General features: G+C 54.0%; 1 protein-coding gene across 1 annotated transcript; it reads left to right on the plus strand.

The window, feature by feature from the left end:
* The first annotated feature begins 17,340 nt into the window (after positions 1–17,340).
* Positions 17,341–52,813, plus strand: LOC119109858 (putative chitinase 10). Its single transcript, XM_037233610.1, is given in 43 exon segments — positions 17,341–17,453; positions 24,421–24,662; positions 25,047–25,223; positions 25,595–25,740; positions 25,742–25,799; positions 26,441–26,727; positions 27,201–27,356; positions 28,218–28,367; positions 28,565–28,874; positions 29,477–29,713; positions 30,414–30,674; positions 31,671–31,847; positions 34,774–34,781; positions 34,830–35,039; positions 35,444–35,709; positions 36,237–36,433; positions 36,766–36,921; positions 37,279–37,452; positions 37,766–38,137; positions 38,685–38,939; positions 39,292–39,441; positions 40,096–40,224; positions 40,530–40,712; positions 40,994–41,208; positions 41,732–41,867; positions 42,180–42,322; positions 42,799–42,984; positions 43,352–44,392; positions 44,858–44,993; positions 45,151–45,293; positions 45,581–46,093; positions 46,126–46,161; positions 46,796–47,008; positions 47,355–47,546; positions 47,957–48,088; positions 48,308–48,531; positions 48,871–49,004; positions 49,251–49,462; positions 49,821–49,956; positions 50,264–50,406; positions 50,690–50,875; positions 51,654–51,779; positions 52,066–52,813. Coding segments are annotated over 42 exon segments (8,706 nt in total). The 5' UTR covers positions 17,341–17,453; positions 24,421–24,427; the 3' UTR covers positions 52,231–52,813.
* Positions 52,814–64,248: the final 11,435 nt, after the last annotated feature.

Here is a 64,248-nt window from a genome sequence, read left to right on the forward strand (position 1 = left end):
CTTCTGGTGGACTCTCGCCCCGGATGATAGACTTCTGGTGGATTCTCGCCACGGATGTAGGCTTCTGGTGGATTCTCGCCCAGATTGGCGGGCTTCTGGTGGACTCTCGCCCCAGATGGCAGGCTTCTGGGGATCCTCGCCGCAGATGGCGGGCTTCTGGTGAGCTCGCGACGCACGGCACGCCTCCCTTCATGTGTGATAAGAGGGCTGGACGGGGCTGGCCAGGCACCATGACCACTCCGCTTTCGAAGTAGCTTAACATCAATCCTCCGAAAAGCAGGGAAAATGATCCATCTTAAACGGAGGCTTGGCATTCCCCCCTCGTGAGGTCGTACGCCTCTGCGGCTCAGTATCGACCCGGCTCCAGGCACCTGCTCGAGCAGCTCGTGCTACTCCTCTCGGCATTAGATCTCACTAGGGGATCTTCGTAAGCGTCTGCTGGATTATTAAATATGAAGAACGTGCGGATAACGCTCTCCGCTGGCGAGTGTTTGGAAGAGCAGCGAGCAGAGATGCTTGCCTTCGCCAGAAGTTTTCCTGCAGCCGATGCTTTCACGGAATGAACGGAATTACGGAGTTACACGTCATCATTGATAACAACGGGCATAAAAGCTAGGATGTGAAACCTAGTAAAAATAGCCTAACACACACACATCGGTCAAGGGATCATCTCGGTGAATTCTATTGCATTCACATTGTGGCATCACACACAATCGAACTCACACACGCACCCACTCATGTGCCAACATGCTGCGGCCATGATAAGCTGTAACCTATCTCAACTCTGACTAAAGCCATTGCTTTCGGATCGCAAGAAGTCTTGCACATTTACAGCATGCAGAGAGAAACAAGAGTGCACTGCTTCGTCGCTCATCGCGTATATTTCAGACAACCTTTTGTTAACACGCGCTCGGGCGGGGGTCAAAATGACCCGCCGAGGGTTTTTCCAGAATGGTTTCCCAACTGCGCGGTGTAGTCGCGCCAAAGTTTGTGTAGCTGTGGAAAATTGAATAATGGATCGCTTGATATAAGCAATTTGGATGTACCTCATAACGCCGCTGACCTACGGCAGGTCAAAGTTAGGCCATAGATTCGTGAAGTCAATTTCTGGGGAATCATTCAATCTGTGCAACAACGGAGTGTTAGATGAAGATATACATCTCTGAAATACCTTCTTAGGCAACACAACAATTGAATGAGTAAATGCCATTGACGTAGGGTCAGGCATGATGATCAGACCAAGGTTAAACCAGTCTGTTCTATTACTCCAGGGCTTCCTGCATGGAGTAGTTTCTGGTGCTCATTTCCAATAATTTATAACAGGAAACGTACCATACATTTTCTATGCACTTCTTAAAGGTCAGAATAGATCACTGACCTAAAACGACCCAGGCAATAGTTGGTTTTTAGGAACATGTTGCCTGGCATCATCTTTATCGCTTAGTCAAATGCAAAATTAAAAGCAGTCTTGTATGAATTTGATTACCATGACTTCAAAAATTAAACAAGGTCACGGACCTTAAAGGAGCACGCGGCTTTTTGCGTAGAACAGGCATTTAGGTTCTGGGAGCTTTGAAGAACAACCTGGCGTTTGAAATTCTTTGACCCAACTTTCCCCCAAGATCATGATTTAGGAAGCTCAAACTTTGACCTAGGGAGTTCACGTGTAGACCAACAACTCTGTGAATTTAGTGTCTCTAGCTCTATTAGTTTCTGAAATCTCGGGGAGAGTTAAAACTGACCCCCCTCCGAGCGAAGGGTATCCAACCGGTCGCCCGGACGCATGTTAAGAAGACGGATCGGAACAGCCAACAATGGGACGCAACTTATTTAAATAACTCGATGTAGGAAAGAGACAAACTGAAACTAGACAGCCGTAAACAAGTGTTGTGTGACTAATGTTGCTTTCAACACCTCAACAGCTGACCAAATGCTTCTAACGACAGTTTCTAGCATAACAAATTGTCATACTGCTTACTGATAATTCATCTTCTCGGGCACTTTCCTTGCAGCGCCAACGCACCCTCTTCCCCCCCTCGCTCCATGTGATTCCAGCATCCTGATGCATTCAGAGGCAAATGTATTGCGCGTTTCCAATGCAACGATCTGACCAAATTGCTCAAAATATGATACCGACGTACAACTGGGTTGAAACGTCGTTACCAGTGCCAGCCTATGCTCATGTCTGTTCCGTATCTGGGAAATCTATTGAAAATCGAGAAGGTTATAGCGCCCAATGCTTATATTTTGAGACAAAAACTGTCAGAGGTGCTTTCTAATATCCTTAGTTCAACCGAGCGATTTTCAGAACGGTCAGGACAACGGCTGAGAGTTATAGTATCGGGTGTTTTTAGCAGTCGCCAACAATGGTGCCTTATGCAAGCTTTTAACCCCAATCAGTACTCTATTTAAATCGTAATAGACCTGCAAACGCCGAGCTCGCAATTGGCTGTTGGAACAAAGATTGCAAAGTATAGAATCGTAAGAAATTCTCATTCGCGAAGGGATTGCTAATGAGCTTTATTCAATCTACTTCTCACGTCTAAAAAACATAAAGTTGTCAAGGCAAAGGGTTGTCATCTGGCTGGGCAAAAACAAAGGGTCCTCCACGTTGGGGACGCCCAGCGCTCACACTCGCTGATCGTGCTGCTTTGGTGTTGGGACTTTCGGCCGGAAGTTGAGGACGCCCAGCGTTCACACTCGCTGGCCGTGCTAATTTGGGTGTTGTGACTTTCCTCCAGACCTTGCTCAACCTATGTGGGCTGGGACGAGTTGATGCGATAGCACCTCTAGTGTATTGTACTCCCTTTTAACGACGCAAGAGGACTATTTAATCAGGGCAAGCGTTGCTTTCAGATGTGGATGTTCAAAGACGTGAATCATCCCCACATCGCCAAGGTTATACAATTCGTGTAATGGCCGGACCAAATTTTCCAGGGAAACGCACAGGCTTTCCTGTGCAAATTCACCTTCATGCCTCCGACGCAGCAATCAGCAGCAAAATTAAGGCCACGAAAAACAGGTCTCTTTCGTTCTATGAATCAGCTCTTCCCGGTTCCATCATTCATCTGGAGCGTCAAGCTGCTGATGAAGGCACGTCCATGGTCGGTGTCTTGCCTTTAACACAAGTTGTTAGCATGCCGTGCGTATATATAAATATAGAGGTGCCCATGAACTGGTGAATAATTATACAGATGACGCGTTCGTACCGTATGATACTATCAATGATTCGCGCACATGATCACGCGCCCAGAGCGGCCCGTTGAATGCACCGCTCTGGGTGTGTGTGTGGGGGGGGGGGGGATTTTGCCCCATCAGATCTCACAAACTGAGAGCTAAATACATGGAGTATACAGGGTAGGTAGGTCTGTTGTATGTATGCTTGCATGTGAGCTGACTTGTGTCAAAGTTTAAGATCCCTAGGACCTGTGGGTCCAATAAGGTCCACAATGTCAAACTCCAGATCAATGTCCGAAGCATCCCTAGACCTTCTCATCCAACTACTTTTACCCTAACACCTTGACTAGACATATATGGCACGCTCACGGCAAAGGAAGCCTCAATAGGTGCTCCAACGATGAAGTTACCAAAGTCAGGAGTAAGGTCACGCAGCTAGTGCCTCTGGAGCGTTGTAGACGGGAGGAGCAGCACCAGCGTAGCGTGCTACCCGCTAGCAGCCTGTCGGCGCTTGATCCCAACTACGGCGCCGCCACCACGCACCACGCCCGCCCCCGCCACGTCGCTTACCGCCACGCCAACCCGGCTATGCTCGTCAGCTAACCGCCACGCCAACCCGGCTATGACTCGTCAGCTGACTGCCACGCCAACCCGGCTATGGCTCGTCAGCTGACTGCCACGCCAACCCGGCTAGCTATGGCTCGTCAGCTGACTGCCACGCCAACCCGGCTATGGCTCGTCAGCTGACTGCCACGCCAGCCCGGCTGTGGCCCGTTGGCTGACTGCCACGCCAGCCCGACTATGGGTCGTCAGCTGCCTGGATCACAAGTAGCACGCTCCATAACTTATAACTGAGTTTTATAGGACACCGCCTGAGTGACACACGGCGGCCCAACGTCACCATCTGCGGGACCGGTGACGCTGGTCCACCGGAACACTGGGATGGGCAGGCGGTGCTTGCCCGTGTTCTCTGGAAACGGTGTTGTGCCTCGACTGTATGGGGAAAGTCGCGGAAAAGCGACAACGTCCGCGTACCTGATAGCTCCGGCACTGGAGGCTGTCTACTCGGGGCGTCGGGGCCTCGGTGGTCCCGGCCCGAGACGCCGGGAGACTCAGCCGCGGGGCCGGAGACGGACTCGCCTCGTGTGTGTCCCTGCTCGGGCTGACCCACCCCTCGAGGCTGCGGAGTGTTGTCATGTGGGCATTCCAGGTCATTCAACACGTAGCGGCACACACAGGGGTAGACAGGCGCTGACGAGTAGCGGTGCGCGCACGGCGCACATTCACGGCCGTGGGTTAGACTTGTGACAAAAGCTACTCCTGGATAGAAGCTGTATGGTATGGGTTAGGCTTATTGACCAAAGCCACCCTGGCTCAGAGTAGCTAAAAGCTACTCTGGATGGAGGCTGCCAGATGGGATGAGAGCTTTCATTCATGTGGCAAAGTGTGCATCCAGTGGCTACGCATGGATGATTAAGTTTTCTGTTTCGCACAACTTACGAATGTAAGCTACCCAAGCTAATGTTAAGTCACTGCCGCGAAAAGACCGGCAGGCCGTTTATGCTAACGGCCCAGACTAGGACTCAGGACAGGACAGGACCAGGACTAGTAACCAGGGTCCTGGGACCTGGGATCCAGGCTTGTACTCACTATATATGTAGATAATGAACCCTAGAGACTTGGTGTTAGACTCGAGACGTAAGGACTTGGACCCGCTGGCTCTGTTGTTCTAGCACATGTCCTCATAGTAAAGATGCGATTTACAACGGATAGTACCATGACCAACATGCAAAGGTCGATGCGCCGCCGCGGTTCATATGTTTGTCTTGTTGAGCAGGCCCACTGAAATAAAAATACAAACTCATTCATGTATCCACTTTTTGTCGAATAATCCAGCCCCACATCCTGATCTGAAATAACAGTCGATGCTGTCCTCCCACAAAACATCAAGACCATGGCCCCATTCGGAATATGCGGTGCTGTTGATCATTACTACCTAATACTTTGTGTTCACTTGTTTGAAATTCGCGCTATTGATAACCGCCTTGGAATGTTAGACAACTCGCAAAGTGCTTTTGTTTGTCACACTGCCGTAGCAGAAACCAAATACCATTTGACTTTGGTGCAATCCTCACGATCTAAGTAATTTGCAATGGTTAAGCACATCAAAACAGTCGCAGTTTAAAACCGGCTTCGGGTGGCCTTGGCACTGAGAGGACACTGGCCCCGGCTGTGAGCACGCTGGCGCAGACTGTACATTTGCATTCTTGGTCGAAATCGCCACAAAGGCATCGTAGCCTATCACCGCGTGAATGTATTTAGACAACGCCTAGGTTGGAGCGTTGGATAGCACATGTTGGTCAATAGCGCGACTTACAATAGCTGCACGTGTCAGTACCGTACATACAGTGACCAGGAAGCGCATTTTGCAGCGCGGGAAACGGCACAATTGGCATGCAGATCTTGCAAACTGCGTGCACACCCAATCTGCGTGAATAATGCAAAGTGCGAAGAAATATCTTCCTTCTCTTGATCTGCTCCGTACATGCATCTGCGTATATACGGAACATGATCCATGGTCCATGGATGTATGTCGCCGTGATCGTTCATAATGATTACAGCATAGCCGAGTCCAATTATCCGTGTCCGTATATATATATATATATATATATATATATATATATATATATCATCGTTTGCTTCTAAAACCAGCCTTTATAATTGTTTTTTGAACGTGGATCGTGACGCCCAGACATATTCCTAAAGACTTTTACATTTGACGTAGTCGAGGGTCTCTACATGTTTGCTGGTCAAACTGCATGCTCGCTTCCCCGTGTTTGCTTGCATTACAGTACAGTCTCATGAGTGATTCGGTTGATATGTTATCTTCTGGTACAGAACCACGTCACTCCAAGTTAATGTTTGGAAGGAATCTACGCAACATGTATAAATTACAAAAGGTGGCTAAGGTATTTATTCATGAACCTATTTGCACATCACCATTGCGAGTTTTTATAACTTTTAACGTGTGTATTGTGAAAAACACTAACCAAATATTTTGCAATCAACCCGATCCACTTTATTGATTCAAACAACGAAAACTTTCTGGGATCTCACCGCTCCGGCAAATGCAAATCAGTTGCCTCACAGAACATTGAGGACGCTACAGGTCACGCATAAATGTCAGCAAAAGTAGGCTTAAGGAAGCCATTCAGTGAGCTGAATATTTATTCGCATCCACTCAAATTCAATTTGGTGACGTTTGTTGCCATTTGGGCTGAGGAGCACGTCAACAGCAGCCGTCATTTTACGGCCCGAACTATGGCCGAGGGGAGCTATGTTGTGTCACATAGTACAAAGTTATCAATATACCAAATCGTGCCCCAAAAGCACCAGCTGTGCGAAATGAACGGTCGCAGCACGCAGAGTGGAAGGCATCTACCACGCAGTGGTCAACCAGGCGTGATTTGTGTCTGCCCTGTTTACGCAAGCGTAGTACACCAGGGTGCTTTCAGCCAGGTTCGTCCGGCGTCAGGAGATGCCGCAAAAGTTAATAAATGATCTGAAGTCGATGTCGTCAAGAAATACAACAACTGCTCTCACGTTGATAGTGGAGTCCTCGCCTATGAGTGAACGCAACGACAATCTACCCTGAATATGGCGACCACAGTGGCGACAGCGCTCAGTGACAGGGCGTGGGCACTGCCCGAGGACACGAGCCACGGACAGCGTGTGGTCATAGGGAGGACATGGCGGTGCTCGCCGTGCTGAGTGGAGAAAGCCACGTGTCCCCTATGTGTAACCTATGCGGATGCGATAGGGGTTAATCTCCTTCTTTCTAAAATTGCTATGAAAGGACTGTCATTCACCCGGGGCTTCATTTGAGAGCCCTTAACTCGCTTTGCGCATTTGCATGGTCGTCATTGCTCTTCCGATCACAGGCTTTTTGCCAAGTTGTCTTTGAAGGGAAGCTTCACATTTGAGCATGTTGAAACGAGCATCATATATATGAAACACGTCCACTTATACCAATTGGTATACGTTTAAGTGGAAAATGCTGTTCTAGACCATACAATTTTTCTTTTAGTAAATACGCTTCGCAATATGCCATGGCTTGATTACGGCATAGTGCCGTGCACGACATTGAATGAGAAATAATTGACGAACCGTCATTTCTACATATCGTACTAACGAACGCTAGCAAAGTACTGCTTGACAATAATGTATTTCTTGACATTCATTGGCCCATTGCTAATGGAATGACACAATTTTGATGGCGTTATCTCGGTGTCACGGGTGCCTGCGTGACCTTACAAAAGCCTCCCCGGAATAGTCTGGACATCTCGGGCGTGTATCTCAGAAACTAGGGGATTTAGGGGGGAACATTTGGGTATTAGGAATGGCAGGGCTGTATTGCACCGAATGTTTTTAAAAAGGCCATTTCAGTTCAAAACTCCATACAAATGTGGAACACTTTAAACGAACTGGCTCCTTTTGATTGATTATTTCTTTTGCAGTGTTCTTAGTAGGATGCGGTTTCACGGTGATCAGCACGCTGGCGTTTTCTCTCCCTCTATCCCGGTATATGAGTTGCTTGGCTGCTAACACGCATCGGATGTCTACGTCATTGGTAAGGTCCCGTCTCTATCGTGCACTTTGCGCATCTACTTGCGTCTTCTGGAGTGCATGATTTTGATATGGCCTGCTCGCACTGGAAGGGGTTAAGTTCGGTGGGTTCAGCTTCCCATCGACATGCAGGTTTGCTCATTGCAATATCAGACGGTTGTGGCAACGGTGCGTCGGCGTCGGTTTCGCGACTTTATGCATGCGGCGCCGGGACTCCCCAACTACCTCGGAGCCCATCTGGGGGGAGGGGGGGTGGGGGGCAACACTCCCTCGGAAGTTGGCTGCCGCCAGAGCTACTCCAGTGCTATACGGGACAGATGACGCCTCCCACACTGTCAACTGTAACCGAGGAGTCCCGCCCCGTCCTGACCGTGGTTTGGTGCCGCCTCTCCTTGACCTTTTAAAGGAATGCTCTACATTTTGAGATATTTAAACAGTCATTAGTTTTGATGACATTGGATCACTTACAGCTATTGGTCTACTTTTTAAAAGGAAGAGGCAGCCCTAGACAACACAATTTCTCCCCTAAATAAGTAAGCGTCTCACCCCGTCAATTTTGTATTGCGTCATCATATCTTGCACAACAATGATTGAGGGCCAATCGAAATTCGTTATATCTGGAAACCGTGCTCACGAACACCACAAATGGAACGACGCGATAATGACGTTATATTGGCCTTGATCGCCGCATGGTTAATGTAATGGACAAACTTGAATGACGCTATTATGGCGTTACGGATGCCTGGGTTGCCTTGAAATAATCTCCTCCCAAAAATTTGCACATATTTGCGGACGTATAGCTCAGAAACTAGGGGCTTAGAAAGGGGCTTAGGTCTTGAGAATGACAGAGCTGTGAGCTGCACCGAATGATCTCCAGGATCGCTATTTCGATTCGAACACCATGTAAAAGTGGAGCATTGCCTTTAAGGGGTTTTGGATTTTGAGCTGAAATGCCCATTCTTAAGGCCTTTCGGTACTGTTCAAAATCCTGCTCTTCTTAAGACTTAAGCCCATCTGCGTTCTGAGCTACACGCCCGCGAAAATGAAGAAAGGTATATCGGGGAGAGTATTTCAAGTCACCTTGGCAGTCATGACGTCTTGATAATGCCATTCAAATCCCGCCGTTTCATGAGCGATGCGGCGATCAAGGCCAAGAAGAATATGATCATTGAGGGGTTCATATCCGGCGTTCGTGAGCGCGATTTGCAGATATAACAGCCGTCAACTGGCTCTCAATCAATGTCATGAAAAGCGCGATGACGTATTCAAGCCATGGCGCGTTAAGGAATATATTCACTACACATAAAATTGTGCTCTCCTGAGCAGTCTTTTCCTGTTAAAACGTAAACCAATAGTTAAGCGAAATTGTTCCATAGGTGAGCTTGTTTCATCCCATCTGATGCTTGCTTCAATATCTTAAAATGTGCAACATTCCCTTCAAGCCGCTGCGCGCGGCCAGGCGCCCCAAGCGGAGATCCGCACAGACCACCCAGCGCGAGGTACAAGCCGCTAGACCCATATGGGTCCCATGGGTCCCCGCGCTCCCAGATATCCTGGCCGAAGCGAAATGCTGGGCCGCAGCGTACTGACCCGCATGACTCGCCCCTCAGCCGCCGGGACCCGAGCAATTCAGAGACGCGGGCGAGGAGGCACGGCGACCCCGATAAAACGAGGAGGAAGAGTGGTGATTGGGCCGGATGCGGAGATGCGAGCGATGGAGAGAGAGCGGGCGGGACAAGGGGCAGGAGCCAACGTACCGGCAGGGCCGCTAGGCCCTGAGATAAACAACTTGCGCTGTTCACACGCGACCGGAGCTGGGACCCGAACGGGTTACTTCACCACACGGATCGAAATTGTGCTCCTGCTGGGAGCTCGGTGATGTGATTACATTAAAATGAAACTGGCAATTATTGAAATGAGGATAAGTACTACAAGATGTACATAAGTTCGAATGCTGTGGGCTAATTGATGAAATATTTGAACTTAGGAACTGCTGTGCGCATCTCCACCCGGGCACCATGGAAGAAGTATGCAGATGTAATAGCTTTAGTCTTATACTTTATGAGCCAATGTCAATAAGCCGCTCTTAGAAACCTTCTCTTGACCGGACACTCATCTTATGCAGCTTAAGAGTCATCATATAAAAGGGAATGCTCCACGTTTTGATGCATTGAGGCAAACATCATATGTGATGACATATGCTCACTTGTAACTATTGGCATGCTTTTAAGTGCAAAAATCTTCTCTACGCAATAACATTTCACCATTTAGTAAATATGTTCATCAAAACGTCAGAGTTAGATTATGCAATAGAACGTTTGCATGACGTCAGAGGGGCTGTCAACTGGCCGTGCGAAATTCCTATCGTAGCGGATGGACTGACTCACTTGCAGTACTTCAACTTCCCGAGAGGTGTTGTGCTATCGGTGCGCTGTTTGCCGAATCCAAATATCGTTCTGTGATGTCGTTTTGGCCCTTTGATGTGGTGTTTTCTGCATACAAGTCCGTGATTTCACATCGTTTACTTGCATTTGCAAGCCCAGTTATAGCGTTTTTCTTAAAGTGAATGTTCCAAGTTTAAAGACCTTGAAGCAAGCATCAGATAAGATGAAATAAGCTAACTTATGACATTTGGAAAACTTAGCGTAAGAGACTGCTGTACACGACAAAATATCTCTATTAAGCCATTATGCTCCTCAAGACGTCACTTTCGATTGGATCATGGAATGTTTGTGTGGCATGATGATGCCGCCCAACCAGCGGTGCGAAATTATCACCCTGCTGAGCTTCTCAAGACGTCATTGTTTGATTGGGTCATGGAATGTTTGTGTGGCATTGTGATGCCGCCCAACCAGCGGTGCGAATTATCACCCTGCTGGAAATATACCGCGGGCGTGGTACAAGCAATCTAAAACTACTGCCCGCCGCACTGCGGTAGGAGTACGAAATGTACGCAGGCACGTAGTCACCAGCAGGCCCGATCGGTCAAGTAGATCCGTGAAAAATCGTCGCCGGCTCTCGAAAAGGAAAATGATCGAGCACAGGGGAGCAGTTTCGCGAAATGAATTGGGAGGAAGGACTGAACAGTGCAAAATCGCTCAAACTTACGGGAAGAACACCAAAATAAAAGATGACTCCCCGGATTCGGGCCTCTATTCTCGAAGTTGTGAGTCAGTTCGTAGTGTGGCGTTCATCTTAGATAGGTGTTCTGGTTAGCGTACACTGGAGTGCAGGGACGCAGCCAGCAGTTTGGCTCTAGGGGAAACGGTTAGAGGGAGGGTTGACGGTTGATGGTTGGCAAGGGCTCTTGAAGGTGAAAGACCCTCCCCAAAAGGGGTCGAAATTTGCAGTACATGGCCAATCTACATTGTCTGAAAACATTCGACATTCAGTCAGAATCAATAAGCAAGAAAAATGGTGGAATGTGTGAACATATGCGTTCGTAAATGTTAGCAACAAAGGCCTCCACAACCGGTACTGCAGCCTCACTAGGCCGCACGGCATCGGCCCCGCCCCGACCACGCCACTAGCAAGACGATAAAAGTGACTAACGAGACGATCGAAACTAAGACAATGGAAAGTGTCCTTTTAATGAAATTTCCCATCTGTCCTATTTTCTATTAGAATTCTAACTTGGCTCGTGCCTAGGTTCGGTAAGAATAAGCAAAACTTAAGCGGTTCCTCAACTTCCTCAAAGTTTGTGTTTACACGGATCCCTAAATCATCAATGCAACTGTAATGCCCGTCTGTGCCAGCACTCAACCGAGCCTAATGAGGTTATAATAAAAAAATGAAGAGTCCAAAAGTGTGACTTCTTACGTGATAAAACCTTATTCAGATAGGCTAAGGTTTTCAAAATTGTTGATATGCCATCTAAGCAGGCACACTACAGCAAACATCAGAGAAGCTCTGGTGATGATTATATTAAACGCTTTATACATTCTTGCTAGTAACAAAATGTTTGAGGTGGTCAAAAGACATTTCGGATGCCTAGAATCAGAGCTTTAGGAAAGCAATAAAAGTATGTTGCAAGCGTGTAGTATGCACGGGCAAAAAACATGTATGCACGCTTGCAAAGCCACGTTGCATAAGAGATTTTTTCCAATGCCGGAAGAGCTATCTTAAAGTCGCTGGATTTCATTTATGAATCCCGGTCTTATTAGCGTGGCTGTGTTCAGCAGTAAGCAATTGAAACATTAGCTAATCTGGCAAATCCAATATGCTCTCAGAGTTTGTGGTGTCATTGCGGCTTGACACGAGAGGACACAAACTTTTGACTCAAACATCCCGACCTCATGGCACATACAGGTACTGATAAGCCAGCTGCTATCCGAGTGATGCCTGCGTGACAGTAGAATAGGCTCGGGAGTCGACTGTTCTAGAAACCCCTCGGCGAGAATCCAGGAAGTAGCATTATTGTGAAGATGAGGCAGCCGATAAACAGCTTATATGTAAATACCTTGAATTTGCAACAACGCAAGCGCTTCTTATTGACGAGAACTGCAAGGCGGCATGATCAGTAGCGGCAAATATGTGGGTGCCATAGGCCGGGTCGAGCCTCGCCGCCGAAGCCGGACAAGTTCCGCGTGGTTGACACTGTTTAAAACCCAGTCGATGGCCTCTCTGGGAACTATTTTATTATAAATATAAAGGTAACTATTTTACCGTTGCAAATTGTAAAGGCTATCGCCGTCCCTAATCGCTACACCAATTTGGGTGTTGTGTTTTCATGTGTACATGCAGTCCCCGCGCTGAAGCCGCTATGTTCAGAAGTAATAGTTCGCTGCAAGCCTAGTATTATCAAAGTTTTTTTAACGAAAATTTTGTGAAACAGACACCGGCTTGTCCCCCAACCCGGATGAGACTATGGGCTTGTCTTGCTCCGTAGCCTATTGCCAAAGGCGTCTGCCTTTTAACCATTGTTATCATGTTATTGGAAACAAGTGCAAGAGTCCTGGACTGAGGTGGGTTTTTGTGAAAGAGGGTAGTACATTCAGGTGAACTTAATGTAAAGTGACCACACGGTGTTCTCTTGACGCAGCCGGGCTGTCCAACAATTCAATATTGACACCCAGTTAGAATGGTGGGAGATGTCAAAACAGTTATAGCGATGTTTGTTCGCATTGATATAGCACAGATGGCTAAATATGTCAATTCCGTTTGTTCTCTCAAGTCCAATGCCTGGAAGAGTCGTTCCAAGCCAACATTAAACATATTTTTAACGCATGATTTCCTGAAGGCAGTTTGCTACAACGATGTTTTTGTATTATTATTACGGGCTTCCCACCATTTAGCTTTGCCTTTGGTAGGTGTCAGTCTGCTTTCTATTAGCAAGCCATGCAGATTTTGAGCCCAGGTCTACGTTACACTAGCAGCCATGGCCCTCTGTAATGTTCCTAGCCTTGATAATCCCTCCAATGTCATACCTCACGCTGACCTTGTTTATGAATGTCTCCGTACAATTGCGTACAGCTAAGTCCTCGAGCCTTGCAAGCGTAGCCTTGCACTGACAATTTTGTGTGAACTGTAATTAGGTCGAGCATGCCGTCGTCTCGTGAGCGCATACTTGCTGTGGCTTTATAAGCCAATAGGCGTGCACCGCGCCACCAGTCTGCCGTTTTATGCGGCGGTTAACTCCACCGTCTGCAGATGCAGTAGCGTACATACGGCCGGCCGACTGCCGTTGCAAAAGAGCTGAAATCTAACGGTCGTTTACCGTTACGCTTGGCGCGCCGGTGTTGGCCTGGGTGCTTGGGGGCATTGACGTGACTCATCAAGCTCTGATGCGGTATGGGACTGGCGTGGGGGTGAAGCTGACCGCAATCCGGACTGATTGTCCGAATTAGCGTTCCGCTGATCCATCTTAACGGAAAAGACCAATGCGCAGCATCACCCCCTCCCCGCTACAAAAAAAAAACACACCGCGCGAGCTAGCTGAGTCAGTCGCGCATCCTCTCCCCCCCCCCCCTCTCCTCCCTCAGAACGCGACATCTGGCGACCATCCACCGGAAGATCAGTGGCGATAGCCGGAACCCGGCGGACGCGAGCGCAGCCAGCGTGACGGCCCTGCAGAGCCGGCGCCGCGGCGCGGCGGCCCTCGACCTTGGCCGTGAGGAGCGCGCGGCGCGTGGCGGCGGGCGCGGGTGGCCGTGCCGCGCGAGGCCGTTACCCCCTCCATTTTTACGGCGCCTCCGTGTCCCGCGGCCTAGCAGAAAAAGAGCGCGCCGCTGCTAATGGCCCACCGGGCGGGCCATGCCCGAGACCGATCGCTACTCTGCGAGGGACACAGGCCTGGGGAGCAGAGGACGCGGCGACAAAGACGCTCGGTCGTGGGACTAATTCAGGACCAGGGGATCTCGACCGTCACGGTATCCTTTGTCGGACCTTTTTGTAATTTGGCTGGTAAGGGCTGGCAGGTTTGGGAAATTACTTTTGAAGGTCATGCTGTCATCTTTGTCGTGGGAAGTGTACTGAACACATGCTTTTGTGGCTTTATGTTCATTGCTTTATGCTTTATGTTGATGAACGGTCTTTTTCATAGGCGTAAATGCACCAACATTCACCGATTTCGTCGTTACTTGACCCGATGAGGTTCGATGGTTGAAGCAGTCGCGCTTGAAACGATGGATGTACATCGATCTGATTATTTACCAATCCATGCGACATTTGGCCGCAGCTCTGCGCTCACGTCGTGACGTGATGTTGCAAAAAGGGCTTTCATGCTGAAGAAGGCTTTTGACGAAGGTATTTTATTTTTAATGATTCCTTAAGGTAGACAAAAATCACGTTTAATACATGTAATGCATAAGCGGTAGCGTCGACATGCATTAGTGGGACTTTCCCAAATGGAGTCTAATTAGGACAATATTACTGTGGAATTATATTCAATGACTCGCTGTGTTGTAACAGCGTCTCAATACAGCTGCTTGCTGGGCTCATTTGGTGTGTTTCTCAGTAGCTGGCCCACGCGCGTGTTTCATTCCTCTGACAGCTTCACTGATAATGTAGCATAGCTAGCTCATACGTCTTCGCATATTTTGACCGACGCATAGCGCTTGGTATTATATTATTATTTACCACGTCTCCAATGGTGCTTTAACCGTTGCTTTACTATCGGCTGCAGCTGGATCAGATCGGTGACGGTTGCTAGCCTGTATACCGTGTCGGGTGGTGGGCAGCTCTTACGTCAGCGGGGGATCAGCACTCAGCTGATGTTTCGGCCACAAGCCCCGCTCAGCGCCGTGCGAGCTTCACCACACGGAACAGGACTTATGGCGGAAATGTCTGTTGATCCCCTGCTCTTATTGGAGCTGCCCACCACCTCATACGGAACAGGACTTATGGCGGAAATGTCTGTTGATCCCCTGCTCTTATTGGAGCTGCCCACCACCTCATACTGCGAGCTTCACCACACGGAACAGGACTTATGGCGGAAATGTCTGTTGATCCCCTCCTCTTATTGGAGCTGCCCACCACCTCATACGGTACACAGGTCAACAACCGTCAGGAAGGCCTTCAAAAATACCGTAAACCACCATCTACCAGGGTCGCTGAGAACGTGATCAACTTACGCCGCAATAGAGCCAGCTAGTTACCATTATTCGGTCAGTTGGGTTTGTCCAGATTTCTTAGGTATACTTTGCTTCCGGGCACACCATTGTGGCATGAAACAGTACGAAAACATAACAATGATGCATAACTTCCGAACGGAGGAGAGATCCTTTTCTAGGACGTCTGTTGCACTACCTGTTCCCTGCCTCATTACAGACTGACACGTAGCCCATCCGGTTAAAAAGGCTTTGAAAGTTCAACTACCTTTGAGAAATAAACGGAGGTGGTACGCTCGTTCCAGTCATCCGAGTTCATCGATGGTCTTAATCCCCGCCCGACGAAGAAATCTAAAGACCGCAGGATCCTGAAGGTTTCTGAAAGACATTTTACAATCTCCTGGAGTTTTTTAGGATCGTTTCACAAGTATCTCCCACATTTTGCGCGCAAATTAAGAAACCTACCCTGGACATGTGAGGAGTAAAGGTGTATTTGTTGCGATAATTATGTCGGACACATTCCGCATTCTTGCACCCGATAAAGTATGTTTGTTGTGAAAGATACATTCTAAAGCGCTTTCTGTGTTTGTTTCCTGTGCTCTACCGCACAGTACGATGATGCGATTCTACAGCACACAGTCAGTATGGCATGAATCTTCCCAACTCGGCAATAGTAAGGTATTATGTAATCCAAGATCAAGCTTAGTCAAATGGGCCTAATGCAAATTTGGGGAAAGGAGCTTCACGGATGGTTAGAACATATCTTAATTTAGATTGCGATGTTGGATTGCGAACTGTAAACACAATGCTACATCATTATGTCATGATCCATTACAGGTGGGTGCTATCAACGTGCGATTCAGCTTCCCAGGCGGGCTTTGAGAAAAATGAGTCTCACCGTAGCATGCATAGTCCCAAAGTTGGCAAAGAGGTCCAGGTTTTCTGCTGGCTCGCTTGGTTCGGCTTCACCAGGCACTTAGCCGGAATTTCGTCAAACGGGACCAAACGTTGTCAGATGGGTGCTACAATATGAAGGTCCACTGTTTTGCGTTCAGCATTTTTCTTATCAGATTTAACCCTCTCAGTGAAATTTTGCCGCGTCAAGCTCACCTTAATGCATACACGAATCAGCGATGGTTTTCGTAGTTTAGGCTAACACTGTAGTTCCTTATCGTTACCGAAGAGACCCTTTACAAACTGTGAATGCAACCTTCGCAGCGCGCTGTTAGATTGATCAAACGCATTTGCACCATACTCCGCTTTTAATAGCTCGAGCAATATCCGGGACACAGTCTTATTAAAATAAAGCCCACAGGCCCAAACGCCCGTATAGATGTCTTGTAAAAGGAAGCCTCGCCCTGGTTTACCCAGCCAGCTGATTGACCACAGAGGCGGACTTCACTTAGCTGAAAAGCCGATGTACCATAACGATTCAACTGAATTACTGCTAAACTTAACAAGTTGCTTGTGTGATCACATTTGGCATTGCCAGATGATGTTACTACGCTTGCACTGAAGTGAGTGCAATGCATTCAGCGAATCCCTGCAGTACGCTTCAGTCACAGGCCTCATCGCCCGAACGAGGCGAAACCTTTCCCAGCTGAGCAACCCGAGCCCGAAACAGAAGCCGAGCACCGTAATGGAACAGCTGTTACCAGTCGCGTGGCGAGGCGCGCACCGGTCGCTAATCTCCAAGGGTTAAATCGAGTCTGCGGTGTGTGGGTGATGACCTGTCTCCGGCCATCCCGCTGGCGCGCCCCGCGCCAGCTTCGGCCGCCGGCCGGTCCTCTCCAGCCGGCGGAGCCGACCGCTGCACCAGGAAGCCGACCGGCGCGCCAACAGGAAGAGGTCAGTGGACAGCGGCGGCGAGCGCGCTGATTGGCCGTGCCGCGACACGCCCCGCCCGCTGACCGGACGGCCGGCCGCGGCCCGTCGGCACGACGCCGTTCTATAAAGCCTATACAGCCTGTGGCAGCTTGAAGTCGGTATTCCTTGCCGGGCTGTCGCACCCGGTGCGGGCTGACAGCGCAGAGCGCGGTGGTGCTGTTCATCAGGCGTCACTCTCCAGCGGCAGAGGATTGCCCGTCCGTCAGTGCCAGACAGGTGGGACTCCGAGCACGCCCCAAACGCTGTTCGCCCTTCGTTGTGCGACGCTTTGGTGGCATCCCTTTGAACCGTACCCAGCTGTCCGTGTCTGCCCGGGTGGGCTTTCATCGCCTCGCTGCCGCGTCCGGACGGCCGTCGTCGTGGCCTCGGCCGTGCGGAGATTAGCACAAGCCGGCAGTGAGCTGTGACTCGTGGCCTGCTCTTGAGGCTCTCGGCCTACTGCCGTGTGCATCCCCCACAGGCCACCGCCGCCAGCGAACGGCTCCACGGCGGCCACTTCCGCGGTGTTACCGATCATGAAGCGAATGACTTTCACGCTTCAGTGGAGCTGCGCTCCTCGGCCGGGGTTGGCGTTCTGTGGTCCGTTTGACCGGGGGTCGGGACGTTCCCCGGGCTAGACGCTCCTCGACCCATTCACCTCTGTTCGGACGTCCTCTACTTCTCTGTATCCTGGTTCGGACGTCCTCCGGTCAGTTTTGTCCCCGTCCGGACGTTCTCCGGTCAGTTTTGTCCCCGTCCGGACGTTCTCCGGTCAGCTGCGTCTCCGTCCGGACGTTCTCAAATCCTCCGTACGTTGGTGTGGGCACGAAGCTCATGTCGGTATCGTCATACCCCGGACAGCCCGACTCGGTCGACTTGCTCAGGGTCCAGCCTCGCCAAGCTCAGTCACTGTTTGTGCCGGTTTGCCGCCTGTTTGTGCCGGTTTAGCGACTGTTTGTTCTGGTTTGCGGGCTGGGCGCCGGACCGGTCGAGTTCGCCAGCGGCCGTGAGGCCTGTGGTGACATTTCCCGAGTCGCCGGCTGGCGACGAGGCCGGAAGCTGACTCGGAAGGAAGCGCGCATTCGCGCCCGCTCGATGAGTCAGTGTCACGAGGTTGTACCCAGAAGACGTTCTCATGACTGGGATGGGCCGGGGCGGGGATGCCAAGTTTGCGTGCTATCAGCTGGTGATTCACTGCGGTCATTTGGTGGTAGAGCTGTCGTTGACTAATGCTGATCCAAGGCACAGCGCTTGGCGGACGTTTAGCGGTCGCTCTGTCATGCAAATGCGTTATAACGATAACGGTAGCTAGTCATCAAGAGAAGGCGTGTTCAAACTTACCTGCGTGGTGATCACATGGTGATCTTGTTTCTTCGCGGTTGACACGAAACAAAAACAGGTCACAAACATGTGTATCTCGATTAGCCGTTATCCACCGACCTGAGCACCTACCGCCTCCCAGCGGCACCTGCCGACTGGCTGGCCGGCAAAGGCAGCTGGGGCGACCTTCACAGCGCCCTGCCTGGACACGTTGACCATGAAATACTACCACTGCGATTTAGTCGAGATACACCACCCTCTGTGGGGAAAAACGGTGTGTTGACCTAGTCAGCGGTTCTTTGGCAGCATTTCTTGGCCAGACAGCCGCCTTTAAGCCGCTTAATTCGATAAGGCTATCATGAGGGAAAATCTTCTGCAGCACGGCGTTTTACCTGGATGCTAGTACCGTTTGCTCGAGTGCCGCAGGAATGCCTATTGAAAGGAAATGTTGGCTTGAGATGAATCGGCCTAAACGGTCCATACGTTGTCCGTCTATGTCCTGGGCTTGACAGTCTTCACAAAGATCGTACGAGTTTCCGCAAACCGCACGCTCGTCCAGATGAGTGCAACTCATTTCGACCAAAAAACACCTATAGAGATGCTAGGGATCCGAGCAAAGATGCTATAAAATAAAGCGCCACCAAATTTGCACCAAATATCAACACTGCATTCAGATGCGGTGCACTTCAAAGCCAAGTGGCAATGCCCTCGGCAGCAGCTTGATGCAAATCATGCTGGACGACTCAGCCGCTGGCCCCCAAATCTGGCCATGGCGTCGCCTGGCAACAGCGGCACCCGCCCGACTGCTAGCCTCTGCGGCTCCGACGCGGTGGGGCCCGCCGCTTCGCTCCAGCACACCACCGCGGAGCGCCCCTGTGGCTGACCCATGTGGCTGACCCCTGTGGCTGACTCCTGTGGTTAACCCCTGTGAGACACTACCGTGGTGCATCCCCGGTGTGCACTCTGTGGCGTACCTTCGGTACGCACCAGTGGTGCACCCTTCAGCACACACCCGCACTAGTCCCCTGTGGTGCAACCGCACCCATGTGGTGCAACTCTAGTACATCCCTGCGGTGCGCCCTCGTGGTAAACACCCGTGCTGCACCCCGTGCTTCTGTAGCACACATCAATGATGTACACCGCGGTAAACACCTGCAGCATGCCTTTATGGCACACGCCAGTGATGCACAGCGCGGTACACACGCGTGGCATGCCTCTATGGCACGTCTTGCGGTGCGCTCGGCGCGGCACCACACACCCGCGGTGCGCGCGCACACACCGTCGGTCAGTCTAAGACGGTCGGCAGCGGCCTGCTGCGCCGCCCCGGGAGGTGCCACGGGAGAGCGGAGCTCGTTGCCACGCCCGGCCACCACCGGCAGGTGTCCGTCGCACCGGCCGAAAGGTGCTTGTGACATTTGCTGGGAACTTTGGAATCTGAGAGCGCTGTGCCGGATGGTGCAAGCTGGCACTTCATTACGGTGTAAATTAAGGTTGCCTCTGTAATCATGAAATTGGAGGGACTGGATTTCTCTGGCAGCCCTCGTAACTTTGTCGATTAGTTTGGCCCAGTTTCATCTCTAGCATCTGCTGTGAGTGCATTATCCGGCGGCCGTCATCTCGTCCGTGCCACGCATCTGGCAGATGGTCCAATAAAACACATTCTTCCATGCGCAAAAGTTATCAAACTCAGCAAAAGAGCAAACATTACTTGGATTACTCCGCTCGGCGTCGATTGGGTTTAATGTCCGGAAATACCTGGAACGCACCCTGGGGCAAATCTACCGATGGGAAATTCTTGAGGTGACCGTAATAATCAAACTCGGGGTATTTGGCCGCGAGAGGTCAGAGGAATGCAATGGTTGTCGATGCCGCTGTTTCAGTTGTCAGTGATTGGAATTCTCAGCACTGCTTCGACGAGGTTTCCGCCCCTCCTGCTGGGCGTAGCTCCTTTGACGATCCAATGGCTCAAGAGATTGCATAAGGTCATCGACTTGCGAAAAGTAATGAAAGGTCACTTGCCTTTGAAATCTGCAAAACTGGTTGAATGCCTACTGTCCTTCCTCTATGTAACTTTAAATTACATATGTGTATATTTTTGTTTTTTTCTGAGCTTAGTAGTAGGTGCACAACTTTCAGTGATGCGGGCAATTGCATTCGGGTGTTCACTTTGTGCCTAAGGAGCTAGCCACATAGCAATAGCTCTTTTCGTTCTCAAAAAGTGTGAAAAAGCATTCAGTCTAAGTGCATTTGTCCTTTGCCGCCCCACCTCTCCTTGGTTTGTGCTTCGTTACATTTCCTTCCGAGCATGCCGCCACGAAAGGCCACGGATCATGTAACGAAAACAAAGTCATGAAGATGCACCGCGGGTTACGCCCGAGGGCCGCTTGATCATTGTCCATGTTGCACTTTAACCTCATGGCTAACAACCGGGCGTCCTTCACGCCCACTGTGACAAGTCAACTCCAGCCGAGTTCAGGCAGCAGGTGCGCCGAGGGATGTCCGTCCTCGTCTTCGATGTGGTCTGTTGCCGTTTGGACGGCTAAATAATCGTCATCGGCGGCGCGGGTCACTGTTGCGGCAAGGTCGGCTGAAGGCAGGCCGTGTGCCGTGGTAGTCCCGCTTGCCACCGGAGGAGCGGGCTGAGCCCGCGAGGCAGCGAGGCTCGGGCTCTGCCGACATACCAGCCCAACCCAGTGTCAGGCCCGGCTGACCAGAGGGTCAGCGACCCCGGTCCGGCGCCGCCACCGGCCCTGTTTTACCGCTTGACCTTGTGGAAGGTGAGTAGCCACGACGCCGCCCCTGGGGCGGGGCCGGCTTTTATTATCCGCGCCGAGCCGACCTGAAAACGGGCCTCGCTCAGCCTCGCCGGCTGCGGTGTCCACACGCCTGCCGGCGAGAGGTCTGGGATTGCGGCCGCGGCGATCGCTGCGCCGTGGAGCCGCGTTCCAGTGGCCGGGAGCGGCCGGGGCGCGGCGCCCCTGCAGAGGCCGGGCCGGCGCGCCGGCGCAGCCGCTGGCCAAACCGCACCAATCGCGCCGCCGGATCCGGCGCCGGCGTGCCGCGCCGCCGCGAGCCGGTGCGGACGGGTCGAGCGCGTCCGATCGGCTAATCCCACCGCCTGGGACAGCTGGAGCGTGTCGAACGAGCCTTTGGGCCGTGCCGACCGGGTCAACGGGCGGGACGAGCGGGACAAGCGGGACGAGTGGGACGAGCGGGACGAGCGGGACGAGTGGGACGAGTGGGACGCGCGGCGCGGCCGGGCCGTGGTCGGGCCGTGGTCGGGCCGTGGTCGGGCCGTGGTCGGGCCGTGGTCGGGCCGTGGTCGGGCCGTGGTCGGGCCGTGGTCGGGCCGTGGTCGGGCCGTGGTCGGGCCACGGCCGGGCCGTGGTCGGGCCGTGGTCGGGCCGTGGCCGGGCCGTGGCCGGCGGTGCGCGCCGCTTGCAGCGTGCGGCACGGCTGCCGGCCGGTCCATGACCTGCCGGCCGGGCCGCCGCCGAACCGGCCGCGAGCTGCAGCCGTGGCTGTTGACCCCAGCTGGCTGATGTTATCCCGTCCGATGACCGGTGGCGCGACCTGGGCGCCCCCTGTTGAGTCACGCTGCAGGTCACGAGACACGTCTCACGGCCAACGATCCGCTGTGTTTTGCAAGCGATAGAACAAATTAATGACGTAGTTCTGGGATGGCATTGCACCCGACTGGCCTTAAATCTACGTATGGAGTTGAATGTGCATGGTCGTCCACTGGATGCTAGCGTCATACGTACGGTCGTACATTGTTATCTGCGCTTTCGTTCAGCACCCGCAGATGTGGTGCCAACGCAGTCACACAAGAGAAGGGAGTCGATCTCATGCATGCACAAAATCTTCGACCCGTTCACAGGGCCCAGCCGGCCGTTAGTAACACCTCGCTACTCTGCGCGTTAAAGAGCCGGCTGCGGACCGAGAGGTCAAGGACGGTCGGTTACTGACCTAAGCCCCACTCAGCCGCCAATCAAAAGATCGGTCAAAAAGGCATTAGACAGATGTAATTTATCTACCTAGCGAAGCGTATCCGATGGAGTTTTAGGGACCAAATAAGGTCGAGGTAGCATAATTAATCTCGAACTGACGTGCTTCTTGCGTCGGGAAATTAGTCGCCGTTGGGAGATAAAACCCCACACGCATGATAAATATCACAGGGAGCGTTAATGATATTTTAAATGCCAGCATTTTCTTTCCAGGCATGACTTACCCCCGTCTGTTCTTGAAAAATAGAGCGTGCTAGATTCCTGAAATGATCTGCTTGACTGCTTCGCTGTCCTACTGAAAATAGCTGATTGCGCTGCCTTCTACGTGTGGTGATTTAGGTAAGAAATGAAATGCCGCAGGTTTTCTAAAGGCCAAATCCTCAGATGTGCATCCATCCTGCATGTGACACCTTAAAAGTGGTATGCGATGACGTTATCACAACGAGGCAGAGTTCACGTCCAGCCCGTTGTTCCGCATCGCTTCCTGTATTCGCCTGTGCGCCAACTCCGGCTGTGACCTCTGCAGCACCTGATCAAATCTGGCGTCATCAGACCAGACTTGTCTGCGCAGACGGACGAGACGTCATACCACCTCCTTGTTCTGGATGAGTCGTTAACGAGAGCTGCCAAAGTTTCGCAATTCCCGCAGCGGCCGCCGGCCGCGGTCGGTCGTGGCGCACATCAGCGCCAGCACGTGCGGCCGGCGGGCGCGGGCGCGGGCGCGGGGACCGGCCCGACCGGCTAGTGCCGACGCATCACGCGCGGCTCGTCAGTCCTCAACTCGCGACTATGCGCCGCCTAATTGCGATGGTCCCGCCGCAAGCGCCGTGTGTCGTCACAGCGCCGGCTTTTTCTCGGCGCTCGTTATCGGTCACTGCCAAGGTCGGCTGGCCACCTGCGCTCGCGCGCCACGGGCCGTAACCGCGCGCGCCGGCGGCCGGCCGCCGCCGCCCTGTCATAACTCACCGGTACGGGCTAATTGAATGAGTTATGTGAGCGTCTTTGGCCATGGGGCGGAGTGCGATATGTCAAATGAATATGCTCATTAGTTATTTACGTGCTTTGCCATCTGTCTAGCATGCGGATAGGATGATGTATTTTTTATTTCCGCTATTGATCAGCGTGTTTGCTACGTGGTGCTTAAGAAATTTCTTAAATCCCTTTTTTGACGGCACGCAATAGAGAAATAATTGATGACATTCCAGCGGAGTTTTTATCATCATGACTTCTGTCATTTTCTTCCACCTGGTGATGTAATTGCGCAATTATGTCCCAGGCGTAATGATGAAGGGTGAGGACCCGGCAGAGGACCCCAAACGTCTACGCATAAGTACATCTAAGCTATAGCGGGTTGCATATCTTCCCAGGAATTATTGGCATTGCCATCTGGTGACAGGCTCTCCAAGCTTCAGTTCAAAACTTGTGTTTTGGAACAAAAATTTCAATTTTCTCCTCGCCGACAATGCACCTTACCTCGATCCCCACGATATCCTTGTATTTCACCACGTCGATTTGTAGCATTTCTGCCGGTTTCCATACCATAGGTGTAGCAACATCCGAGGGATTGTAGACAGACCATTTAAGATCTGGGTAACAATTAACCATGAACATTGTTTTCAACAGGGAAGTGAGAAAACGACAATTTGTGACCAGCACTGAAAGGGAGACTAAAGCCCACTCCAGAGCAATTCTGAAGGGGTGACGTGTCGCCCAAGCTATTCATGGGTGACGTGTCGCCCCAGCTATCGAGCGGCTACACTCACGTCCGGTACACAAGAACGCGCCGATGGGCGCGTGAGTCACCGGCCCCGTGCTCGAGGACGCAGCGCTCGGGACGATAGCGCCCGCCCCGCGCTGAGTGACGCGACTTTCGGCAGGCTCACGATGCGGATGTCGGTGACGGCGTGCGCGCTGGCGGCGCTCCTGGCGCTGAGCTGCGCGCCCCAGGCCAGCCAGGCCGCCTACTGGGGCGACGACCGGACGCCGCTCACGAGGGCCACCATGCCCCGCGGACACGTGGAAAGCCCGCCCGGCGAGGGGCCGGCGGCCGAAGCGCTGGAGAGGCTCACCTACAGGGACTACAGCAGCGCCCCGGCCATCCGCACCCCTGCTGAGAATGGTGAGGCCACAGCACTGGACGCCGGGCCGGTTCATAGGCTTGAAACCTGTCACAGCGGCACGGGGGCGGGGGGGGGGGGTCAACTTTGTTGCAGCTAATTAAGACTGATCTTATTCGTTTTGTCATCGCTTCAGGATGTGAAGAAACACTCTCGGCCTTTGCTAATCTGCGATCGATTGCGATAATGTCACGCCGTCTTGGTCTTCGTTACCACAATCAGCTACCTCGCGTTTAAGTGGGCTGAGTTCCAGGAATCAGCCACGCAACGCTACTAAAATTAATCGTGACCAAACACACCAACCGGCCACAGCGACCCTGACCACGACCGATCCTGTCAGTCCACACATCAGTGACCCTCCATTGAACCCATCGCTTGTCCCGCAGGATACAAGATCGTGTGCTACTATGGCGCGTGGGCCATCTACCGGGCGGAGCCGATGAGCTTCCGCCCGTCCGACGTGCAGGAGCAGGGCTGCACGCACCTCATCTACTCGTTCGCCGGCCTGCACAACAAGACGCTGGAGATTGTCAGCCTGGACCCCAAGCTCGACATTGAGAAGGGTGAGCACCGCTCTGGTGCTCCTGGCTTCGGCCCGCTCGTCGGGACGCTCCTGACGGGCGTCACCAGTCGATGGACGACCCGTTGTTGCGGTCACGCGAAAGATAGATGACAATGGGTTTCCCCAGTCTGGTCCATCGCTTAAGATGTATTGCAGTCCTCTTCCGGGAAATCCAGCACTGCTTTACGTTGCGTTTAAAATGTGTGTGGTTAATCGGTAGCCCCGTGGATGCACTTGCCTTTGTGGTTATTTACGACCCGTAATTGACGAAGCCTGACATTTCATGGCACTGTAAGCGACCCTAGCATGCGACAGTGCCGGAAGACGTTCCGTGGGCGGTTGCAGAGACGTGCCGACTTATTGCCATCACAGGTGGTTATGCCGAGGCGATCGCTCTGAAGCAGAAGAACCCCCAGCTGAAGGTGATGATCGCAATCGGGGGATGGAACGAGGGCGGCAAGAAGTACTCTGACATGGCCAGCACAGCCGCCAGCCGCACGCGCTTCGTCCGGTCGGCCCACCGCCTTCCTCATGGAGCACAAGTTCGATGGACTGGACCTGGACTGGGAGTACCCTGGTGAGTTCGGCTGGCGCGCGGCCCGTTCCGCTGCGATGCGGCGGAAGTTGAGTCGGCCGGGTCAGATGGGCTGATTTGGCGCCTTCGATGCGCTCCACACCGAGGGCAGCTCTTGATAACGCAGTTTGGTTTGAGAACGACGCACGGGATCCAGCAATCAAAACAAGTCTGGCGAATCTTTAGGGCTGGAGCACGCTGAACGCTGACCAGGTTATGGGCGTCGCAGTAATAGCGCACTTGAGTGTTTAGCATTACCGTAATTATAACAGCACTTTTGAATAATTTTGCATGGTCGCCAACCGATACATTGTCAGGTTTTCTCGGCATCACGAAGTGCTGAACAAAATTTAGGCGTCTCTTGAAAAGAAAGAGACTCGAAAGACGCGATCTGTAGTTCAACAAAGCAAAGCGCCGCCTCGAATTTCCAAAGGGATCTCAGGGCTCTTAATGAGATTAGTGCCTAGAAACAAACTTAAGATAGTTTTTTTTAGTTTTGCGAGTTTGAGAGATTAATTCGCTGCTCTGTAGAAAGTTCTTGAAATTCTCCAGATTTCACAGCGCCGGGTTGGTACCCTTAGTGATAATAAAGCAAGCCCAATGTCTGTATACATAAGGCTCATCACGACTGGCACCTTCCTCAGGCGCCTCGGACCGCAACGGCACGTGGAGTGACAAGGAGAACTTCGCGCTGCTAGTGGAGGAGCTATACGCGGCGTTCCAGCCGCACGGCCTGCTCCTCTCGGCGGCCGTCTCGCCGGCCGGCTTCCGCGTCAACGAGGGCTACCACGTGCCGCGCCTCTCCGCCAAGCTGGACTTCATCAACGTGATGACGTACGACCTGCGTGGCCCCTGGGAGAACTTCGCCGACCATCACTCGCCACTGCACCGCCGCGAGAGCGACAAGTGGAGCTTTGCCAAGCTGAACACGGTGAGTAGTGCTCGGCCAGCGGCGTGTCGGTGCGCAGTCAGGTGGGAGCTGGCCGTCGTGCAAAGTTAGCGTTATTGGGGAGCGGGTGTAGGGACATGTTGACGGGCAAAAGAAATGAAGATGGCATAAAAATGTGGACACGCGGACTAGTAACGTTGTTTAATATGTTTTGTCAGTAGCTGACGCTGTAGTAACGTCATTCTGGACAGAGAAGCTCAGATACTATCTGTTGAATTCTATTTTCGAGCATGCTTTAGTTCTAATTTCGTGTCAGCAGACCTTTCGGTTGTACCTGTTCAAACCAGACACCTAGTCAGGTCGTGACTTTTGTTATTACCATGGAATGCTGCCAAACTTTGTCGGCAATTAGCCTACAGTGATATTTTTAGCGAAACGTCCTCCAGAAGCATTACTATCGTGTGACGGTCCCAAAACATATTAAAGCCTGACGCCCACTGTTTTCTTCTCGGCAGCGCGACGGGCTGAAGCTGTGGATCGAGAAGGGGGCCGACCCCAAGAAGGTGCTGCTCGGTGTGCCGTTCTACGGCCGCTCGTTCATGCTGCGAGGCGCCGACACGACGCCTGGAGCCGCCTCGACCGGCACCGGCCCGCCGGCCATGTACACCAAGGTCAGTGGTACCCCGGGCGTGGGCTGCGGCGCGGCTCAGGTGCCTACCCGCCGGCCATGTACACCAAGATCAGTGGTACGCCGGACGTGGGCTGCGACGCGGCTCAGGTGCCTGCCCGCCGGCCATGTACACCAAGGTCAGTGGTACGCCGGGCATGGGCTGGGGCACGGCTCAGGTACTGGCCTGCCGGCCATATACACCAAGGTCAGTGGTACGCCGGACGTGGGCTGCGGCGCGGCTCAGGTGCTTACCCGCCGGGCCGGTCCGGCCGGCGCGCCAGCCATGCCGTGGTGGCATCACAGCGTCCACAGACACCCAGTGCAGGCCTGCTCGGGCTTGGTATGCTATCGGAATCAGTTGAGCAAGTGCCCTGAAACCATTTGAGTATCAGATGCATCTAGCATCAGGATCTGACCGGGAACAAACAGGCAATTTTGTGTCGGGTCATGATTTTCCCCCTGCCGAAGTTTTGACTTCAAGTCTTATGGTGACTGCGTCGTTCGGCACTTATACTAGAGCTAATTGTGGAGCTTTCTTAGAATGTGTGATGATTGCACCAGCTCATATATTTTTCCGTTAACGTTCAAGTGGTAAAAAGTTTTGGACTTTACTGTTTAATAGTGAAGTGCTAACAACATGATACGAGTTGTAAGTAACAACCATATGGACTGCAAATTTTTACACTATCTAGATTAATAAACAGGAACAGATTGCAATTGGTTTGGTAGCTAAAACGCAATTTTTCTTCAGCTACATTTAATATTGCATGCACTGCTATAGCAAGAGGAACATACTGCTTTCACGTATTCTTGTATACGAGTTGAGCTGCATGCGTTGAGCTTCCAAAAATGTGTCCTGTAGGAGAAAGGCTACTGGGCTTACTTCGAGGTGTGCAAGACGCTGGCGCAGGAGCCGGGCTGGACGATCAAGAAGGACGGCGCCGGCGGACCTTATGCCTACAAGGACAAAGCCTGGGTCGGCTACGATGATTACTCATACGTCTCCAAAAAGGTGAGGCCGGGTGCAAATCAGCGTTGCTCATGGGCCGTGGGCCACAGCGTGGGAAATGTTGTTGGCGTTTGGAGAAACGGGCTGTACTACACGATCCGCTGAGCGTTATAAAGCGCCGTGTTACGTCCCGCATCTCAGGTCACATCTCCTCCGCTGCGTCTCCCATTGACGCCGCCCGTGCTGCTCTCGCGCCGCAGATGGACCTGGTGAAGGAGCTGGGACTGGGCGGCGCCTTCGTCTGGGCGATCGACCTGGACGACTTCCAGGGCGTGTGCGGCGGCAAGTGGCCCCTGCTCCGCGCTATCAATGAGAAGCTCAGCACCGACGGCATGATGACCATGAAGCCCATGACGACCATGAAGCCCATGACGACCATGAAGCCGGACACCATGAAGCCGGACACCATGCCTGGGACAATGACCACGATCGAGTCCATGACCACCATGAAACCTATGGCGACCGAGAAGCCTTCCACCATGATGGAGAAGCCGACCACGACGTCCTCCCGTGAGTCCACAGATCGTGGCGTTGGTTTGGTCGGTCGTCCGATGGCTTAGGTCTTTTAAAGATGTTAAGCTCAATGCCACGTGTAACGCGCTTTGCCTGAAGCGTCAGTGGCTGTCATTACAAATTCGCACAATTTACCACCCGTGCGAAGCATTTTTTGTCGTTTCATGTAAAAACAAACTGTTTCATTTCTCTCACAAAAATAAGGCTGAAAAGTTTACGATGCGATCCCCTGTTTCCGGCTAATTTCCATCTGCTTTGCGCGGATCCCTTCTTATTCACCTCCGCCAAAAACAGCATTATTGCGACAACAATGCCTGTCACGGTCACTTATCTGCTGTAAAGGCGCGACAACAAGTCTGCCCTGGCACAATAGCTACTGCCGTCTCACCACTAACGACGCCGCCACGAGGGCTGCCTCGGCTGCCGCTGACAGACAGGTCAACAGATGGACACACGCTCAGGCAGGCGCACATCCTGGGACGGGCTTGTGTTTGTCACCGACGGTTACGTAACCACTGCAAAACTATGGTTGTCAGGGGCTCCTGGGTTTGGAGCCGGATCACAAGCGCGCTCTGACGTCATTGCGTCTGCGGTTTCAGCATCGACCGGCGCGACGTCGCTGCCGTCGAGCCAGGACGAGTTTAGCTGCCCTGCGGACGGCTTCTTCCGCGACCCGCACAACTGCAAGGTCTACTACCACTGCTCCAACGGCATGGGCCACAAGTCGGTCTGCAACGACGGCCTGGTGTTCGACAGCGAGAAGAACGTCTGCAACTGGGCGGACCAAGTGTCGGATTGCCCGAGCGGCGCCGGCATGGTCGAAGAGGAAGGACTCGGTGAGCTTTACCGGCCAACGGCGCGACGTCAGGCTCGCGATGCTGGTGACGCCCTTGCGGTGTCTCCAGGCTCCATGCGAATCCCATGGCTGAGATACACAGGCTGTCACGCAGGGTTCTGCTGGCCAAATCCAATTTGTGGAGGTGTTTTGGATGGCGACTGACAGAAAAAAAACTTTAGTTTTATCGCTAGTGCTTATGTCATGGCAGCGAATTACGCGCCACAGCAGCTCATTAACCCAGTGCACATTCCACAAGCCCGCGTCGCTTCCAATTTTCCACCCACGGTCACAAGGCACTCGGCCACCAGACTCTTGTTAGGTTCAACTGGCTCATTGTAAACTTGTCACAACCACGTTTTGAGACTGTAGGGAAAAGTTCGCGTGGTGATTCCACCGGAACGAGGACTGTTCGATGACAACTTTGAAAATGTAATTCATCGCGAAACATAGAGATTAAACTATTGCGCAAACTTAACTGCAAAGGTATGCCAGCTACTGCAGCTTGCTCTCCACTCACGACCCCAAGGCACCCAGTCACCGGACCCACTTCCGCTTCCTCTCATCACCTCTCCACATCACACCGATTCGAAGTCCCCTGGAGGTGCCCTGGCGACCTCGGCGGCCCCTGAGATCGCGCTGATGCCCCCAGGCGGCCACCAGACGGCCGTCAGCTGACCGGGGGACGACTGTGCCGGCAGACGGGCGCGAGCCGCCCACGTTCCAGTGCCCCCGCTCTGGCAGCGGGCTCTTCTCCAGCCCGGACGACTGCAGCATGTACGTGTGGTGCAACCAAGGCCGCACGCACCAGCTCACCTGCGGGCCGCACATGCACTTCGACACGCGCTCGGGCACCTGCAACTACCCCAACAGGGTGCAGTGCCAGCGCGGCGTGGCCACGCGCGTGGCCGGCATTGGTGATGACCTGGGCCCGGACATGGTCGCCACTCGAGCCTCGCAAGGTGAGCGTCACTGGCGGCAGCACGTGGTGGCTGTGCTGTTTGCAAACCGCAAGGTCTCTTCCCTATACACCACGCAGCAAACGCACTGCATTACAGCCAACATCCGGCACCGGTGCCTGACCGGCGTTCCTGACTACAAACGAGCAAATTTTTCCACATTTTTTTTACAACGGCATCTGGATAAAGCCTGAAAGGCGTTAAGCCTATCCTCATTGTGAACGTCTGTCGTGGGAATTGCGTGATGTCTTCATACGTTCTCTAGAGGGATCGTTCGATCTCGTACGCTGACAAAAGTTGTTGCATGTTACAGAAAGCCCACTTGTTAGCCACTTGATGCGCCGGAGAGGCATTGCAACATGATGTAGCACGTCCGACAAGCTATTTCTGTGACATGGCGGGGTGACTTTTCAGATGCGTAGGAAGGTGGCTAAAGGCTCTTAAAACTCAGCGAGAAAATTAGGAAGCAAAAACATGTCAGCTACAATTAGCTCTGACAAGTATTTTTCTCGCCGCCACAGCCTTAATGCTGTTGACGCACACAGCAGCCTGCTTCATAATTCCCACGAGCGCCTCGGATAAATCCAATTTGCCTCCGTGATGTATGTCAAAGAGAGCAGTATATCTCTCCGCTGCAGATTCCTGCTTGTTTGGTGTATCCATACCACCTCACAGAGTTTTGGTGCTCAGAACTCAGACAAGCTCCGGCTGCAGAGATAAGGCCTTTAACAGTGGCATTATTTCTTATCAAGAAACTCGGGACGTAACGTATCAACATTTTTACGTACGCTTGCATTAAACTTTTAACTTCCTCGAACAGGTGAACATTGGCATAACATGAGCTGCAACATAAGACGTGAACAAAGCAAAGCATGTACGCTACCAGAGTCTTTGCAGCTCATAGACATAGACTGCATCACTTGCGGTATCACAGCTGTCTTCAGTGACAGTTTTAGAAGTGACGAAACGTTATTGAGCACGAACCGCACCTGTTCACAGACAACAAGGTGGTCTGCTACTTCACCAACTGGGCGTGGCGGCGCGAGGGCGGCTCGGCCTTCGCCCCAGAGAACATCGACCCGACGCTCTGCTCGCACGTCATCTACGAGTACGCCGTGCTTGACCCGAACGAGCTCACGCTCGTCTCATTCGACGAGTGGACGGACTTTGACAACAGTGAGTGAGCCGCAGGGGCGTACTCGTATTCACTGCGGTGGTACGTGTGGCGGGACGGCGCGGACCGCCCGTGGGCGTGATGTCCGCGGAGGGCTCCCACCGCCAGTGGGCGTGATGTCCGCGGAGGGCTCCCCACCGCCAGTGGGCGTGATGTCCGCGGAGGGCTCCCCACCGCCCGTGGGCGTGATGTCCGCGGAGGGCTCCCACCGCCCAATGTCACGCGAGCGCGGCGTTCGCGGAGGCTTCCCATCCAGAAGCTAGTCGTGGCTCGTGTGAGGCACGGTTATGGGCCCCTGAATTTGGTCAGTAATATATTTGCCGACTTTAGTACAGGCCGCGTTTCAGTGTCTGGTTTTAGCCTACAATAGACCAGGGAGCCCGGTGCATGAAGGGGCGATGGAGCGCCATCATCAATATTAATTACTCCTTCCGATGAAGTGAATGGGACTGTTGGTTCGAGGTCACAAAAAGTTTCGAAAATAACGTGCCCAAAAAAGAACTGTCATGTGCGGTTTACCCAAGGGTTCGTAGTTTTATATTCACCCAGAAAGGAGCTTTGCAAATTTAGGTTTGACTAAGCATGCTAACCTACTGAACATTAAAAGCTTCCAGCATAACGATATGCCCCTGGTCGGTGAAGCCACCGAACCTTCAACAGCTGATTGGTCTTTAAGTTCAGCTTAGCTTGCGTACAGACTATACTGACTTGTCATCGGTAGCACGGGAACAGCGGTTTCCATACGTCAGTCACCGATATTCACTGATGACAGTAGTCTGAGCCGTCGATCCGATTTGATAATCAGATTCGATGGCTTCGCCTCGGTTTTTTTCTGCGGTGGTCTGTTTTAGCCCGGCGCTGCGAGGCCAACATTGTCTTGACTGGATGCCTCCATCGACTTGTCTAGTTGGGGGTCGGCCATTTTGAGACGTGCTGGGTCACTGCCACATGATTTCGGAGAATAGCACGATAAATTGAGTCAGATAACTGCCTTCAGCGGACCGGCGAACCGCGGGCGACCGTTCATTCTCCGGGGACCAAGGCTGGGATTAAATAGCTTTGTCGACGCCAAGGTGCTGTGACCATTTCATCAAGTCGTTCTTCATTATTCTTCTGAGGCTACATAATGCATATGCATTTGGTTTAGTTTCTCATGAATTTTTCATCAACGTCATTGGTGGGGAGGTATTCGAAGCTGTTCCTCCACAAGATATATTGTCTGTTGGTTGACATTTCTCTGCTTAGCCCCCCCCCCCCCCTCCCAGCGCATGATAATATTAAACAATATTACAAGTCAAGCACTTACCTTGTGGTGCGTTTCACCCCTGCAAAAGCAAATTTAAAAGTCTAGTGGTCTTTTAGCCCAAAAACTTGTTTGCAGCTCAAAATTGTCAAAGCTGTTACTCGTTTAACTAAAAAAGCTGCATGGACACCAATGGGAGCATGGCCAGCAGCACACTTGAGCCGTTGACGGCACACCAGAATGTTGCACAAGTCGTCAGTGTAACGACCCGTCAGCTTTCCCGCGTGAGGATCGAGCCGTGTCAGTCACCTAGCCCCCAGGACATAACTTACAGTCATGTTTCCCGTGGAAACGTGGGGTCTCAATGGTCCGGGTCGACCTCGGCTAGGTCATATTTTAGCATTGGTTACCTGGTTATTTATTGCTGCTGTTCGCTGGCGAGGCCGGCAGCGACGCGCCATCTTTTCGCGTAACCTTTCACGTGCGTCTGTCCCGTCACGTGGCGCAGCGACCGGTGAAATATTATGTCGAGAATCGAACACGGCCCATCATCATCACCAGACCACCGCTAGTCATCATCATCAGTGTGTTTGCCTTGATGTCCGCAGCAATATCATCTACTGTTCCTGCTCCCGTCTCTGCAGCAGTCGTGTTAGGATGATGTTTGAAGATATATATGAAGTTAGATTGATTCACACTACTGAACTTAATAGCAGGGCAGGGCCACTTATGGTGCTGAGCTTCAAACAACTGGCGGAAAAAGCGCAAACTTGTCGGCCAACGCTCCTGCAAAACGTTGCGAGTGTTCCGCATTATTTCATGTGATTTCTGCGTGGCGCAGTGAGGCCATTGCGTCGGTCTATGGCCTGCTCCGTACACACCCCAACTTGACCAGCTATCCCAGCCGGCCGGGTCGGTGGCCGGAACTTGACCAGCTATCCCAGCCGGCCGGGTCGGTTGTCAGGACTTGACCAGCTATCCCAGCCTGCCGGGTCGGTGGCCGGGACCTGACCAGCTATCCCAGCCGGCCGGGTCAGTGGCCGGGACTTGACCAGCTATCCCAGCCGGCCGGGTCGGTGGCCGGGACTTGACCAGCTATCCCAGCCGGCCGGGTCGGTGGTCGGGACCTGACCAGCTATCCCAGCCGGCCGGGTCGGTTGTCAGGACTTGACCAGCTATCCCAGCCGGCCGGGTCGGTTGTCAGGACTTGACCAGCTATCCCAGCCGGCCGGGTCGGTGGTCAGGACCTGACCAGCTATCCCAGCCGGCCGGGTCGGTGGCCGGGACTTGACCAGCTATCCCAGCCGGCCGGGTCGGTGGTCGGGACTTGACCAGCTATCCCAGCCGGCCGGGTCGGTGGTCGGGACTTGACCAGCTATCCCAGCCGGCCGGGTCGGTTGTCAGGACTTGACCAGCTATCCCAGCCGGCCGGGTCGGTTGTCAGGACTTGACCAGCTATCCCAGCCGGCCGGGTCGGTGGTCAGGACTTGACCAGCTATCCCATCCGGCCGGGTCGGTGGTCGGGACTTGACCAGCTATCCCATCCGGCCGGGTCGGTGGTCGGGACTTGACCAGCTATCCCAGCCGGCCGGGTCGGTGGTCGGGACTTGACCAGCCATCCCAGCCGGCCGGGTCAGTCGGCGGATGCGCTCCGGAGCTGACACACGTGACCCCGCCGCCGGCAGACTTCATCGCCCGGATGCGGCAGCGGCTCGGTCCGCGTAAGCTGCTGCTGGCGCTCGGCGGCTGGACCGACTCGGCCGGCGACAAGTACAGCCGCATGGTGGCCACGCGCGCCAGCCGCGCCAAGTTCATCAGCTCGGCGCTCAGCTTCGTCACCGACTACGGCTTCGACGGGCTGGACCTGCAGTGGGCGTTCCCTGTGTGCTGGCAGGGCGACTGCACGGCCGGCGCCGCCGCCGACAAGGCGAACTTCGCCATGCTGCTGAAGGTGCGTCTCCAGCTGGGTGCCGGCATCCTGCCGGCATGTACATGCCCTGTACATGCCGGCACCCTGCCCTGATGACATTCTGCCTCACCGCGTGTGCACGGTCGTCGTTACCTGATAATGGCAGAGAATGCAGTTCTCACGAGGCATGGCCTGTTCCACACAGCAGTGCTATTTGCGATGCACTTGCGGCGGTTGGTAAAATGATCACTTCCTAAGAGCAAGATTTTTCAAAGGCGTCTACGTTCAAGCGTCATCCAAACACACAGGTCTAACGCAACACCATCAGCCACCTGATCAATAAAATGGCAGATCTTTAGTCAACATGTCATCCAACAGTTTGCATCCACTGTCTCGATGCGTGCACACGCGCCAGCTCCGAAGCGTAACACCACCGGTGAATGCAGGAGCTGCGCGAGGTCTTCGACGCCAAGGACAACGACCTGCTCCTGACAGCCGCGGTGGCCGCCCACGACAACATCGTCCAGAAGGCTTACGACGTCGGCAGCATGAACAAGTACCTGGACTTCGTCAATCTGATGACGTTCGACTTCCACGGCGGCTGGGAGCCCATCACTGGCCTGGTGGCGCCGCTCTACGGCTCGGACGCGTCCGACACCAAGAGCGTGGTAGGTAGTGCCGACAGCCGTGACTCTAGGGTGGAGCTGAAATTGCTTCCGATGAAGCCACCGAGGACAAAAGCCTGCTCCATCGCTCATAGCTCGAATGGGGAAATTTGTTGGCGATCCTGTGAAACCGCGGTGTCTGGCTGCAGGATACCTTTGAGGTTCGCTCATTCGTTTTACGTGGCTCTGGAACTGAGAAAGTCATGCAGGTCGAGCCGTGCTGGGCCTCTGGATCGTTAGTCAGGAGTCGTAAAATTGCCATCAGATGAGGATTTTCTCGCTCCTGTTTTCAGTAGCACGAGGATCATCATATATTACCGAATGAGCCATAGATGCCAGACGTCGGTAAAACTCCAGCGAGTTAAAAGACGGCCAGTCACCCATACTGCGTTGCCGTTGTCGTTTATCGTGGTTTTAGAGCGTGTCGACAAATGAGGTCAGCGACCCGTTGCAACCCGTTCGGGGTTGGGTGCTGTGCACCCTTCGTTGCGCCCTCCAGTCAAGTCCAGCCTGACGGCCTCTCCAGCGTGACGGCCCCGGCGCGCACGACTCACCCGCGTCCCGTGCGTTCCAGGACGCGGGCCGTCAAGCTGTACGCCCGCATGGGCCTGGACAAGGCCAAGATGGTGGTGGGCATCCCGTTCTACGGCCAGTCGTACAAGCTGTCCACGGGCGGGCACAGCGTGGCGGCGCCGGCGGCCGGGCCCGGCCTGGCCGGCGAGAAGACGCAGCAGCGGGGTATGCTCGCTTACCACGAGATCTGCTTCAGGCGTGAGTACCCACGGCCTCGCGTCACGAACACGTGATGGTGACGCCCGCGGACGGCACCCGCATGGCCGCCCAAGCCCGCCGCTTTTACCACCGACCGATCATCAAAAACTGTGGAGAAAGACGCATCAATTTAAAAGCTAAAAACGTTTTAAAAAAACGTCAGTATTGCTTTGCATGCTTCTTGCAGTGTTAAATGAGAGCGAATTCGAAGCGATGCGTTGTGAATATCCAAGCCTAGAATTGGTTAAGGCCGTAAGCTACTTTTACGCGCGTCCTTACTTTAACCATTCGCGTCCTACTTATTCTCGCGGCTAATGTTTTTTGGTTTGCAGTGCGGACTGGCTGGATGTCGAAGAGGACGGCGAACGGAGATCCCTACATGTACCTCAAGGACCAGTGGGTCAGCTACGAGGACGTCCAGTCCATCAAGAAGAAGGCTGACTACATCGCGTCCAATGGTCTCGGTGGAGCCATGGTCTGGACCCTGGGTACGTTTGAATTGTCCAAATGTCGTCGTTCACAAGCTGAGAATAAGCGCCACTGACTGACGCCTCCCTGTTTGACGATCGCTCGCCTGCACCATGTTATTGCGTTAACGCAACCGATGCTTTGGTCCATTATCTTGTTTTAAATGCTGATGCACAATTATCTGAAACGACAGCACTGTGTAAGCGTTGTGTGCTGTTGTCGTGTAAGCAGCGGACACACCGGTGTCGTGTACGGACACAACGACGCCATGCGGGCATGGTGCGTCGTCGTGTGACCGGCCGACACGCCGGTGTCGTATGAACGTCGAGCACACCGTCGCTGTGCGGCCAGCTAACCCGGCGGCGCGCGTGCCGCAGACTTGGACGACTTCGAGAACAAGTGCTGCAGCGAGCCGCAGCCGCTGCTGCGCGCCGTGTCGCGCGCGCTGCGCGGCGTGCCGTCGGGCCCGGTGCAGGCCAGCTGCAAGCAGCCGCCGCCGGCGGTCACGCCCGCGCCGCCTCCGATGACGACTACCTATGACTCCGGCGCTGGTACGCAGCCCCTGTCGGATGGGCCGCTCACAGGGGTGGGGGACAGCCCCAGGGGTGTGGATGGGTCACCTCGCCGTCGTGCTGCCAAACGCGCCGGTCATCCGAGGCAGGGTGTCGGGCGAAAAGCCGTAACGGCCCAAGCAGAAGGTGACTGTCAGTGTGCGTTGCTATAGTGCGGGGACCCAGTATGGATTAAGGTATATGTGTAGCCATTATAGGGCACTTGCGCATGGTTATCTAAGTCGAAACAACCGAATGAACGTGAAATGTAACGTTTGAATATTTCGACTAAGAATGTTTTGTTGGCTTTCAGTTCAGTCCCCGACGACTACGAAACGACCCCGGCCAGCCTTTTCCGAGACTACCACCACCACCACCACCACCACTACCACGACAACTGAGAAGACGACTACCACCGCTCCCACTACCACTACCACCTCCACCACTACCCCAGCAACAACGAGCGCCGCCTCCACCGAAGCTCCGCACATGACAAGCCCGGCGCCTGGCGGTCTCAAGTTCAACGCTATCGGATTCGCGGCCGACCCGGAGAGCTGTTCCTCCTACTATCGCAAGACGCCCGAGGGCCCAATCAAACTGACCTGCTCATCGCCACTTCACTTCAACCCGGAGTCGAGCCAGTGCGACTGGCCGGACGCGGTCAAATGCCAGATCAAGCAGGGAGGTGAGTAGACGTGGGCGGCGAAGGACAGGGGGTGGGGTGTGTGTCTGGAGCTGCCAGGAGGACGAGGTGTGGGGTGTGTGTCTGAAGCTGCCAGGAGGACGAGGTGTGGGGTGTGTGTCTGAAGCTGCAAGGAGGACGGGAGGTGGGGTGTGTGTCTGGAGCTGCCAGGAGGGCGAGGTATGGGGTGTGTGTCTGGAGCTGCCAGGAGGACGGGAGGTGGGGTGTGTGTCTGGAGCTGCCAGGAGGACGGGAGGTGAGGTGTGTCTGAAGCTGCCAGGAGGACGGGATGTTGGGTGTGTGTCTGGAGCTGCCAGGAGCCCGGGAGTTGGGGTGTGTGTCTGGAGCTGCAAGGAGGACGGAAGGTGGGGTGTGTCTGAAGATGCCAGGCTTAGTTCACACGTAAGCCAGACATGGCCAGCGTATGCTGCTGTCAAACAATTCATGTGGGATCACGCAAGGTCACTCAAGCGTTGAACACGTAAACCAACAGACTTCCACAAATGATCTCATGTGTGTTCTTATATGCCGAATCTATCGTCCTCAACAGTTAAAGGAGAGACGGAAGAGATGTCACCAGAAATGGCTGCAAGCAGTTCTACCGAGAATCCCAGCACTTCCACCGCTCCCTCGACTACCACCACGACTACCACCACGACTACCACTACCAAGCCCACCACAATGACCACCACTATGACCACCACAACTAAGAGGCGCACCACGGTCGACGACGTGACGATGGCTCCCGCTGAGAAGCCCATGACAACCTCGGAGAACATCCCGAGGACTGAGAAATGCGAAGATGGTAAGATGTCCGCCGCTTAGATAGTACCTTGTTGCACTTGATTCTGCTCAAGTGGGTTCTGTTCGAGCGTAGCAGAAAGCATTGAAACTTTGTTCTTTCTTTCTGCTTATCATGCAATTCACGCACATCATGTAAGTATGCATACAATCCTCTGCATGATATCATGAATGGTGTCGCGACTTTGGAAACACTTGGTATCAGCAGCCGTCGTTAAAGCCCTCTGATTTTCCTCTCTGCTTTCGCTTCGCTGGGACTGGGGCCGTGGCTACCTCCTGATCACAGATCCAGAAGTGTCGCGAACACAGAGCCCGGCAGAGTGTCCCCGCTCTGACGCCGCCTGTTCCGTCTGCAGGCACCTTCAGTCCTATCCCGGGCACCTGCCAAGCGTACAGCTGGTGTCTGGGCGGCGAGAAGCTGACGCAGCAGTGTGCGCCAGGCCTGGTCTGGAATCAGCAGCGCCAGATTTGCGACTGGCCGGAGAACACCGAATGCAGCTCGGGGGGTGAGTATACTGACGGCGCACGCCGGCCGTGTCACCGTCACGCCGGCCGTGTCACCGTCACGCCGGCCGTGTCACCGTCACGCCGGCACGCTCCGGCCGAGCTGTCTCGGTCAGCGAGGCACTTAGGCACCGTCTTGCGAGGCACTTGACAACCGGACCGAACTCACCGTGCAGTAGATCCGGAGAGCGTATCAGCACCGTAGTGACTTTGGTGAGCACGTGGTATGCCTGTTGTTATTTTCGTAATGCGTCTTTGGTCCCCTTCAACGATTTCTGTGTCATTTGTTGTGAGGAAGCAGGAGGCGTGAGGAGATACTATAGCGATTCCCATATCACTGTAGTGGTAGTGTTGTATGGGTTCCAAAAAGGAACGGCAGGTACAGAGCCGCGTATGGAGAGTAGATAAACGACTGCGAGGACAACTATCATGTGAGGCGACTGAAACATCACGAGGCGGAGCATTTCCCCACGAACGAGAAGAGTGTCAATCCGTACGGGGCATGTAGTGTGACCTCTTCCTGCCACCCGACACCTGTTGCGTGACCTCTCCCTCTTACCCGATACTTCCACCGTACTGGAGGTGCTTGCCGTCGGCCGACGGCGCCGCCTGGCGACTCCACCGCGCTGACATCCTGCCGCCGCCTGCCTGCACAGGTGGCGCCACCATGGAGACGCCGTCGGCCATGACTACGGCTTCGGCCCAAGATCAGAGCACGACCAGTGCGATGACAGCCACCGAGAAGCCGGCCATGCCCGACACAGGAATGACCACCCGCGACCCGTGTAAGCGGAGAGTTGGACTCGGATACCGATATCGAAAGGAGACCCGCGCGTTACAAAGTGCTTAGCGTAATCCCGCCGGCGATCATTTTCATTAGTCTCTCGAAAATCAACTCAGATCAGCAAACAAGTGTCTGTCGGGTGTGGTGTCGCTGCCAGGAGCACCAGGTCATGTGTTGTGAGTCGCAACGACCAAGCGGCACCCGACGGCATCACGCCTCTCAAACTCAACCCCGCGCTGCAGCACTAGGCGTTAAAAGTGCCCACGACGTCCACTGGTGTCCCCTCACCAGCACCTCCTTTTCCAGCCATGTACAAGGTGGTGTGCTACTTCACGAACTGGGCTATGTACCGCCCTGGCACCGGCAAGTACACGCCAGAGAACATCGACCCCAGCCTCTGCACGCACATCGTGTACGGCTTCGCCACCCTCGACTACTCGACCCACAAGATCCGCATCTTCGACCGCTGGGCGGACATCGACGAGCCGAGTAAGGCACCGCACTCTCGCGGTCACGGCACCGGAACCGTGCCCCGGTTCGGGGGAGGGGGTGCTTAAGTCATCGCAAAGCTGAACGGTCCGGATGGGGCGGGCGGTGATATGCGACAAAAGCTGGCGCATCTGCCGTGTGTCGCGCCCGAACGTACCCTGAATGCGATTGATGTTGTTTAAGGAATTTCTGACAGGTGGTCCCATACAGACACTCCCCTCCCAAAGCGAACATCGGCACTCTCAGTGTGGGCGATGCAACTCATCGCGCCGACTTCGCAGACATGATGTACAAGAAGGTGACCGATCTGAAGAAGATGGGCAAGAAGGTATTGATCGCGCTCGGCGGCTGGAACGACTCCATGGGCAACAAGTACAGTCTGCTTGTCAACAACCCCGCGTTCAGGAAGATTTTCATCGACGACGTCCTGGAGTTTATCAAGGAACATAACTTTGATGGTCTCGACCTTGACTGGGAGTACCCCAAGTGCTGGCAGGTGAGATAGCCTTGCTACCCACAGCTGCCGAAGACTTACTAGTGCTAGGGAGAGGAAATGTTAATGTAGCAAAGAAAAGTGCAGTGCGTCTTGTCACTTAACGTGACTTCGTCTTGCGCTTGTAATGCGCCACTGCTCACTCTCTTGTGCTCCATGTAGTGTTCGTTTTCCATACTGATCTGTAATTAATTAAGCCGATCTGGTGCCATCCCTGTAGTGAGCCCGACACCGCTAGCCTGTCTGGTGCCAACCCTGTAGTGAGCCCGACACAGCTAGCCCGTCTGGTGCCACCCCTGTAGTGAGCCCGACACAGCTAGCCCGTCTGGTGCCACCCCTGTAGTGAGCCCGACACCGCTAGCCTGTCTCGCGCCACCCCTGTAGTGCGCCCGACACCGCCAGCCTGTCTGGCGCCACCCCTGTAGTGAGCCCGACACCGCTAGCCTGCCTGGCGCCACCCCTGTAGTGAGCTCGGCATCGCTAGCCTGTCTGGCGCGCGCCCTGACGTAAGCGAACTACTTGCCAGGTGGACTGCAGCAAGGGCCCCGACAGCGACAAGCCGGCGTTCGCGGCCTGGGTGCGCGAGCTGAAGGAGGCCTTCAAGCCGCATGGCTACCTGCTGTCGGCCGCCGTCTCGCCCAGCAAGCAGGTTATCGACAATGGTCAGTGACGGACACGGCGCCAAGCCGCGCACCACAATCGCTCACCCTCTGCGGAGAGCTACAGCTAAATGGCTGGGAGCAGCTGTTTGAAATGTATTTATGGCCGATGACGCTTATCTGTCACTAGGAGTTGAAATTAGGTGTAGTTCGATGCAGCGCAGTTGCTTGATCCTTAAGCCTCAACCGTACGGCTACCGGCACATCATGCCACTGTCGTGGACGCAGTGACCCGTAGAAGGGTCGCCTATCTAGAGCCCGAAGCCGTCATTTTCCGGGTTGGCTGCCGTTTATCTGTGATGCACCGCTGCACAGGGTATGACGTGGCCGAGGTCAACAAGTACTTGGACTGGATCGCCGTCATGACGTACGACTTCCACGGCCACTGGGACAAGAAGACCGGACACGTGGCACCTTTCGAGGCCCATCCTGAGGACGACTACGACTACTTCAACGTGGTGAGTTGCCTTCTGAGGGCATCGAAGCAGTACAACGTCCTATGAGCATGCCTGCTCTTCAAAGAGAAGGGGCAGTCGTACATGTAAGATGCAGCTATTTCTCGCCGTTGCGGCCGTTGCGAAGCGCACAATTTCGGCCCCCCCCCCCCTCCTCCACGATTGCCGCCGCTCTGAAGCGTAACCTTTCTGCCGCCCCCCCCCCCCCCCTTATGAAATGCTGGAGAGTACTTTTTCAGTGTCATCGTGTTGGTGGGAATCTGGGAAGTCCGGTGCCAATATATACACATAAAACATCGCAAGTATCATCAGTGGTATTGTTGCAATGACAGACGTCGCATACTTGATAACTGCCTTTTAATGGCGTACAACAGTGGTGAAGAAGCGTGTATTGCGCTTGTCTGCCGCTATATTCGGATTCTGCGATACGGAAACCTGCCGACCCGACCACCCCACTCAGCGAAGCGTTCTCTCCACAGAAATCAGCCATCGAGTACTGGATCGAAAAGGGCGCCGACGCCAGGAACATCGTGATGGGCATGCCGTTGTACGGCCAGTCCTTCACGCTGACGAGCGCCTCCAACAACGGCCTGAACGCGCCCATCTCGGGTCCGGGCGCGGCCGGCGAGGCCACCCGCGCCCGCGGCTTCCTCTCCTACTACGAGGTGATAATTGCGGAGGTCGGACGACGCCCACACTGGCGCCGGATGCCGGAGAGCTGTGAACTGGAGCGCAGGCCTCGACGTCGTCTGCCCATGCATGCATGGGGGTTATGTATCATTACAGTACACTCGCATTGGCAAGTGGTGGTGTGGTAGAGCAATTAAATCACCTTGCAGTCACTCTGGAAATTTTGCAAAGGATGTCATTTAACAACTACTGTTCTGGAAAAGCAATACGCTTTGTGCGGTGGGCACCGTCCTGACTGGGGGGTGCGTGAATAGAACGGATTGCTGGTGCCCAGCTGCGGCGCGGCTCAACTCTGTTTCGGCACTGCGTCTGTGCTGAGACCCGTTCTCCGTCTGTTGCCAGATCTGCAAGCGCCAGCAGGAAGGCTGGACGACGGTGCAGGATCCGCTGAATCGCATGGGACCGTACGCCTACAAGGGCAACCAGTGGGTCTCCTTCGACGACGAGGCTTCCATACGGCGCAAGACTCAGTGGATCAAAACGATGGGCCTTGGCGGAGGCATGATCTGGGCGCTCGACCTGGACGATTTCAACGGCGTCTGCTCACAGAAGAAGTACCCGCTGCTGACGATTATCGCGGACGGCCTGCTGATGAACACAGCCGGAATGGGAGGCGAGACCATGGGTCCTGGATCCGCAGGAATGGGCGCTGAGAAACCAGATATGGGCGTGGAGAAGCCAGATATGGGTGCCGAAAAGCCGGATATGGGCATGGAAAAACCAGATATGGCTGCCGAAAAACCGGATATGGGTACGGAAAAGCCAGATATGGGTGGTGAGAAACCGGACATGGGTGGTGAAAAACCGGACATGGGTGCTGAGAAACCGGACATGGGTGCTGAGAAACCGGATATGGGTACTGAGAAACCAGATATGGGTATGGAAAAGCCTGATATGGGCACTGGGTCTACGGACATGGGCTCCGGTACGGACATGGGCGCTGAAATGTCCGGGCCGCCTGCACTAGGTCCGTTCGGGCCCGCGGCTGAAGGCGAGTACAAGGTGGTGTGCTACTTCACCAACTGGGCCTGGTACCGGCCCGGCGAGGGCAAGTACAGACCGTCCAACATCGACCCTGACCTCTGCACACACATCATGTACGGCTTTGCCGTGCTCAACGGTGACCAGGGCATCATACGGCCGCACGACAGCTGGGCCGATCTCGACAACGAGTTCTACGCCAAGGTGACCGAGTTCAAGAAAAAGGGCATCAAGGTGATTCTGGCGCTGGGCGGCTGGAACGACTCCCGTGGTGAGAAGTACAGCAAGCTCGTCAACAATCCGGATCGCCGCAGGCGCTTCGTGGAGCAGGCGGTGGAGTTTGTGACGAAGTACAACTTCGACGGCCTCGATCTGGACTGGGAATATCCCAAGTGCTGGCAGGTAAAAACACGAGGCTGGCAGGAAGGTGGCCGAGTGCATGACGGGTTGTGTTTCAGGCAGGTGTGATGGACCTGTTTCAGGTCTGATAGTGGCCTCATTATAGTCTCACGGAATGTTTGAGACCAGCTGGCAGCACGGGCCAAATAAGCGCACGAAGATGATCCCTTTGAATCGCGTTAATTTGCACAAATCGCATCAGTCAGTTGTCTGCCCCGTCATCGTACGACGTTAAGCCGGAAAAAAATATCGGGCTAAGCGATGGGTGGAAATCAGCGACAACAGTCCCAATAATGAGTCCATCTGCCATCGTTCTCGCTACAGTTCTGGAGTTTTGCGTACGAATAGACGCGTGCATTCGTCATCGTAAGAAAACAGAAAATGCTCCGTCTGCGCTGGATTGGGTGTGTCACGCATCAGCGCAGTGGCCCGCTGCGGTAACGACTGACCCGATGTGCTCCCCGTCAGGTGGACTGCAGCAAGGGTCCCGAGTCGGACAAGACAGCATTCACGGCCTGGATCCGTGAGCTGAAGGAGGCGTTCGAACCGAAGGGCCTGCTGCTAACCGCCGCCGTGTCGCCCAACAAGAAGGTCATCGATGCTGGTACGTTTTAGGGATTGTTAGTGATATCGATTGCCATGGAAATATACCAAACTTTAACCTGCGGTATACGTTGTGCATGGACACACAGATCCATATTGTTTGGTGGAGCCCGACTTAGACGACTTAATTTGGTGCTGACGTGTGCTCTGCGGTGCAGGATACGAGGTGCCCATGCTCTCCAAGTACCTGGACATCATCTCGGTGATGACGTACGACTACCACGGCCACTGGGACAAGAAGACCGGACACGTTGCCCCCATGTATGAACACGCCACTGACGAAGTCAAGTATTTCAACACGGTAAGGCTTCTTGTTTTTACTTCGATTCCACTAGCTGTTCATGCGGCTGAACGGGACGCATTACACAACCTGGCATGCACACGGGGTGCTCCCAATAAAATTGGATAAAAAGCGAGATGTGACTTATTTTGGCAGGTGTGAAAACTACCATATTTTTGCATGTCACTTATAAGAAAACTAATAAGAAACTAATAAGAAAAGTAGTTGACCGGCAGGTGACGCCGGGCCCCGTAAGATTCTGAGGGTTCCAGCACTGCGCACATCCTGACCTGTCACCCACTCGGCAGGACTTCACCATCAAGTACTGGATCGAGCAGGGCGCTGACCCCAAGAAGATCGTGATGGGCATGCCGATGTACGGCCAGTCGTTCGGCCTCGCGGACACGAGCGTGAACGGACTGAACGCGCGGGCGTACGGCAAGGGTGAGGCCGGCCGCTTCACGCGCGCCGGCGGCTTCCTCGCCTACTACGAGATCTGCCACAAGATCAAGACGCAGGACTGGACGGTGGTCAAGGACCCCAAGCTGCGGATGGGCCCGTACGCCTACCGCGGCAGTCAGTGGGTGTCGTTCGACGACGTGGAGACGATCCGCTACAAGTCCAACTACGTCCGCCACATGGGTCTAGGCGGCGGCATGATCTGGGCGCTCGACCTGGACGACTTCAGGAACCGGTGCGGCTGCGAGGCGCACCCGCTGCTCAAGACGATCAACCGCGTGCTGCGCAACTACCCGGAGGGCCAGTCCTGTGAGGTTGGCGGAACGGTGGTGCAGGCCACCGAGCCGCCGCCTCCGGGCGAGGTGGGCCCGGAGGGCTGCCACCACCACCACCTACCACCACGCCGAAGCCTCCGCCGAAGCCACCCGCGGTGAGTCAGCACGAGGGACCGGAAGGAACCAGGAGAAACTGGAGGGGACTGGGAAGGACCGGGAGGGATCGGGAGGGAGTAAATGGGACCCGAGGATGGGGAAGAAGCGAGAGAAATCGGGAAGGACATGGAGACCCGGGAGAAACCGGGAGGGACCAGCAGTGACAGGGTGGCGGTGTGCTGCAGCGGATGCAGGGGGAAGAAGGCGTTATCTTCATATATTATTAGAGCTGGTAATATGGCTGCCGTCACCGAACACAGCAGTGTGGCTGTGCTGGGGATGGGCTGCTGTCGACAAAAACAATTTATCTGTACAAGGCATGGGTTTGCTAATAAGAGTCTTACTCTTTCCTCACGTACCTCTTAGACGATCCATTCCACACTGAGTGCATGCAACAAGTGTTATACCGTACAGCCGCCCATACGCATTTCAATGTTCAGCATATATTACGATGCTGTGGTGATCCTGCGCTTCAGCGTCAGCTCACCCGAAACTGGTCCCCGCTGCCCAGCTCTTCACCCGACACTGGTCCCCACCGGCCAGCTCCTCATCCGACACTGGTCCCCGCTGGCCAGCCCCTCACCCGGCACTGGTCCCCGCTGGCCAGCCCCTTAACTGTGTGCGCGCTTGCAGACCGGCGGCTCCTGCAGCAACCAGGGCGAGTACCGTCCTCACACCGACTGCAACAAGTACCTCCTGTGCAACAACAACGAGTACCTCATCATGCCGTGCCCGCCGGGCCTGCACTGGAGCGCGCAGGCGGAGATCTGCGACTTCCCCGGGAGTGCCAAATGTGAAAGGAAGAAAGAAGAGGCTGCCACCGAGCCGTCAGACACCTCCACCACTGTAAGTGTAGGACGCAGCTAACTCACGTCCCAGACCCAGACCGTGACTTCCAGGAACGCCGATCTTGGCCGGGGGCGGAGCTCAAAGACCAGTTCATGATCTGGTGTATGGCGTTTGGACAGGTTTATTGGCAACTTAGACGGTTCGCAGTGCATGTGGGTGGCAGCAATGTTTAGTGGTGAATGTCTTGCTCGCTCGTTTGAGAAAGGACGTGGATTTCAGTGTTATTACTAGAGTAATCACACAGACAATTTAAACGCCAACATAGAGTACGCCACGACTTATACCACATATACTCCTTAACATTTTTATGTGGCGTCACTTAAACTAAACACGATGGTTACAGCTGGAAGGAAAGGTGGAACCGACGGGGAATGACCAGACGTCTAGCAAATCTCCCAGCACTACTACTACCACGTCCACAACTACCACCTCCACCACGTCCACAACCACCACCACGGAGAAGGCCATGGTTCCTGAGATGACGACGGAGAAGGTGGAGATGACAATGAAGCCGTCTATGCCTGGAGGACAGAAGGTATTGCCTTTCATTGTGTGCTGCAGGGATGTGTATCAGGGAATCTCGTCTTACTGTATAATGAACCCAAACATACGTTTGTTTACAGACTGGGGTTACGTCCAGAGCTGTTACACCGTAAACAAGTCGTTTTGCGCAGACAAGAAGCAGCGTGTTCATTCATGTCACTTCTGCAACTGCAGCTGTGGAATAAATTATTCCAGCTTCTTGGGTTAATAATAAGTTTGTCTTAGCACTCCAGAACCCGCATGTAGTCAGGAGGCATCCGCCGCCGTACGCCGACGGTCTATGGGCGCTGACATCGTAACTATCGCGTCCCCACTGCTGAGCTGACGGGCCGCATCTGCTGACTGCTGACGCACTGGCCGCGTCTGCTGACACGCGCTGACGCGGCGTGGTGTCCTTCCCAGGAGCTGCAGTCTGGCAGCAAGTGCACGCAGGAGGGCGGCAAGTTCCCCAGCGTCGAGTGTGACAAATACTACACCTGCGTGCACGGCTCCCTGATGGACATGTACTGTCCTCCCGGCACCCACTACAACAGGGTAAGGGCACGAGCGGCACCTGACGCAGGCTGTTCTCGGACGAGGCGAGGGCCTGCTTCCAGTGTTGATGGTGACAGTATTAGTTTGTTGATTTCAGTGCAATTGATCAGAGCACAAGCCAGCCCAGGCAGGACAGTCTCCTGCTTCCACGCTGGTGTGCATGACCGCCGTAGGTCCATGTGGCCCCCCGCTGACGCACACCGTCTCCCATGTGCACAGGAGAAGACTCAGTGCGACTGGCCGGCGTCGGCCAAGTGCCCGACGGCTGGCCAGACGGAGAGCTCGAGCTCCGGCTCTGGGGGTCAGACCATCACCAGCCCGGCCCGGCCTGGTATCACGGTCACCACCACTCCGGCGGCGCCCACCACCAGCACGGAGCCGGGCATGACCCAGGACACCGGCTACAAGGTGGTCTGCTACTTCACCAACTGGGCCTGGTACAGGTGAGCGGCGCCGCGCGAGAGGCTGGCGTGGTCGTCAGGAGGGAAGCGGAGACGTCGCCGAGAGGGACGTCCGCTCGAACGCGGTCGCGTGTTCACCTTCAATGTATGGCTGTATTGGCATCGTATCAAACGCCAATTCATGCAGTTCTCTGCGCGGTAGGTTGCACTTCATTTGACTGCGTTAAATGCAAAATGTTTTGGCTCCTCCGCATGTATCAGGGCTTAGTTTGTCTTTGTTTGGTGTCCGCTTCATAATAAGCATGAGCATTATTAATAAAAACATAACCGCGTCGGATAGTGAGTGGCGTGATCAGTTCTGTGGGTGCCTCTCGTCCCCAGACGCGGCAAGGGCAAGTACACGCCTTCCCGGATCGACACCAGCCTCTGCACCCACATCGTGTACGGCTTCGCCACGCTGCATCCGCAGACGTTCACCATCAAGACGCACGACCCGTGGGCCGACATCGACAACGGTGAGGCCATCTCCGGGCGCGCCGCCCGCACGCTGACACGCGCACCGCCATCGCGCGTCGCTGACTACCGCGCGAAGCCGACCCGCTCACGATCCGGTGCTTAGTCCTGACCTCGCTCGTTATGTGCTGTGGCTTGGCTCCCGTCCTGATCTCGCCGCTACACGAAGGTGACCGTTGAATACGGTAACGCAACTGTGGCTGTTGTGTCGGGCCGCTCGCTGACGTGCTCCCCTCCGGCGTCGGCAGAGTTCTACACCAGGGTCAGCGGACTGAAGTCTGATAAGGTGAAGGTGCTGATCGCGCTCGGCGGCTGGAACGACTCGCTCGGCAGCAAATACAGCGTGATGGTCAACAGTCCTGAGAAGCGGCGTCGCTTCCTCGAGTCGATCATCGCCTTCATCGAGATGTACAACTTCGACGGTCTCGACCTCGACTGGGAATACCCCAAGTGTTGGCAGGTAAGGACTCGTGCTTGGCCGGAAGAGAGGCAAGAGTGCGACGAAAAGCGTTTTGACGAAGCGGCTGACACCGAAATGGTTCCTGTTGCCCGTGGTCATTGTGTAACGGATAGACACAGCAGATGCGTTTGGCATTTGCTGTTGCAAGGAACGCGACGACAGTAGCCGTTTCTGCAGAAGGCGTTGCGTTGCGCGACATTTGCCTGCCGTGAAAATTGCTGGCTCTCTCCGACCCATTCGTAACTGCCCGTTACGAGAACAGCCAGCAGCCCAGCCCGCCCTAACCCGTCCGTCCCAGGCGTTAAGTGTAAGTCGCTGGCCGTAAAGACAACCGACCGCCACGCTCCTGCCCCATCAGGTGGACTGCACTAAGGGCCCTGATTCGGACAAGACGGCCTTCACGGCCTGGATCCGCGAGCTGAAGGAGGCGTTCGAGCCCCGCGGCTGGCTGCTCACCGCCGCCGTGTCGCCCAACAAGAAGGTCATCGATGCCGGTCAGTGGGCGGGGTGATGGCAGCTCGGCAGTGCCGAGCGGCGATGAGCGGGGTGATGGCAGCTCGGCAGTGCCGAGCGGCGATCTGTCCACACGCGCGAAGCCGGGCTCCTCTCGCAGGCCCGGCGTGTCGGCAGCGGACTTGTTGTCGGCCTACAAATGTAATGCGGTACTAACGTGACCTCTCGTGGCTGCATTTGGTTGGTACTTTTAATAGTGACACAAGCAAAAGTCACGAATTTAGTCGGCCATGTAGCGTTTCTGATCCCCACGATACAAACGCCAACCAAGTGGTGGTTGTGATGCAGGGTACGAGGTGCCCATGCTGTCCAAGTACCTGGACATCATCTCGGTGATGACGTACGACTTCCACGGCCACTGGGACAAGAAGACCGGACACGTCGCTCCCATGTACTACCACCCCGAAGACGACATCTCGTACTTCAACGCCGTACGTACCACACCCAAAGTCACGTTTCTTGACAGGAATAATGTCATGTGATTGTAATGATCCTGGCTCATTTAGACAACCTACCTCCGTTTCATGTCTGACGACACGTGATTTGAAGTAAATCCACGACCCTGTCACCTTTCTACCTATTCAATGAGCCATCTGCTCCTCTGCAAACACAGCGCGGCGCCATCACCGCCGTTGGCTTGCTCAGCTTCCACGCAACACGTCCCGCGTGGTCTGGTACCGCGTGGTCTGACGGACCGGGCGTCCGCCTCCGCAGAACTTCACGATCAACTACTGGATCGAGCTGGGCGCGGACCGCAAGAAGATCGTGATGGGTATGCCCATGTACGGCCAGTCGTTCGGTCTGACTGAGGCCTCCAAGCACGGCCTCAACGCCAAGTCCTATGGCAAGGGCAAGGCCGGCAAGTACACCCGCGCCGCCGGCTTCCTCGCCTTCTACGAGGTGAGTGGCAGCGCGGCTGGAGATGAACCATCTCAGGCAAACAAGATTGTGACGTCATGAGGATCAGGGGCGTGGCAGCGCACAGCTAGCCGCCGTGATCTTCAGACTAGGATGGGAGATCGTACTGCTCTGTGTAGCTGGCGGAACTGAGCCAGACAGTCGCTTGGTGTGTGCCATCCGAGACCTGGAGTGGCTCGATGAGTTGTTTGGGAGCTTACCGCATTGATCGTGCGCTGAAATATGTCTGGCTCGTGTGAAAAGACACATGGATGGTAATCGGTCCTTTTATGGGAAGATCGCTCTTTTCTCCCCGCCATGCTGTGACTGAAGCATTGAAGACGCACATATGTGCATTTTTATGCGATTTTGTTGTTGAGTGAAGGTGTTTTGCAGGCATTTAATGTAGCATTGAATGCTGCCCAATAATATTTGCAGCCTGTACCGGTATGTCAGAAACTCCATTCGACCATGACGAATGAATCCGTTGCAAAGAGAGCTCAAGTTCGTATGAGCTCTGCTCTACAAAAACAGCTTCCAAGATTTTTACTAGATAAACAGACGTGCTGGAGCCCCCAGTGTATCCCAGGATCTCGTAAACATAGAGCCATGTGAGATCATGTATCCAGTCTTGGAATCAAAGTACGTGTCTAGCAATAAATTGTTTCTTTTAATTCGCAATGTCGCGGTGTTTAAATTTTAAAGCGGACATCTGACTTCGAGGCATAGATTGAAAGTGGGGATGTGCCAAACGCAATTAATGGTCCATATTTTCCCATAGATTTGTGAGAAGGTGCAGCATGAAGGCTACACGGTCGTCAAGGATCCGGAGAACCGCATGGGCCCATACGCCTACAGGGGTCAGGAATGGTTCTCTTACGATGACAGGAAGATGATTAGACAGAAGGTAAGGAGGCACTTTGGTATTAATCGTGCACCAGTGCAACTCTGCTTCATCCGAAATAATGCTTAAGTGCCCTAAACGCTGCGCAACGCGTGTTTTGCCACGGTGTGATCTGGATCACAGCTGCTCGGCTGTTTGAAGGTGTTGGAATCTTATCACTAATATCACAGTTGCTCGGTTGTCCGAAGGTGGTGAACTCTTATCACCAATTTAGTCTCTTCCTTACCTTTCAGTATTATGCCAATTAACCGCGACCCTGAACTGATTCCGAGCGTGTTTCCGTTTTCAGTCGCAGTACATCAAAGACATGGGCCTGGGCGGCGGCATGATCTGGGCGCTCGACCTGGACGACTTCCGCGGCACCACGTGCGGCTGCGAGCCCTACCCGCTGCTGCGCACCATCAACCGGGTTCTGCGTGACTTCTCCATCCCGGAGCCGGCGTGCGACGCGTAGACGGTCGGCCGGCTGACCTCAGGAGAGCGGCAGTCTAGTGCGCGCCGGCTCCCCTCATCCACACTTGTCCGTGTGTGTCAGGGCAGTCTCGTGAGCACCGGCTCCCCTCATCCGCACTTGTCCGTGTGTGTCAGGGCAGTCTCGTGCGCACCGGCTCCCCTCATCCGCGCTTGTCCGTGTGTGTCAGGGCAGTCTCGTGCGCACCGGCTCCCCTCATCCACACTTGTCCGTGTGTGTCAGGGCAGTCTCGTGCGCACCGGCTCCCCTCATCCACACTTGTCCGTGTGTGTCAGGGCAGTCTCGTGCGCACCGGCTCCCCTCATCCACACTTGTCCGTGTGTGTCAGGGCAGGCTCGTGAGCGCTGGGCGTCGCACCGCCGGGTGGTCCGGGCGGGACGGCGACCGCGAGATATGTGAGGCATTCATCATTTACTCAGCTGTTTGTGAACACTTTCGACATGGCACAAGTGGTGACTGTGTTGAAAAACAGTGGCATTAGCAAAGCAGGTGGTATTTAAGATTTGGACGGGCGGGTTTCGAATAAGTGTGTTTGCAGAATAATTGGACGCCGAGCTATATCATGACAGGCTACTGTGACTAGGAATTAATGTCTGTGACTGCTGCTTCCCTGGCGCTCTTTGTAAAGTGCGCATGGTGCCATGTTAAGATACTTGCATGTTTAGGTCCGTTGTAGGAAGCTTTAGGCTCAAAATGTCGCTGCAATAAACTTATATCTAAGCTTTGCACATGAAGGGTTTTAGGCCACGTTCCGCTACTGTTGTGTGGCCTACGGTAACCGTGATCGTTTGCAAAGAGGCGTTTGAAATTCAGTAATCAAAAGTGTTTGTGCTGTTTATGCAGTTTGAAGGGCATGAATAAACGCTGATGAATCATTAGCTTGGTTTTCTCTTTCCTCTCTCCTTGTAACACAGCGCGTGCACTCTCTGCAATGTGGTTCTTAAAATGTGATTTACAGATTACATCATGGATGAAATTCCACCGCAAAGAGTACCTTTGCTCGAAAACTAACCACTGCAAACATTACACATTTCACTGCAATGTAACGAAATATCTGCCTGCATTACCACGGAATAGTGTGCGTTCATTCTAGTCTTCAATCTCTTTCTTTTGGGAACTTCGCCATTTTGTGGAACCTGTTGAGCCGATATATTTGACATACGCCCTTTTCGGGAAAACAATATTAGATAGGGATCTGTTTTCATGCTCAATCTGAATGTTAAAAACGCAGGGTGAAACTCATGATTTGTTGTCGATGACATCAAATAGCCCTAAATTTTCACTTTGAGTGTATTTTGTTTCACCATCACGAGCCTAGTCGCTATTCCACGTCCGCGACGTTTATGTGTGGCTCCGCGGGACCAAAGACATGAACATAAAATGGCAAATCAGCATAATATTACGAAACAGCAAAAGTTTGCTAGGAAAGGTGACGGCTGAAATAAAAGGTGTCTGTGGAGTGGGATGGGACCAAACTAAGTACCAGTCGAATGAAAACTCGTGAAAAGTGCTTTAATTTCAGCGATGCACGACTTTGGGTTTGATGCATGGTGCATAGATTGTGCGTTGAATTCATGCGGATGTACTATAAATCAACGCTACATGATATGTGTATGTTCGAGTCAAAGGCACCTGCATTACACTTGGTGCCCACCGAGCACGATTCTTTTCATTTCAACTGTCGCGGCTGGACGGCAGACTTTAGCGCCAGTGTTTCACAAATTATGTCGAGCGGGGAATTGCTGAAATGGGTAGCATTCCGTGGAGAACGCGATGGAAAATACCAAGGGCGCATATAGCAGGTAAAGCCGTCTCATCTTCATCAGCGACGTCAGTGTTTGGGCCCTAACGTGGCTGGAATGAGAAATGAAAGGCGTTGGATGTGTGCGGAGAGGAGATGACACCCCGAGATCCCCGGGATCTCTACCAACACCAGAATAACAGGCATTGGATGCGTCCGGAGAGCAAATAATGGTGCCCCGAGATCCCCGGGGTCTCTATCAACACCAGAATAACAGGCATTGGATGCGTCCGGAGAGCAGGTAATGGTGCCCCGAGATCCTCGCCATTTCCATTGCAACCAATCCTAGATCAATGCGATCTCTACCAAAACCAAGATAACAGAGGTTCGTTTTCGTTTCTGGCCAGCTCCGGTGCGGAATACCGTAAATCAGCTGGCGGCTGCTTGGCCGGGAAGCCAAATGTGCTGCGGTGACTTTCTTGCCATGTTTGTAACGCTGCTTATGTTGTATTGCCCATATATATATATATATATATATATATATATATATATATAACTTAGCATGCTTATAAGCACGTTGAACTAACAGCGAGTAACCTTTATAGCCATATGCTTGTGGCGTAATAAAATGTCATGATTGAGACAAAAAGTGGAATGCTGTTAAACAGCCAATGTTATCCACTTCCCCACATTATATATAGAAACACTGGCGCAACGTCTGCATGGCAGGCAAAGTCGGCAGGTTACATCTGCCCGCATTCAATAAGCACCCATTCACCAGCACGAGTGTAACAAGGACTCTGAGAGGAGATACAGAACAGCACTGCCGGGTGGAAACTGGAATAGAACAGGAGGAGGCTAGCCTTCCTATGATATTTTGAATGGGAAAGATGTTGAAAACGTGTATTTTACTGGCTTTTTGCGGGAAACATGTCCCCCGGTAGGTACACCCATTGCTGCCATCGCCAATAGTTATGACAATATAATCACATCAACTGCCATCGCTAGGTGAGACGCAGGAGGAGGCAGCGGGCGGTCCCCCCGAGGAAGAAGAGGGGATCTACAGGGGAGAGGAAAGAGAGGGCACTCCCGCCGGAGAGCCCAGGAGGAGTCGCCGGTTGGTCAGACCACGTGTCTGCGACTTGTGCGGCGAGCGTCGATCCAATATGCGGTGTTCGCGCATGAACTGGGGGGAGTGTGAAGGGAAACCTTTATCTGGTGCGCGGCGGAGTGGGCGCAAGGGGCGAGGAACAGAGGAAGAAGAAAGGTTTTTGCGACAGCAGGATTGGGCAGGGAGAACGGCGAGGGGGTGCGCAGCTTGGAGGGCAGGGTACCGAGCTGTGTACGCTGTTGTAGGCCAGCAGGAGTGACGTGCTGCGTGGCTCAAATACATAACATCTTTTAGATCCGCTAGCTGCTTCTTACACTTCTCTCAGAGAGAGCAAAGTCATGAGCGAGTGGACTGACGTGGAAATAACTTAAAATTTGCCAAGCAGGCGTGAAAAGGCTCCAAAACCGTTAATCCGTTAATTATTTACGATACGTGGAGGGGTTTGTGAAATGACACCGAAAAACCAGACGGGGTTGCACCGATTGTTAGGCACTGTGGCTTCTGACCGACATAGGAGCCCCTCACCGTGCCAGGGACCCCAAACATTGCAAATCGGGGGCCCCGGCCTCGTTCCTGCTTACGAAATAGGTCTCAAGGGCTCAGATGAACATGGAGCCGACTGTTTGACCCGGTGTTGAGGCCCTTTTTAATGGTGATACAGAGAAAATTTCTAAGAAGTACTTAATAAAACCCTCGGACTGACAATTCAGGTCATGACACTACGGATGGAGAAAGGTCCGAGTCCAATCGGAGCCTCGATCTCTGATTCCGATCGGCCCTCCGGCCCATTTTCGGACATCCTCAAAATCCGTGAGCGACTGGGGGGCTACTAGCCGAGACATGTTCCCCTGTTATGTAGTGTCGGCCCCTGACCGACAAAGGGGTCCCAACCACTGTTTCCGTGACTCAGGCCAATGCATATCGTTGCCCCCGGTCCTTGCTTCTGCTTGGAAAACGGGTCCACAGGGTTCAAACCTACAGTGAGCCAACTGTTTGGTATTCGAAGTCTCTGGCCGAGTTAGACACCCGTATTGTCTCAGGGGGTCCTTAAACGGTACAATATGACTTCTGACTGATATTCCAGGTCGCAACCCTTATAACAACCCAACCGGGCCGCGATTCTTGATGTGAACTACAGCCAGTCCTTCGAGCTCTTATGTCCTCCATCCGGGCCTTAGACAGTCTGTTCCATTGGGACACCCGCGCCCCTCTTCGGGCATCATCGAACACTGCCCTTGGTCGCCCTGAGGCCCCCTGCGAACACAGAACCCTCTGTTAGGCGCTCTGTAAGCCCCTGACAGGTACAGGGGCGCCGGCCAGTGTAAATCACTGGCTCCGGCTTTCGTAGCTGATTGTGACGTGGGAGCCCAGGCCCACACCAATACGGAGCGGACCGTGCGGCACTGTTGGCGCCTGACCGACCTATAGACCCATATCGACTCAGGCTGTCCCTGATCGGTGCAAAGGGTCCTCTGACTGTCATTTGAAGGTCCGTCCCCGCGGGCCAGAACCCCGGGCTGTCCCTGATCGGTGCAAAGGGTCCTCTGACTGTCATTTGAAGGTCCGTCCCCGCAGTCCAGAACCCCGGGATAAGACTCCAACCAGCCCTTCGCGCTCTTAGACCCTCCAATGGGGCCTTCGATCGTTGGACCCGCTACGTACTCCAGGCTTTTCGGGCTTCCTAGAACACTGTCTCTGACCGGCTTGGGGCTCTTTGCCAAAACAGCACCCCCGTTTGACGCTGAGGGACCCGACCGATGTAAATCACTGGCTCTGGCTTTGTCCATGGTTGAAAAATGGGCTCTCATGCCCCTGCCGCCACGGAGCCGACTGTGTGCTAGTGGTGGTATCTGACCGACATATAGGCCCTTATCCACTGAGGAGCCTAAATCAGCGCGGGGGACCCTTTGGCTGACATTGGAGCGCCCGGCCCTGCAAGCCAGGGCCACTGAATACAACCTCCGACCGGTTTTTTAGACCCTTAATTGTAGATCTCGAAGAACCTAGGGGTGCAAACGTGACCCTGTACCCCCCCCCCCCCCCCCCCCCATCTGCCTGCAATACTCTTTCAGAAGCACCAGCAGAGGCCGATTCTAGAGATTCCGAATGCTACAAAATCACCAGAATACTGGTGGCACAAAAATTCGGTCATTCTACCGATGTGTTCTGCAGGTAGGTGTGCCAATGTGGATCCTCTCGATCAGTGATAGCTCATTCTGAGCCTAAGGTAGAGCTCACCTCCATCCCTATTCTGGGGCCAAGATGAGATCATCCCCTCCCAGGTCTTTGCAGACCTTGGAGGAATGTTTTCAGGTCTAAGAGCAAGACGCTTTTCTTTCCGGACCTCGCCTGTGCCTTTTCTGGGCGTGAAAAATGACACTTCCCGAATCTAGCGTGGTTCATTTCTGAGATTAAAGGGACAAGGGCCCATCCCGGGCCTTAAAGATGAAAAGTACCTTTTCGTCATATGGGATGCTTACGTCTTCAGCCTAAAATGTGTGGTCCCTTGACCAGTAAGGACCTTTTTGAGTTCACTATGGCCATTTCCAGATCTGAGGGGGCCCTTTCTGAACCTGCAGTGGGCCCCTTCCTAGCCGAAAACGGGCTCTTTCCGAGTCTACGATGGGCCTTCCCTGATTGGTATGGTTCATTTTTTTATTTTGATTTCATTAATTTTTTTACTTGAATGATGATTTGATTTTGACTGAATTGATTGGAGATGGGTCATTTCCAGACGTAAACTTCCATGGGCGTTTCTTATCTGGGCATGGGGTTTTTCAGATCTGAGACGGGCCCATCATAAGCTGAAGGCAGGGCGCAGGCCATGGGACCGGGGACACGCATGTCTCCCGTGGGGTCCAGATGGGCCCACACGGGAGACATGTGAGCTCCCGGCCCATACGCGAGACATGGCTCCTCGAGACCGAAGATTAAGGGCCCGACTACGAAACCCAAAGAGTTGGCCGGAGGCGGTATCAAAGGGTCCTGGCTCGCAAATGTTCATCAGAGGGCCTCTTGCGCCGATGGGGGGGGGGGGGGGAGCGGACCTGGGGGCAACGAAGTTCTGCCAGCCGATCCATGACCACGAATTTTGAGCAGTCTGCCCCTTGGCGGTCTAGATCCCATTTCCAAAGCCAGGACGATCCTGGAGCCAACGGCTGTCAGTCAGAGAACACTTTTCGTTGGTCGGGACCCCTGAGGCAATGAGGGACCGCTGTGTTGGTCAAGGAGGCCATAGCACGCCCGACGGAAGGCCCTAAGTCGGCAAGGGCCCAAGTCGGCCATGGTTCCATTTCTGAATGACGACAGGAACGTAGATCGAATGTCGGATAGCCTCTTAAGTTGACTGAGCCCGCTGATAATAAGAAGAGATAGGGACGAATGGCAATAAAAGGTTTTATGAGACCAAGAAAGAGCCCCTAGATCAGGTGCGGGCCCAAAAACGAACATGGCCCCGGACCTCCGACCCTCTTCAGTCAGGGGCCCGATAAACCGAACTGGAGTCATCCGCTAATCGTTGGACCCCCCCTGTTGGTAAGCGGTCCTTTGGCGTCGATGAGGCTCCATACGTCAATTCGGGATCAACTGTTCCGACCTGGGGGCATTCCTCGTCAGGGAGGGACCGATGCATGATGCATCCTCTGTGGTCCTGCCGATCGACCAGGGGGCCCGGCCATCGTGTCTCCAGAACAGTAGTCGGCAAGTACCCCGGGTGGCGGGTTGGAACGGAATCCTCTTCAATCCCTGACCGCGAAAGGCAATGGGGCCTCCAGTGTTCTGCTGCCACCGGAAGGCCTTTTCCAGATGCGTGCCACCCTAACCCCATCTTACGAAAACCTTGACCTCTCCCCTGGTATAAAATGGAGCCTGTAGAATCTACGATAGGCTCCTCTTGAGCTTTAGTGTTTAGATGCAACGTTTATGGACCTGACATGGACACTTTCTCAGTCTAAAACGTGCCATTTCATGATTTAAGAAGGGCCTTGAGCATACGATGGGCTTTCTACCCACTACCTATTTTAGCCTGCGACGAGCCCTTTCCAGACCTGAGAGGGCCCTTTCTGTGCTCACGATGGCCCCACCCAGACCTGGGACGGATCCTTTCCGAGTTTACAATGGGCCTGTCCTGATCAAACACGGGCACTTTTGAGTCTAAAATGGACACTTTTCAGGCCGGAAAGGGCCCTTTCCGTACCTGAAACTGTTAAAAGGGTTTCCTACCTTGAAACTGATCCTTTCCGGACCTGATGGGCTACCTACGCCTACGCGAAAGACACACAATAAACGAATCTCTTCTACAAATCCGTCAGGGGCCCACTTTGGTCACCTGAAATGTGAGAGAAGATAGTATTGACCCTCACCTCATATATGGGGGAGTTTTCCCCGCGGATACACCGCCAATGGCTTTCTGAGCCTGCGATGGGCCTCCTTCAGGCCAGAGATGGCCCGTTCCAGGCCCGAAAAGTGAGAAGGGCCTTTTCCGTGCCTAAAATGTTCCGTTTCTGAGCCTATACCGGGTCCCTACCTGATTTGACACCCGTCGTTTCTGAATTTATGATGGACCCTTTCCAGACGTGGGAGGGTCCTCTCTTAGCCTACGGTGGACCCTTTTCCCGACCTAAAACGGACCCTTTTTGGGCTTACGATGGAACTTTTTCAGCTCAAAAAGGGCCACTACCGTGTCTGGAAATGCATGTTTTTCTGTCTTAAAATGGGCCGCCTAAGATGGGCCCTTTACACACAAAACGATCCCCGAAGTTTAAAATGGCCCTTTCAGGACCAGACGTGGGCCCTCTACGCTTGTTTAGGTAACACGGTAAGCAAGTAATACTACAGTTGAATGTTAACTCCAGCCTGTCAGCTGTAAAACAGACAAGGGATCGCACCAGCCCCACTGCGCCGCGGGATGCGGCGAAACCAAACGGCCGAAGCTGGTGAGTTTAAAGCTCCGGGACGTCACCCACCAGCTCGCAGTCGCGATGCGTACAGTTCCGCAGGCGACCTGGTGCCTAGGACGGCTCGCGACCCGTGTCCGCATGAGGTCGGCGGCCAAGTGTCCGGCGCTAACAAGGGTGCAATGGTGTCTGCAGCGCCTCTTTATAGGAAGATAAGTGGACTATTGCTGCCTGTGGCGCCACCTGTGACGGCGTTGGTGTTCCCACGCCACGCGCCGTGTTCGTCACCGGAAACCTTAACAGCCCTCGCGAGCGTTTATTCAACAAAATGCCATGTTATAAATGCCGCTGCCGATACAAAATGGACGGAGGACAGAAGCAGACCTTCCTTCAGCCGACATCAACAGACAATGCCACAAAAAGCCGCGCCTTTGAGGCGACTGTATCAAAACGACCATCGCCGCATTACCAACAACCTTACCAAAAACACAACGTATAAAAATATTAAGTGCCGTGCAAGCCGCCAGGGCACATGAACATGTGAAGTCACGCGCTGGTACCCTGGAGCAGGGAAGACACCTGCAATTCGAGCCGCGCCCACCAGGTGGTCACCACGTCAGCGGCAGCTTGCACGCACCCATCCATCTGGACACCGCCGCGTAGCATTAGCCACCCGTCGCATTACTCGTCACGCTCTGACCCAGAGTCTTCATCGGCTGGCCTGTGGAGGGAGCAAGAAGTCCGTGAGCGCTACCATTATCATTCACGGAAACGATGTAGCGATGGCGAACAATCGTCACGAATTTTCGTCCGGCGGATGCTCCAACATTTGCCCTGCTTTCCTGGCCTCCGTTTCATTCTGTGTCCTCGTAGCGCCCCATCTCTCCAAGTGTGCAGGAACCGTTAACCATGAGTCGGCCCTGACGCTGAGTATGCAGGGATCGTGAGCCATTAGACGGCCCTGACGCCGAGTGTACAGGGACCGTAAGCCATTAGACGGCTCTGACGCCGAGTGTGCAGGGACCGTCAGCCATAAGACGGCTCTGACGCCGAATGAGCTGGGACTGTTAGCCATGAGACGGCCCTGACGCCGAGTGAGCTGGGATCGTCAGCCATGAGACGGCTCTGACGCCGAGTGAGCTGGGATCGTCAACCATGAGACGGCCCTGACGCCGAGTGAGCTGGGATCGTCAGCCATGAGACGGCCCTGACGCCGAGTGAGCTGGGATCGTCAGCCATGAGACGGCTCTGACGCCGAGTGAGCTGGGATCGTCAACCATGAGACGGCCCTGACGCCGAGTGAGCTGGGATCGTCAGCCATGAGACGGCCCTGACGCCGAGTGAGCTGGGATCGTCAGCCATGAGACGGCCCTGACGCCGAGTGAGCTGGGATCGTGAGCTTTTAGACGGCCCTGACGCCGAGTGAGCTGGGATCGTCAGCTATGAGACGGCCCTGACGCCGAGTGAGCTGGGATCGTGAGCTTTTAGACGGCCCTGACGCCGAGTGAGCTGGGATCGTCAACCATGAGACGGCCCTGACGCCGAGTGAGCTGGGATCGTCAGCCATGAGACGGCCCTGACGCCGGGTGAGCTGGGATCGTCAGCCATGAGACGACCCTGACGCCGAGTGAGCTGGGATCGTGAGCTTTTAGACGGCCCTGACGCCGAGTGAGCTGGGAACGTCAGCCATGAGACGGCCCTGACCCCGAGTGTGCTGGGATCGTCAGCCATGAGACGGCCCTGACGCCGAGTGTGCTGAGACGGTCAACCATGAGTCGGCTCTGACTTACTTCTATCGTCAAGATTGCCCGCGCATCACCATAATGCCAGTCATACGTTTGGGGCTGGTCGGTGCACCCGGACATCCTTGGTTTAGGTTCCCTGTCCGCGTAAGTCCCGACATCCGAGGTAGCCTAGCGTGGCCGCATGACTACAACTTTCCCTTTCGTTTCACGCTGACGTGGCCAGTGATGGCCGGAGAGCCCTAAACTCATCAGACCAAACCAGAGATTACGCTTACACACTGTTTCAGATCGATAAGAAATCAAAGTAAATCAAACATGCAAGTAACGCATAAAGTGAACAATCAATAAGCTAAGTTCCTGATCTCTTCAGGCAAGCACGCCAAACTTTCACCTCGAAGTGAGCCAAGTTCTGGGCGGAAAGTTCGTCGATACCCCAGTTTTCCTCCGCAAGCCAGTACGTTCCACATATTCCACCACGCTGTTCCTCCGCAAGCCAGTACTTTCCACATATTCCACCAAGCTGCCATATAAATTACTATTACTCATGCTAACCAAGTAACGAGGCACTGTACAAGGAGATGGTTTCGCTGCGGAAGCACGACTTACACCATAATCGAACCTCTGAACAACAGCTCGCATTACACTCACGGCGTATCGCGTTCTCCTTCTTGGTCGTCTCCCTCGCCGGTCCCGCTGGGTTCAGGGTGCTCAGGCGCCGCCTCGGCCGCCGGCTCCTCCGCCCGGTCCGCTTCGAGATCGCCCTCATTGTCGGATTCTTGGTCCTTTTTCGTTTTCCGCTTTTTCTTGTCGGTTGATTTTTCCTTCTTGCCTTTGTACTCATACTGAAAAATCGGACTCGTTAGCAGTACACAAATATCCCCCAAAACACTCCTCACTCCGGCAGAGCCGCTGAAGATGACGTTAACGCTTGGCACTTCGTACATCGTGTGCGTCCCAAGCCTCATAGTTACCGTCCAACGTGACACTCCTCATCACATCTTGCCTGTATCAGGCTGATCATTTCGTTTAGTCCTGTTTAATTCGCCCGCGCAATGATCAGTTGCGGCCAAGTCGCAATAAAACATTGGCCGTTACTACTGAGCCATACCTCGTAGAGCGGCCAGAAGGAGGCGAAGAATCCGACGTCAGCAGTCAGGTTGGGCAGGAGCCAGAGCTGGTGCCGGCCCCAGGTCGCCAGCCAGAGCAGCACGAACACCACGGCCCGCACCACGGTCAGCACCAGGATCACCGCCAGGAAGCCAGCAGCCGCCAGCGACAAGTAATACACGCCCTCCCTGCCGTGGCAGCGCCGAAGCAGGGGTCAAATGACAGGCCCACCGACATCGAGCCGTCCCCCGGCCGGCCGCCAGAGACCGTACCAGACCTCCACCGCGCCGTCTAACCGCTGCCGCAATATCTGCGTCCGGTCATGAAAACGATCCGCTACAGCGGGGGAGAGAGGTCAGATGATCATGACATTAGTGGACAGGAGACCAGAACACCACAAGACCAGGCAACACAAGACATAGCGCGGCAGACCGGGCAACACAAGACACATGCAGCAGACCGGACAACACAAGGCACACCGCGGCAGACCGGGCAACACAGGACACACCGTAGCAGATCGGTAACATAAGACACACCGTAGCAAACCGGACAACACAAGATACATCGCGGCAGACCGTGCAACACAAGACACACTGTGGCAGGCCGGGCAACAAAAGACACATCGCGGCAGACTGGGCAACACCAGACACACTGTGGCAGGCCGGGCAACATAAGACACATCGCGGCAGACCGGGCAACACCAGACCACTGTGGCAGACCGGGCAACACAAGACACATCGCGGCAGAAAGAGCAACACAAGACACACCGCAGCAGACCGGGCAACACACTAGGACCACCACAAGACCCGGCAACACGGGACGCACGAAGACAAGACTGGGTAACGTAGGCTAGATGCTTTCGTCGAGAAGAAGCGAGTACACGGAGTCGGCGTGTTGGACGGGACGAGCACAGGCACCCATGATGATGTCTCGGGAATTCCACAGGTGCGTCGACTACGAAAGCTTTCGTATTCAGACCACAAAGCACGCACACACACAGCCACAAGGAGGTGCCTGGTGAACACACTGATTCCGGGCATGCAGCAAGTTGGATCACAACTGATGATATGATATGGTATGATATGATGATATGATATGATATGATATGATGATATATATATATATATATATATATATATATATATATGCGCGCGCGCGCGCGTGGTGTGTGGTGTGTGTGTGTGTGTGTGTGTGTGTGTGTGTGCGTGCGTGCGTGCGTGCGTGCGTGCGTGCGTGCGTGCGTGCGTGCGTGCGTGGTGTGTGTGTGGTGTGTGTGTGTGTGGTGTGTGTGTGTGTGTCACATGTCCACTCCAGATACCATCTCAATAGCGAGGGCAAGACGTTGCAAAATATGGGCGAATATGACTAACTTCCGACCAAGCTCACTTTCGGGATGAAAGG

The sequence above is a fragment of the Pollicipes pollicipes genome, unplaced genomic scaffold (assembly GCF_011947565.3).
Source record: "Pollicipes pollicipes isolate AB1234 unplaced genomic scaffold, Ppol_2.1 Scaffold_7231;HRSCAF=8579_pilon_pilon_pilon, whole genome shotgun sequence".
NCBI lineage: Eukaryota > Metazoa > Arthropoda > Thecostraca > Pollicipedomorpha > Pollicipedidae > Pollicipes > Pollicipes pollicipes.